Source organism: Mastigoproctus giganteus, chromosome 5, assembly GCF_048544385.1.
Source record: "Mastigoproctus giganteus isolate SK-2022 chromosome 5, ASM4854438v1, whole genome shotgun sequence".
Taxonomy (NCBI): Eukaryota; Metazoa; Arthropoda; class Arachnida; order Uropygi; family Thelyphonidae; genus Mastigoproctus; species Mastigoproctus giganteus.
Genome location: NC_143579.1, coordinates 134,696,029 through 134,747,054, shown reverse-complemented (window position 1 = coordinate 134,747,054; position 51,026 = coordinate 134,696,029). Strand labels below are relative to the sequence as shown.

The 51,026-nt window shown below is 36.9% G+C and overlaps 1 protein-coding gene across 1 annotated transcript; it reads left to right on the top strand.

Moving 5' to 3' along the window:
• Positions 1-5,127: 5,127 nt before the first annotated feature.
• LOC150085716 (uncharacterized) lies at positions 5,128-35,383 on the top strand. Its single transcript, XM_090373461.1, has 5 exons — positions 5,128-5,280; positions 11,798-11,924; positions 17,241-17,386; positions 18,901-19,036; positions 34,853-35,383. The coding sequence occupies exons 1-5, from the start codon at positions 5,241-5,243 to the stop codon at positions 35,097-35,099; spliced, it is 696 nt and encodes a 231-aa protein (XP_090229587.1). The 5' UTR covers positions 5,128-5,240; the 3' UTR covers positions 35,100-35,383.
• Positions 35,384-51,026: the final 15,643 nt, after the last annotated feature.

The following is a 51,026-nucleotide window of genomic DNA, read 5'->3' as shown; positions in this document are numbered from 1 at the left end:
TAGATGCCAAATATGGATCAGTTTGGTGAAGCTAATACAAGAACATAGTAACTAAACTGGGAGCACACAAACATGCGACCTGACGCAAGGCAAACACGAGCAATCCTATCTGAGTGATCCTGAATTCCACCCTTGATCTCCATGATTTTCCCTATTACTGAAGTTCGAGTAACCGGCCGGTAATTTCCCACTTCACTCTTAGAACCGCCCTTATGTAGTGGAGATACATTGGCACTTTTCCAATCCAAAGGAATCACTCCTGAGTCCAGTGATGTTCTCACAATTAGCCTCAATGGTTCAATGCATCCATTTGATGTTTACCTTAAGATTATAGGGTAAATGCTATCAACCCCAGGAGCCTTACTGGCCTCTAGGCTCGAAAGTTTTTGCATTAAATAAACGTGTGAAATTTCAACACCATTAATTACATTTTTTCAACTTCACTCCCAGACTTTCTCATTGACGTGAGGAGTTTTTCTTCTGTAAATATCGATGCAAAGTAACTGTTGAGTTCATCTGCAACTTCAGTTGGAGTATCTAATACTATACCACGTCCATTACATAAGGGTCCAATATGGTTTGTCCTTCTCTGCTTTGCATTTATATAAGTGAAGAATTCCTTATCCCCTCTTTGCTCTCTTTGCCAGCAATTTCTCATAATCTGCCTTTGCTAGCCTAACCTTTTCAGTAATATTATTTAGATAAATTTGTAGCTGTTATAGGCTTCAGTACTTTTTATTGCTCTGTAACTTTCCCATGCCGTCTTTTTCTACTCAAGTAATTTGGCAACTTCATTATTCATCCAACTTGGAACCCTCCTCGTGGAGTATTTTTTTAATGGTATATAAGCATTCAGAACTCTGTGATTAATGTTTTAAAGGAATAGCATAATTCAATTGTATTCGCTCTCTGTGAGATATCTGTCCAGTTAATAGAGACCATGTAGCACCTTAAGGCATCGTAATTTCCTTTCCTGAAATTATAAACCATTCCTTTGCCTTTGACTACTGCTACCTCTCTCTCTTCATCGTCCACCGTAGAACTCCGTGATCACTTCCTGCTACTAGTTCCTGTACTGTCAGCCCTATTATATCATCTCGTTCATGGGTGATGATGAGGTTTAGAGCACTTACCGATTATACCGCTGTTTTATGTTTATTTTAAATTAAAAACCCCTCGTTATGGTTCCTAAAGTTCATAAATCTCATATAGAGAAGAAAGAAGAACAATATTAAAGCTTAGTGACAAACTTGACATAATCCTAACTTTTATTACATTACGGTCACTCAGAGTATTAATTCATATACCCATGCCCATGCGCATGTGTCCGTAAATTGTGTGTGTGTTCTCTGCTTGATTTGACTGTTTTGCTGGACGAAAACCCTTTGTGATAGCAAGGTTTTTCTCCCCGAAACTGGGGGAAAAACCTTGCTATCACAAAGGGTTTCCCCCCCAGTTTCTGGGGGGAAAACCTTGCTATCTACGCCTGAGACCCACTAACTCAGCCAGGGAGTGAAAAAAGCCTAAAAGCGTTCCTCGCGTCATCGACGGGATTCTAACATTGGCCTTTTCCACCCGGTGTGTGGAGGATGGTGATGATAGCACTGTGCTACCACGCGCAGATTAAACTTGATATAATAAAGAACATAGAACGGGGCGTAAGCAGAAGTGCGTTGATGGCAGAATATAACATTGGATCGTCAACATGTTTATGTGTTTTGTTTTTTTTTTATGCGCGGTTAATAAAATAGCATTCTCTGTTTCTTATTTGGCCTCATTATTTCTGCATTAAATACATTAAAAATAAAACTTTCTAGATAACGGAAAAACCTTCGGGGATTCAAGGTGCCGTTATTGCATAAGTAAAAAAGAAATTAATTAATAAATAAATACTCTATTTTGGTCTTCAATTTAGTGAAATCGTTAATGTTTTTCCTTTTCACCAACTTACAAAGTCTAAAAATCAAAAACAAATAAAATTTTTAAAAAAAATTCATAAAAAGGAGAAAAGTTGTCATAAATGATCAGTTAGAGTGAGGTGTTCCAAGAAAAGTCGGTTACCTACCACTATTTTGTCATTCCCTAAAAGAGCTTATTGGTTATTATTTCTGATTAAAGTTAATTCGTAATGGTCAGAAAATACATTTTTTATGTCCTTTATATCATTAAATGGAATAATTGAGAGAAATACTGACTGAAAGATATAAACACTGCTGTTACCAAATTTTCTGCAGAACTTTCCGTTATTTAATTTTTGCAATTCTTTCTTTCTTTTTTTTTTTTCTCCTGGAGGCCTTCACCTGAAGTGACACCAAAACACTTAATTGCTCAACTTAGAGAGAGGAAGTCGCATTTAGCGATTTTCATCACCAGTGTAATCGTCTGTTATTTTGCTTTCTTCGAGACATTTTTACAGCACTAAGGTGAAGTATTACAACAGATCACAAGTCGGAATTATAGTGAGAAACGCTACGTTATAATTAATTTTTCAAGGTAACGTTTGGCAATATCTTTCAACATACGGAATGAGAGTTCAGGGACCACATTACGACGTAGGGTATGTTAATTTTTTTTAATTTTTTTTTATCAATTGACAAATTTTGGAAAGTCAGAATCTTTACTGCTGGCAATCGTGCTTATATAGTACAGAACACTTCAAAAAAACAAGCAACCTATATTGTACTTTCAGTTTCTTTTCAGTTATTATTGAAAATATGATTAACAGTATTTATATTTAATAAAAAATATAATTAACAATAAGTTATATTTCTGTTATTTTCAACATAATTATAATAGAGATTGCAATAAACGTTGAAGGTGTCTTTCGTCCTTGATATAAGCACATTTTTTTTTTTTTTTTTACCCCATGTTTGAACGGTTATCATTAAAATTTCTCATTCTATATTGACTGTTAATTCTTCCAATATGTGAACGTTGTTGGTGCATCAGCATCATTCCTGTTAGGTGATCTGAAAGATAAAAATAAATAAACGGAGATGATGGATGTTCACTTATGATTATGTAGTATGCCAGCGAAAATGACTTGTTGTCTTCGTAGTAAACGAAGTACTACTAGTTAGTACAGTAATTGAAAGCCAACATATAATAACAACTATTGTTAAGCCAGTGGGGATGATCAGTGTTTTTACTGTAGCAGTTAGAATTGGAAATCAAAATAGAACGTTTGCGTGAACATTCAATCACATTTGCATGAATGTTCAATCACCCTGAACTTTGGCAGATAATTAAGCCGAGTGGTTACGAGTGGGAGTGCAGTAGCACACGCTCTTTGAATCGACCAACAAGTCGCACTCAGGGGTTGTTCAAGCCCCTAACTGCTGAATACGGTCCATATGCCAATCCGCATTGGACCAGCGTGGCAGATTATGGTGCCTTTCCATTAACATGAATCGTTGAGGAGGCTTCCATCCTGCAGTGGATCGATAATGGCTAATGCTTACTTACTTGCTTACTTAATTAAATGATTTTACGATTTCAAGATCCACTGAAGCAATAAGTGCAATTTAAAACTTCTGCTAACTCTTCTTCGTTACCTTGCCAATCCTTTAAACATTGTTGTTATAAACACTCGATAATGAAACAGAATTTATTGGCAGTGTACATTTAGTTTTCTTAAGTAGATATTGTCGATAAATGAAGATTTGCATCGATTTTGTTTTAATTTCTCTTGACATGCAATTTCTGAATGCAAAATTTCAGCATCTGGTAACCCTTAATCGGTCCTCTGTGTGTAGTTAGATGGTTCTCAATTTATGTATGTTCGTCTCCCTTTTGCTACATTTTGAGGACTAAGTAACTTATAATGCCTCATATTTCATGCTACCATGAATGCGCGATGTTTCTCCAATTAAAGATTACTTAGGACACATTTAACGTTTTTATAAAATTACAGTTTACATTACGCTGGTTTCTATATACTAGTATCTACAGTTAATACTGTTGCGCAGTTTGTGTCTTTTTTCTTTCTTTCATGACCAACAAGTCGCACTCTAAGCAGAGCTTCCAGCAAACAGTTGCTCAATTATTACACATATCAGCAATTTATAAACGCTACGTGAAACACGCGACACAAATAACACTACATAAAGCACACTCACTATTACTACGTCACTCTTTAAACGTTTCCATCCAGTTCTTCAGCAACCCCAAATTGAACTACAAGTCATTCACGCCATGATTTTCTCAACCGTCCAGTTTCACTATTACACATAGGGAGAAAGAGTTCATTGATGCGCGAGATATGCGTCAGCATGAAAAGAAAAATAAATAATAATAAACCAAGCTACATTGCCCTTGGAACCAAAAAACAATTCTTTACCGAATATTTCATTGATACAGAGTGGTCAGGTGAAAAAGCCATACGTCACCTATTAAAATAATAAGTTTTTGTTTATACACTGGGACAACGACAAAACAGAGGAGTTCACGTGATAGAGATAATACAAGAACGTTAGAGTATTTAGTAGTTACATTGGCTAGAACAATGGTTTCCCAAGGGCACGTACGTTTGTGCCCCAGCGCTTGACCACTCGGCTACGGAAACCTTCAATGGAATAAATAATATGTGTTTTATTACATTTATCGTCTCCCTCCCAGAAAAACAGTCCGTATTCAACACAATATTTGTATATTACAACTTCCACTAGGTGGAAGTTGTAATACACAAAGATTGTGTTGCTACTATCCTATTAAATAATTGTGACGAATAAATAACTTTTTCACAGCCAGTGAAAGAAAATGTCAAGAAAATTCCGATTAACTGGCTTTATTTCCGCAGGAAACATCGTAAAAGAATGAGGTGATTTATGATCTCATTGCAGTTAATAATTATTGGGGTTGTTTATTGTCTTGCTTTTGACACGCTGACATACCATCTCTTTTCAAGGCTGAAGTCGGTTTAACACACAAACGCTCCAGATAACCACGTTCAACGAACTACACGTGCCGAATCGACACCCGTAGCGAGCTACTCCCCTACTTACCCTCATTCCTACTGTACTGGTTATTGCATTTTCTTTATTTTGTTTTCGTTATTGCGTCTTCCGGCAGGGCCTCTTCCTTTAGGTCAAGTCGGCAGGACTGATGTAATCACATGCAGATATAAAGGTGGTTCTCGTTGCCCCAAGAAGCACTCACTTGGGAGAATAAGAAGTGGAACGTTTCCAGCCATATAAACTTAAGGAATTTTTTTTAAGGATTATAAGCCCCCAATAACCGTCATGAGGACTATCTGTCTTGTCGCCGTACTTCTGGCCGTAGGTGAGTTTTTAATTGATGCTTATTGCGAGGCAAGAAGGACGAAGCTTTACTGCAATACATTGAGAAAGATGCACGCTAACCACAATTGACTTGCATTTGTTTCTTTATTTTCCAGTTGCTTTGGGCTTATTCACGAGTGATGTCGAATTATGTTGACATATGTGTTATCAATTTGGGAAACCCTTTCCCGAATTGATAAAACATGCCGTTAGAATCATTTTAACAGTTTAATGCTATAAATATGCTTGTGAAAAAACAGAATTTGTTGCTTCTCTGTTCAATCACACAATAAATTTTATTTTATTTTAGGATAAGCAAGGCTTATTTTCTATTGCTAACAGTTAATTCAAAACCTAATAATATTAATTATTTTAATGCAAAGTTATGATAGGCATAAAGACCTTAAGTTTTATCTTAGATATTTCTATAATATTAAGAGATAGAATATAATGCAGAAAGCAGGCAGTTTTCTTTGCCGAGTTGATCACACATTAATTTATTTTCAGCAAACGCTTTAGGAAATCCCAGCCCCCCCCCCCCCCACACTATTTAATTTGACAATGAAAACCGAAATCCTACTAAAACTTGCAAACTGTTTGAGGTTCAAAGTTCTTTCTTTTTTTTTTTCTGTTAACTACCCTCCTCTCAAGGGGAAAACTTGGGCTTTTTATTAATACCTGCTAAATATCAAAGCTAAAGAACCAACGCGTCAACCAACCCTTTTTTTCCAGTATCCCTTCATTGCTACCCTACCAATAAAAATTAATTGGCTTTGTCACATGATTTCAAAATTATACAGAAGTAGTAAAGAATAAACAAAATGAAGACACGAAATGTTGTCAGGCCTTGAGAACGCACTTTTGAGTATTGATATTTTCTGAAAAATGCAGTTTAATATTCCTTCTTAACCGGTATTAATTAAAGTGGGTACTAAAGTAGCTTCTGCAGCTTTCCACCAAATGTGATTTGGTAATCAGGTAACTGTGAACTATTTGACTCTGGTAGCATTGGTTCTCATTAGCAGACTACTTACTGACATTCGTTCTACATTTGAACTTTTCCTTTTACTTTCTTCCGTCACACTACGGGATGGTGAAAGTTCTTACACATCATCGACCTATATTGAAAACCGTTGTGATAGGGATCGTAAACGCCATGTCATTTGACCTACATGATTCAAGCGTTCGCATAGTCACACAACCTGTTCTACTGCAGTGAACGGTTAGGCAATGTTTATGACTGAAATCCAAAACGAAGACACTTATTAAAGCCTGCAATAATAAAAAAAAAAAAAAAAAAAGATCAAGAGAGTACTGTATTTTGAAAGTGAAAATTTATTTTTCGCTGTTATTCTGGTAATAAAGTGTATTGACATCATTAGGATTCCTTCCTGTTCTTTGTGACCCGAAACAATTACTAATGAAACGTGAAGGTAAAATTTCGTCTTGAATATTGAAATAAAAGAGGGGGAGAATGTAAAACTGATTTAGTTATGTTCGAATAATTAACGCATATAACATGACTACTGTTGGCAGCTGAAATATAAATAGTTAACGTGAGAATACGTTTCCATCACGAAGACCTTCCACTCACTTTTGAACATCAACGAACATTAAAACACCGGCATTGTGTTTGATAATTTAAAACGGTAATTCTAATATAAAATCTAAAAATAAAATAAGTCAGCAAATTTTTAAAATTATATTTTTATTTTCATTGTTTTGAGATAAATATAGATCAGCACCACGATGTGCGTTATGTCGGAAAGTACAACAATCTTTCCATGCACTGTTATTTAAAATTATTTATGCATATTTAGCATTAGCATTAGCATTAGTAGAGGCATTTGATGCAAGAAAGCAAGCTTATGCAGCATCAGCCAAAAAAAAAAAAAAAAAAAAAACCCACTTCCACTTCACCCCTCTGTTCGTTCAAAATACCTGTCCAGCTGAGACTTAAACTTATTTAGGCTATCAACTTCCACTACAAGTGATGGAAGTCAGTTCCACCAAGCAACCACCCGCTGGCTAAAGACAAATTTCCGCACGTCTATCCTACACCTGTCTTTCCTCAATTTGAATTTATGCCCTCTCAGGTGATTATTCTGAGCTAGAGGAAGAATCCCATCAGCATTGAGCATGCTCAAACCATTCAAGGCTTTATACACCTCTATCAGATCACCTCGCTGATGCCTAGTCTCCAGACACTGTAATTTGCAAAACTTAAGCCTTTCTTCGTAAGAGCACCCCTTTGTTCCATTCACTAATCTTGTTGCCCTTCTCTGTACTCGTTACAACAGCTCTACATCCTTCTTGAAATGAGGCCTCCAGACCTGTATACAGTACTCTAGGTGTGGCCTGACCATTGCCTTATACAAGGGAATAATCACCTCCTTATCCCTGCTGGAAAAATTCCTGTATATCATTGACAATACTCCATGAGCTACTCTTGCAGCCCGTCTGCACTGCTCAGAGAACTTCATATCTGCCTGCACAACCACCCCCAAGTCCCTTTCATTCTCTACCACTGTCAGTGTAGTACTACAGAGTTGATACGTTGCTCTGGGGTTGCTGTTTCCCATGTGTAGTACTTTACATTTGTCAATGTTAAACTTCATTTGCCACCTCTCAGCCCATCTGCTCAACCTTTCCAGATCCTGTTGCAGCAGCATAGTGTCAGTAGTGTCCTTGACAACCCTGCCAACCTTTGTATCGTCTGCAAACTTGGACATTAAGCTTGATATACCATCATCAATATCATTTATAAATACAGAAAACAATAATGGACCCAACACTGAGCCCTGAGGGAATCATAAAGCATTTAGCTAAATGTTTTATGATTCTAGAATTATAAAAGATCTAATGATCCACTAGAATCATTAAAAAGGGTTTTGAGTACAAAGGCTACTAATTTCAAAATTCAACAATACAGTAATACTATAATCATTCGTTTGCGTTCTATACATCTCTACAAATTAGCGACAGCGGTTCTCGAAGCTTCTCTGCGAAGCGTTGTCGATTGTACGATCTTTCTACACAGCTCAATATCATACAGAACTGAAAATACTGCGTTATTTCACAAACCGAGTTATTTATACTGGCCAGCATCAAAGGAATTGTGAATCGGCACTTCCATCCGTTTATACGGATGTAATACTAATGGAGAAGTGTTTTAGAACCCGTTATGCACTTCAGGCAATTTTAGTTTTTTTATTTTATTTTTTATTCTTCGTCTACAATGCGAAGTATCAGACAAACTAACACATTAAAAATAGCATTGCCCTTCCTTCTCTTCCATCGAAAAATGATTGATACAGTACTTGCTATCCGCTGTTTATCAGCTGTGTTAACTGGTTTTGAATATTCATACAGCAAATGTTTCCATTGAGCTACAGTATATAGTTTAAGTTTTCGGTTTTGTTGGCGCACTAGCGACAGAGACTATTATGAGCAAAGGCAAGGTTATAAAATGTTAAAAAAATAAGTTCTGATAATCTTTGAAAGAGGTTTCCTCGTAAAAAGGTTATATAAATATAAGGGGAAAAAAAGGTGGTATGTGGATTAAAAAGTATATGCAGTAATTTATATATACGTATATAAATTAATAAATTGTAAAATTAAAACAAAAAAATAGTTCGAAAAATAGTTGACACAGTGTCATTGTTGGATAAAATGTGATTGAGAATGGGAATGTAATTGAAAAAAAGGAATGTGGCTGACTGCGTCCTACGCGGAGCCGAGCAATAACAATTTTCTCTTTACGATTCCCGCGCAGACTAAATTGCCTTGTTCAAATTTATTTGTAGGCTGTATAATCCATGAATCGTACTATCTGGATTTATCCTGTTGTTCCGATATATCTTTTAAAATATATCTATTGGGATATATCTTTCTGTGTATTATTTGCCTATATTCTGTGTAGGGGACTGACATACCGTGGTTATTAATGGGAATTGCTGATTTCGCTGCAGTATCAGTCAAATCATTTTCCCTAATCCTAATGTGGCTAGGAACCCAGCAGAAGGGATATCAAATTTATGTTGATATAAAGAATATATCTTCTGCTGAACCCGAGACAGGATTGGATGAGAATTGTATCCCAACGTTAATAAAGTCTGTAATACTCTTAAGAATTCTAATGTATAACAAACCGTTGGTATTGGTAAGTTCTGATGTGATTCAAACCAAACTCTATAGCGTCCAGCTCTGCTGTGTATATGCTGCATTCAGGGAGTATATTCTTGCATATATTTGTGTCTCGAAAGACAGCAGCAGATGATTCTTATTTCGAGCAGCTGGCAAGAAGGTCAGAATGTTCAGCTCATTGTACTGAATAGAGCGCAAATAGGGAGACGATGGAGTATCATACCAGGGAAAATCGGATGCCGGAACATGAGTATGCAAAAGTTGAATGGTTTGCATTGGTGTTTGGGAAACTTTGTCTACCATGATATTCAAATCTTTCAGTAGCGCTTGGACACGAATACCCAAAGAACGATTGGCAGTCTGACGGCCGTTGGAGAAAATTTCCCAACGTGGTTCAAAAACGGACGACAGAGAATGCTGACTGACTTCAGTGCATGTCAAATTCTTAGTTATCTTGCACATTTCTTAATCACGTGGTTACAGCGGTAATTTATTAGACGTTTGTACCCAAATACAAATATCAAAGGATCGAAATGGACGGATGTGCTTTGGAAAGCCGTTCCCGTTCGTTGAACGCATCGGTAATGTCATGTACTTAATATCTTAACAAAGCAGTTTATTAATGAGCGTTCTGATATTTATGATTCTTTTTTGTGCCGCATGGCGAACGCAACACTGTTTTCACATTTTAAAAATGTGAAAACAGTATAAAATAATCAATTTATGCACAAATTGAAGCTTTCTTGGGTGAAAACGTCACCCAAGAAAGCTTCAATTTGTGCATAAATTGATTATTTTATTTTGAATGCATTAAACTAGAATTCATACCCGCATTTTACTTTTAAGCTTTGTTTGGTATTCATCTTTGTAGTTCTAGTATCTCCTCTAAGGATTAGGTCTGGAAGTACTCAGTGAAAAACTGTTTCTCGAACAGAGAAGCATTTGTTGTTGATCTGGGTAAAGTTTGTTGTTGGACTGTTAAAGTACAATGTACCCTTATCCCCCGACGGATGTATCAGAAAGTTTAGTAAGGCAGCTGTGTAGTGAATTTTGCGCGCCATTTAATTTATTATTAATTTTTTTAAATAAGAAACTTAAAAAAAAGAAGTACTTAGTAATGGCACTCTTTATTTTAGCATTATAACATATACAACTAGGAGTAATAATATATGGTTTTCAAATGTAGCACATATTTTTAAATGTTTTAAGTGTCCTCTCGCGCACTCCATGAGCCGCGCTTCCTCTTGCATTGTAATTATTTTGTGTTTCGTGTTTTCTTCTCCACGAATATCTAAAACTAATACATATAAAAGATTGTAATTTTAGGAATTAATTGCTTTAATTGATTTTAATTATTTTAAAACTTATTTTAAGATAATACAAATTATTGCTTATACACATTAATGGAGTCTGTCATGTTTTGATACTGAAAAGATTGACCTGTCGTAATATTGGAACAGGTTTTTTCCAAACTACCCCTACTTTTCATCAGCACAGTGGTCCTAAATTTTTCTGTAGTTTCCATGTGCCTTGCATGCCTGCAAGTTCTCTAACAAATATGTAATTTTCGCAGTATTTAATGCATGAAATTCTTGTGCAGCAGTTGAGCAACGATTTATCTACATAATGGTTGCGGTACCGCGCCGTAATAATTATTTGTGTTAAATTATGCTGATTCATCAAGCTGCAAATAATAAAGGTTTCAATGGTAATACTGTATTCCCAAAAGGCACGTTAAATTGTAAAGTTATAGCAATGACACACTAGCGAAAATTTATTCGTAGTCTTGCTCTGTTCTTCCTAAATTCGTTATTGATTGTACTTTTATATATTTGGTTTTCATTATGTGCATTAAAAAAAACATTTTTTTAATAAAAAAAACTTTAAATTGCGTACTTTGCAATGGCGTTGTTCATTTTATGTGTAGTGGTCTTTGAGCAGTTTTCCTTCATTCATTCTTTCTTTCAATCCCCGTTTTTTACCTTCTGCTCTTTGTTATTAAAATAATTTGCATGTAATTAATGAAGCTTAAAGCGAAATAACGTTCTATACCTGGAACAAGGTGCGCTGTTTCAAAATATCGTTAAATGGTTGTTTTATTCAATTTTTGAATGTTATTTATAAGAATAAAATTGTTCACTTAAATTTCATAGAGTTGGTATTTAAAATTACCCATGCACTGCAATTAAGAAATAAAAATAATTGAAATTATTAAGTGGCATTTCCGTTAATTCATATGCGAAATGATTAATGAAATTTGTAACGCTTTCTTTAATTAGTTTTGGCTATAGTGGTTTAACTATAGCCAAAATAAGCATTTTGGCTATTGTTAAAAACTCTTCTATAAGCATTTTTCTTTTTATTTTTTTCAGCCGCTTACCAAGTGGAGGCGCAAAGTTGTCATCTCCGAGAGTTGGATCTTTGCACAGCCACTCTACTACTATACAACCAGGGCAGTGGACTTCCAACAAACGAAGAGGACATTGGAAAACAGTGCGGGCAAGTATCTCACTCATTCTAAATGTTAATCGCTGTCGAAATACTGCTTTGAATACAATACATGGAAAGAAGAAATCTCGTGCTCTAATGCTTTCTTTAAAACTATAAGTGGTTTAGATAGAGACAGAGACAGTTTGGTGTACGCTGCTCAATACTTTCGTTTTAACGTGTACATAAACCAGAATTCAGTACAATGTGCATTCGAACTCGGACTGCGATTTAAAGTATACCAACTAACGGTTATACTTTTAAATATGCCAAAATTTGCACAATATTTCCAGGTACTCTTATCGAATATGATATGACATGTTTGGCATCCCACTTCTGGAGGTATATTATGAAACTTTCTCGGAAACCTCCTCAATATACCTTGTATAATAAGTGTATTATTCATTACAGCCATAACGGATTAACACGCTAATTATAATACCTTACAAAATAATACAAAATTTCACATTATAATTGCGTGATACAGTTCGCGTGCAACCTAATAAAATATTAATGACAATAATATTTAATAAAATTAAATATTACAAAATGAATCTATTTATGTATGAAATGAAACTATCGGATAAATCTATCGAACCCATCTAGATAAAATGCATAGAATTGATGAAGCCTAAAAGGATGGCAGAGGGAATGAAAAAAAAAAAATAAAACTGGCTATGATCTGGTGGACGAATTCTGTATACTTTTATTTAATTCGATATTTTGCCATTGAATTTTTCAAAAAATGCACTACTAGAAAACACTTTCCCCAAAAGGGAAACAAAAATATCACAGTAAGTTTTTCATATTTGCTTATGCCATTCAAAATATTTTTTTCCTTATTAAGTATAGCGGCATAATATGAGTATGCTAAAAAAAGTGGATTCTTAAAAAAGATTTATCAATGATATAGGTAGTATATTTCTGACAAATAAATAAATAAATAAGCAACGAAATATTTCCAAGTAGGAAAAATGGCTGGATTTTCACTTTCAATTTAGTAAAAATACAACAAAAAAATAACCGATTCCTCTGTCAAGACAGGATTCAAACCTAGTCCTTTTCCAGCGGTGCCGAAGGAAGCAATAATAATAATTGCTGTGTTGGCTGGAGGCCACTGGAAGTCGCCAGTACCACCTATTTATTACTGGTATAAGTAAACGATGAGAGGAATAAAATCCATTATGGACTTTGCAGGCTTACTCAAACATGTCTGAGCATGTGCAATTAAATTACATATTTAATAATCTTAATATTCATTACCAGAGCGATTTTGTCTCATGATTTTGATCTACAGCCATTAAAAATGAAGATTTCATCTTCTCTAATAGAATTATATGAGAATATGCGAGATAAACAATGAATACATATGGTGGGGAGAAAAAATAGGTATATAGCTGCTTATTAATTTTTATAGGTGTACAGTTTTATACGAGAACTGTATGAGAGAGAGAGAAAACACATAGAAATGTTAATTCCTTGGGTGTTCAAAATGATTGCCCTCATTCTTCATATATTGTCGGAAGTCACACTCAACACACTACTTTGGTGTTGCAGTGGTTGGTTTCACTATTCTTCTATCGCGACTCAAGACTTTTCGGATGACACGGTCTCCACCTCAAGATTCCTAGTTTAAAACTTTGCAGTCTACATCTTTTAATGCCCCTTCTCCATAGTAACATCAATTAATGCAGCTCACTAATCTGGCCGTCTTTCTCTGAACTCTCTCTAAAAGCTGTCTTTTTGCAGGCGTGGTATCCAAACTTGAATACAACATTCCAAATGCGGTCTCACCAATTTCTTCTGCAGAGGGACAACGATATCCTTCTCCCTACTTGCAAAGATCAGTAATCACAGAGAGGACAACCCGTAAACACAGAGAGGATCATGTAATTTCGTAACTATCTTTTTATGTTGCAGAGTAAATTTCATATCTGATTGTATCATGCAAACCAAACCAAATCACTTTTAACTCCTTTTCGCCATTGCTTATATAGAGTTAGGCTTTTCGCCCTTGCTACATTTGGTTATATGTTTCTCAGGTGAAATACTTTACATTTAGAAGTATTTATATTTAATGGACAGAAATCTGTTCATGAAATGATTCAATTCCTCGTAAGTAACCGAATCGACAAGAAACAGATTGAATTATTAAAAAATATATTTTTCTTAAAAAATAATTTACTAAAATGAATTACCGAAAAAAAATGCTCCTCTTTCAGTCACGACAGCTACAATAACGGGTTTGTCATTTTCTTATCGGAGAATGTGACTGCACTTACACAATTATCTTTCCATCACATTCTTGGCTCTTTCTACTTAGCACATTACGTAGCAATAGTAATGGCATATGATGCAAGAAAGCAAGCTTATACAGCACCAGCCAAAAAAAAAAAAAAAAAAAAAAAAAAACAACCCTTTCCATTTCACCTATCTATCCCTCGAAACGTTTCTCTAGTTCTTTCTTCAATTTATTTAAGCTATCAATGGCAAATATAAGCACATCTATTCTGCAACCGTCTCAATTTCAATTTATGCCCCTCAAGTGCGTAATCTAATCAAGAGGAAGAATCTCATCAGCAGTGAGCTTGCTCAAACCATTCAATGCCTAACACACCACAATCAGATCACCTCGCAGGTACCTAGTCTCCAGACGCTTCAATTTGTAGAAATGAATCCTTTCTTGGTAAGAGTACCCTTTCTTCCCCTCACCAATCTCGTTGCCATTCTCTGTACTTGTTCCAACAGGTCTATATGTTTCCTGAAATGAGGCCTCCCGATCTGTATGCTGTACTCAAGGGGTGACTCGACCATTACCTGATAATAACCTCCTTATCACCTTATAACAAGGGATAATCACCTCCTTATCCCTGCTGGCAAAATTCCTGTATATCATTGACAAAACCCATGAGCGGTAGCCTATTTGCACTGCACAATAATGAAAAAAACCCCAAGGTTTTTTTCATTATTCACTACCCTCAGTCTAGTACCATACAATTGGTACGTTAATCTGGTGTTACTGCTACCCATATGCAGTACAGTACTTCGCATCATTTGTCAATGTTAAACTTCAGTTGCCACTATCTGCCCAACTGCCCAAAATTTGTAGATCCTGTTGTAGTAGCACACTATCATTAACTACCCCGCCAACTTATGTATCATCTGCAAACTTGGACATTAAGCTTAATAGCAATGATAAATATAGAAATCTAATATGTAATAAAATCTAATCTAATATAATAAAAACCTAATATAGAAATCTTCAATATCGTTGATAAATATAGAAAACAACAATGGACCAAACACTGCACCCGGGGGACTCCACTAATAACAATTGTCCACGAAGAGTGTCTACCACTCTTGAAGAGTAGTTGATTACCACTCTGTTTTCTCCCACTCAACCATCCTTTATCCATAGCAGCAAATTGACCTTAATCCCACACTGCTCTAATTTGTACAGCAGTCTTTTCTGTGCGATATTATGTATCAAAAGCTTTCCTGAAATTAAAGTATATGATATGAAAATTATTTTTTGCATCCAGTTCCTATATGACCACATCATATTATCCAATCAAATTGGCCAAACAAGATTTCCTCTTAACAAACCCATGCTGGGTCTTGTCTAGACGATCCTGCAGTGTTTCTTTAACCCGTGACTTCATTATTTTTTCCGCGGAACAGAAGTTAAAGTAACAGGTCTGTAATTATTCGTGTCACCTTTCGATCCCCCTTTGTGAATCGGGAATACAATTTTCACATATCCAGTCCGTGGGGAACTCCCTTGAATCCAAGGATCCTTGCATAATTATGGCTAAGGGTTTGCTTACTTCCTTTGTTTCCTCCCTTAATATAATTGGGTAGATCCCATCCACCCCATGTGCCTTTCTTATGTTTACCTTCAACAATTTCTTCTCCACTTTCCTCTCAGTTATTACAAAATCGCTTCGAGCCTCCACTTCCCTAGAGAATTATTGTGAATGTACTTCACTTCCCTAGAGAATCCTTGCATAATTATGGCTAAGGGTTTGCTTACTTCCTTTGTTTCCTCCCTTAATATAATTGGGTAGATCCCATCCACCCCATGTGCCTTTCTTATGTTTACCTTCAAAAATTTCTTCTCCACTTTCCTCTCAGTTATTACAAAATCACTTCGAGCCTCCACTTCCCTAGAGAATTATTGTGAATATAGATGCAATGTAGATGTGTGAATGTAGATGCAAAATGTGCCTCATGTGTGAATGTAGATGCAAAATGCTAATTCAATTTGTCAGCTATCTGAGCAGGATCATCAACATGGAAACATTGATATCAAGTGGACCAATCTGATTCATACCCTTCCTTCTAGAGTTTACTTTAAGTAAAAAAGCCTTTGCTGTTTTTCTTTGCAGCCTTTTCCAAACATTTCTCGTGATCTGCCTTCGCTTGCCTAACCTACTTTCTGACTTGATTACAGACTAGCTTATATCTACCATTTACCAAGAAAGGTACCATCTTGTAAGTTAAATCATCATTGAATTCTCAGATGTATTGTCGAAGTTTACTAGTTTCCTCGCAATGAAGTGCAAATAATCTCCGAAACTGCCGTTTGTGGGGGTAATGGCAGCACTAGGTAACTAATAAGTGATGTTATACTTCTTGACTCTAATGTTGCCACATAGAACAATCCGTGATCGCCTTAAACTTGAAAGGTCAATGTTCAACTTAGCATTTTTCGCCCTTTGCTCTGAAAAACGTACAAAAGTCCTGCTATAGCAGAGCTATAATCCACAATTATAGAAGGTGGATCCAGTGCAGTACTATTCAAAAGTTGCCGACCACTGCTTTAGAACTTGCAGGGAATGAAGAATGAACTTCTGATCCTAATCACAATAAATGTTGAGCAAAATCTTGTCCGAATTTCTGGAAACAAATTAAAAGTGGAGATGCACCTACAACACACGTCCTATCTTACATCCCTTTGAAAAAAGGTGCTTACAGCAGCTTTTTTTAAACGGATTTACATCAGTACTCGACGGACTCAGCACATTATGTCCATAATTTATCATCAATATATATATGACAATAAGAAAATTAGAGAATTTGAAAATAACAAAATTTACAGCATAAAAATAAATTTTTGTAAAATATATATGTGTTAAAAAATAAAGTAAGTGTCGCTAACAGAGAATTGTTTGCCATAGCAACAGTTGCGAAATATTTATGTCTCTGAAACAGTATTACGCAAATATTAAGACATGAAAGCAAAAATATCATCTTTAACTCTCTCTCTCTGTCTGTGTTACGTTTTGCTTTTGTAAAGTAACCGTTCTGTTTAAACTTTTTCTTTAGAGCTATTGATGAAACTAATCAGTGTCTCAAGAACTTCACGCAAAAGTGTCTAACCCCTCTCCAGAGGGAGCTAGTGCAGATTTTTACGGAAGGATCTGTTAAACTGTATGACGAATACTGCACACCGGGCAAAGAACTTAGAACTGGTAAATACTCAATTTATTAATATTTATTATTATTTTGAATTATAATTTGAATTTAATAGCTTACGTTAAATATAAGTACACTACACCGTTGCTGCTTTCATGTCTGTTCAAATTCTGATTGCGAGTAGCACAAAAATATATCAGGCAACAAAACGATAAAAGAAACAAAAAAAAAAAAAAAAAGATTTTCTGAAATGTGTGTACTGCGTATCTAGATATTATACCGTCGATGTTCTTGCTATGTACCTGCAGATTAAACTGTTAAACTGTGCCATTCTGAGGATTTGCCATTTTTGAAGATTTTGACGATTTGTCCGAACGTCAGAAACGTTATCGTTAAAATAAAAAATAAAATAAAATAAAAATAAAATAAAACAAATATAATATAAAATAATAATATGAAAATAAATAAACTAAAATGAATGACTTTCGTCCTCATTTTAATCTGTTTGCATTAATTTAATATATAATAGTATAGTGACAAATGATGCAAGAAAGCAAGCTTATACAACATAAGCAAACAAAAAAAGAAAAAAAGAAAAAAGAAAAAAAAAAGAACACTTCCCGTATCACCTGTCCATCTCTTCTAACAATTTTTCTAGTTCTTTACCTACTTTTACAGCATCCGGTGGAAGTTTGTTCCAACAATCAACTATCCACTGGCTAAAGGCAAATTTCCGCACATCATCTATCTTGCAATCGCCCTTCCTCGATTCGAATTATGCTTCCCCCTCATGTGTGTGGTGTGACCAAGGGGGATGGATGCCAGTAGCATTGAGCTTACTCAATCTATTCAAAGCCGTAAAAACCTCAATCAGATCTACTCACAGTTATCTTGTTTCCAGACGGTGCAATCTAATGAAGCCTTTTTTGGTAAGCGAATCCTTTTCCCCACTAATCTGGATGCTTTTCTCTGCACCCGTTCCAACAGATCCACATCCTTCCTAAAATGAGGCTTCCACACCTGTATGCAGTACTCAAAATGTAGTCTTACCATTGCCTTATACAACGGGATAATCATCTCCTTATCCCTGATATAAGTTAAGGGTAAATATCTTAAAATGGAGGGCATTAACAAAGGGCGAAATCAGACGTTAAGAATACCCATTGTTAGAATTAGCCTAGTTGAGTCACGTTCCCAGATACTGCTTTAATTTTCTTTGAATTTATAAACTCGCAATTTTCATATTTAGAAAAATTTTAAAAGCAGATAAAATACTCCTTTTGTATCAATGGCAATTTTATATTTGGCTCACCAATATCACCCCATCAGTCATTAAGTCTGTTTTAGCTGATATTTTCTCTTGGTAGCTGCAGAGTCATTCGCCATCAGGTACTGTATTTGGTTCTCCCCTCCTCTTCAAACTGACGTTAGATACTTGTATTAAATCGAGCATATTATATAGTCTCGTTCCAGCTTACTCAAACGCAAATTGTTCAGAGTTATTATAGTCATATTATTATAGATAGCGAAGAATACTTGTAGCAACTAATATTCATTATTTAATTTCTAGAATACTTGAAACATTCCACGTGTCTGAACGATGTGATGAACAGCGACAACATTAGAAAGTGCACTCTAGACATGCAAGCCACCATTGAGGTGATCAGTGATAAAAAGTTCGATGACAGACTGTCAACCGCTTGCTGGTGAGTAATTTCCAAGTTTAAAATTCAATTTTTTAACTTTATATAATACATGAATAATTTTGCTTTAAACCGTTGTAACCACATAAGATAGAAGTGGGCTTGCTTTTATTATTCTGATAATTTTGAAACTATAGCAGTTATGCTTTTCAAAACGCTGCATAATCACTGGCTGATTATGTTTTAATAGAGAAACGTATGTGATGATGCTTTAGAAAAGCCCGTTTAATTTGTCCGTCATAATCAGGGTTTACTTTCTTGCTACTCTTGCTTCTTCATTTAAAGTTTAGTTTTTATCAGTTACTTTTTAAATTTTTTAAATAAAAAACAATTCTAGTTTTCTACACAATTTTATAATCTTAATATTTAAGAATTCCTGAGAAGAATTTTACTCACCTCTTGGTGAATAACATATTCTCCCACAAAAAACCGCCTTATTATTATTATTATTAATAATTTATTAATCCTATAGGATTCACCCTTGGACAGCCAGTTGGAGGGTGATAATTACATATTTAGGTGTGAGTTGTCACATGCAGAAGAGTAAATATTGTAGTAAATGTGAGTCCCACCTGCTGAAATATTTACATGAGTCTTATTTACAACTTCTTATTCACATGCGCCCTATTTACAACATCTTATTTACATGCGTCCTATTTACTTCTTATTCACATGCGTCCTATTTACTTCTTATTCACATGCGTCCTATTTATAAAATCCTATCAAAACCATAGCTTACATTCTTAGTATCTTTAAATTTACTATTTGAGTGACTTTTTACTATGAAACTGTAACTAAGATACTGACAATCAACATTATACATGGGTCTCTATTGATATAGACACAATTAGACTTGAGCGAGACCTGCTCTCTGTTATTTCTAGAGTTAGGCTTGAGAATAGCTTGAAGTATCCTGCAGACAGACAAAGCCTGTTGTGCTTGCATGCTTATAGACACTGAACAGTGATCATCAATTTGGAGGTAAATTAATTACCAAGCTTCATGAGATATCACTTAACAGCAACACGTTTTAGACGTCTCCCGGTTGATAGAAAAATATGAAATAATTATCATGTCTATTAGAAGCTAAGATAACATAAACTGCACTATCGCAGTTTATGCTATCTAGAGGAATGATGTTATTGTTGTAGCGGGATTTTAGGAGCATCAGCGATTAAGGCAACCAGGTTGCTCCATGTATACTGTCTGTAAATTGCGTGTGGTCTGTGTTCGATTTTATGTTTGCTGAAAGGAAAACTCGAGTTTCCGGGAGAAAAAACCATGCTATCCTCGCCTGAGACCGTCTAACTGAGCCACGTTGGGAAAAGGCCCATAAAAATTCCTCACGTCATTGACGGGACTCGAACTCATGTCTTTTCAATCCGGTGTAGGGAGGATGACGATTCAATCAACTGCGCTAAGCACAAGGGAAAGGTAAATTAAATTCCTATTTTTGTGCCTTAAATGTAATCGTATCTATATTCTTGGTATCTTCTCGACTTCTTTATGTCTTAATTTTAAGTATATAGATACGATTAAATATAATCGTATCTATATTCTTGGTATCTTCTCTCTTCGTATCTTAATTTTAAGTTCCTATTCCCCCCCCCCCCATTTTTCTCTGCAAACGCATGTATAAAATTTTTGATCTGTGAACCAAAAATTTTATACATGCTTTCCTTGAATAATTTATGAAACTGGGAGGGTAGAAAAGAGAACGTAAAAAAAAAAGAAGATAAAATTCTTTAGAAGATAAAATTCTTCTAACGGTCGGTTAATATAATTTAAAATAAAAATTTGGTCTCGTGCGAAGATCATAGTAAATATTAATGATAAAATATGTTAATATTAAATGAATCAGTAATCCTAATCTCGATTTAAAAATTCATTCATATAGGGAAGAATTTCTCTCTCTCTGACCATTTTATTAGACACACACTATCAACATAACTGGCGGAAGTGACCGATCCCCAGAGACACTGTTACGTGTTTGTACCAGGTTCTATAAAGCAACCACTATAGTTATATATATATATATATATACGAATGATGTGCGTATGCAATTCAACGAAGTGTGGGCCAACAATGCGACTTCACTAACTCTGAGCGCGGTAATCGATACCAGACGTGCCAGTTCAAGTGCTATCAGGAATTCCGAGAATATTCCAACTGCAGTTCGAGGCAGTTTGTTGATGTGAGATGCCACCGTAGGGCGAAAATAATCGTGCAGATTAACAAACGGGCCACAGTCTGTAGGATATAAGAAGTATGTCGAGACGAACAATGCGTCAGACCCGACATGAACACGGCGTAGTAGCGGGCAGCCACACTGCTGTCAGCTAAAAAAAAGCAGGTACAGTGCTAAACTGGATATTTGAGGAGAGTAAAAAGGTCTGGTCCAACAAAGCCCGGTTACAGTTTCATGCTAAAACTGTAAGGATTACCAGGATATGACGACGACAGCAGGACTCACCATGTCAGTGAAGGCTGGTAGTGAAACTGCGATGGTGCAAGAAGTTTTTTTTTTTTTGATTTGGTAGTTGTTGGCGCATCGGCTTCTGTGGCCATATTGCACCTCCCAAGGTTTTTGCAGTACTTTGATCCAAGCCCGAGGCGAGAATCGAACCCGCGACCTCTGGGTTGCCGGCAGGTACTTTACCCACTCGGCTAGCCCGGTCGGCCGGTGCAAGAAGTGTTTTCGCGTAACCCTTTAAGTCTGCAAAGAGTAGCTCATGGTGTATTGTCAATGATATACAGGAATTTTTCTAGCAGGGATAAGGAGGAGATTATCCCCTTGTATAAGGCAATGGTTAGGCCACACCTTCAGTACTGCATACATGTCTGGAGGCCTCATTTTAAAAAAGGATGGTGAGCTGCTGGAACGAGTACAGAGAAGGGCAACAAGATTAGTGAATGGAACAAAGGGTTGCTCTTACGAAGAAAGGCTTAAGTTTTGCAAATTACAGTGTCTTGAGATTAGTCACCTGCGAGGTGATCTGATTCAGGTATATAAAGCCTTGAATGCTGATGTGATTCTTCCTCTTGCTCAGAATAATTGCCTGAGAGGGCGGGCATAAATTCAAATTGGGGAAAGACAATTGTAGGACTGCTGTGAGGAAGTTTGCCTTTACCCAGCGGGTGGTTGATTGCTGGAACAAACTTCCATCTGTCGTTGTAGAAGTTGACAGCTTAAATAGATTCAAGGCAGAACTAGACAAACATTTGGAGCGAGTGAATGGGTGAAATGAGGAGTTTTTTTTTTCTTGGCTGATGCTATATAAGCTTGCTTTCTTTCATTATGTGCCTTTACTAATGCTAATGCTCCTTGATACCGGTGTATAATCATCTGAATGCTACAGCCTATTTGAGCATTGATGCCCGATCAGGTGCAGATTTTCGAAATTCCATCTTTTGATACGTATTATTAGTATATCCATCTGGTAATACGGTCACTTCCTGGTTCCGTAATGATTCCAGAAATATGAGATTGGCATTGCCGAGTGGTCAGGAGCGTTGTGAAATAGCACGCGCTGTTTGAGTCGACCGGGATTCAATCCCGTGACTGCTAAATACGATTAACATTTGTATTGATGATTTATTGCAAACTCCACTGACCTGGTAGTCTTGCCGGACTATAAACAAGAACATTACATACTTCGTTGGTTTGCTCAGGCACTGGATATCAACTAGGTTGAGAACCTGTGGGATAAGATGGAAGGAGCTAGCCGCGGCAGGGATCTTCTGCCGTACAATCTGGAGAAACTGTGAGATGCAGGATTCTGACCCACGCGATTAATTCTGCACTTCCAGAATCCTCTCAGTAGAATGTTTTCGGCAACTCTTGAATTACATGCTCTCGATTTGAAGCTGTTCTTAGGGCTAAAAGAGTAGTACTTGCTAATAGGGTGATATACCGGTATAAACATAGCGCGCGGACACACACACACACACTTCGAGGGCCGTGACAAATCAATACGGATTCGGTTTGTCACTAAATTTCGTACCTCCTTTTTTCATCCTCATATCTGTTGTCTAATTCTTATTTTTTTCTATTCTTCAAAGACAAAGAAGAACGTTATTGAAAAAGTGCTTCGTCCAGGACGAGGAAGCACTTTTTTCAATACTTCATTTAAGTTCGCCTATTATTAGCTCTAACAGATTTCATAGTTCCTTTCCCTCTCTCTCTCTCTCTTTCTATATATATATATATATATATATATATATACAGTAATACCCCGACTTACGCTACCCCGACTTACGCGAACTCGGAGTTACGCGGTTCTTGATTTTTTCGTTTGACAACGCTGCCGCCCACTATCTTCAAGGTCGTTTTTCATATGTTATCGATATACGGTGCGACGGCGGAGAATGAGAGCGAAAGATGAACAAAATTCAACTCTGCTGCTTTTATGTTTTTTATATCAGTGAAGGGGAAACACATTTCACCATAATAACGTAAAAACCAACACAATTCCAGCTATCGGTATAATCGCAAATGCAATTAGATCGAGTTTACTACCAGTTTATAACAGATTTCACTAGCAGAAACGCAACTGGATTTTTATTGTTTTATGGTAGTAACCCCTAGAAATGTGGGGTGTTAATAGTGTATCTCTGCCTTTATGGTGTTGTTTATTCAGTTGCTACATGCGCGCAGCTTTGTTTATGCGTATCAAGCGTGCCTCCTCGTTTTGTAATTGCGCTTTATTCCCTAAAAATGAGTAAAATACTTAATTAAAAGGTGTGAAAAGGAAGCGTCCTGGTGAAGACACTGCAGATTCAGAGAGAAAAAGAAAAGCAATTATCGATAAACAGAGGCGGACTGGGTCAAAAATTCTTACCCGGGAAAATTTATAGTGGCCTCATACTATGGTTTATGGCCAAAATCACACTGGCCCACCGGGGTTACACTGGCCCCGGTAAGGCTTATGGCCAGTCCGCCTCTGTCGATAGAGAAAAAATATGAAATTGTGAAACGCTTTGAGCGAAATGAAAGACCATGTGATATTGCACGTGCTACAGGCCTAAATGAAGCAACGGCGAAAAGCACATGACAATTGCAAACTTGACAGGTTGAAAATTGAAAAGGGCTCAATTGTAAAGGGCTTAAAAATTTTAGAAAACATAGACTCCGACGAAGAACGCGTTATAGCTACAAAGCAAGGAATAAAAAAATTATTAGCTTGCTACGAAGAAATTCTGCGTGAAAAAAAGAAGGCGCTGTGTCGTCAGACGAATTTGTTAGATTTTATGAAGCCATCGACATCGAAATAACTTTTTAACGTAAGTCATTTGTTTTTTTAATACATATTTTGTATTAATATGTATAAAGAACTGCAATTTTATTAATATTTTTCTTCTAAACTAGTGTTTTTGTTAGTCCTTGGTCCCAATTAAGCAAAATTTATATGTATTTATATGCAAAGCTGTACCCCGACTTACGCGAATTCGACTTACGCGATTTTCGTCGGACACACCTATCGCGTAACTTCGGGGTATTACTGTATATCCCAATTCAAGATTATATTTTTCACTGCGCACTGGTGTGATGTTGATACGGTAATAAAATGTAACCATACTTTGATACACTCAACGATAAAATAATTTTTCCTGTTATTAAAATAACATCTTAAACTCAACTGACAATTTATGAAAATATCCACTGGATAAAAGAAATAGGCCGGCGTATTATGGTCACAGCAGCCAATGTGCCAGTAAACTGACAACAACAAAATGGGCACAGTTCTCCCTAAAGTACGCTGAAACATTTCTGATCACACCCAACTTGAAGGCTTGAACAAATACGAATTTGAGTAAATACTTTTCTACTCAGCCCAAGTTTCCAGTCCCTTGCGAGTTTAAGTTGTGAGCAAACAAGGATTCGCTTTAGTTGAAGAGACAAGCACACACTGGCACAAAGTTAATCAAACAATCAACGCGCGCGCACACACAGGTTGGACAAACTACTATTTAATTCTTTTTTCCCCATGACAGAAACGCTTGATAACAAGAAAAATCCTAGTGCTTGTCCCTAACAAATATTAGTTTTGAGCGAAACTTAGGTCGATAACGACAATTGTGTACCAGGTACGTAATCTGGCAGGCGATGAAAACGTCTTTAGATCGTGACACCACGATTATTGTAATAAATAAAAATACACATTTTTTTTTTTTTTTTTTTTGACACAATCGTTTATTCATTAGACTGTATTGCAACTACAAAAATGATTGGTCTATGATAACTACAATAAGATGCATAATAGTTTGAGTTCACGACTGAATACACCATCAATAAATTTTCTGTTTATATTCCGGGACGACCAAACGGTCAGAGGAGTTCACAAGGTAAGGTGTGTTGGGGGTCTAACGGCTCCTGGGGTTTCCCCCATCTCCGCGTATTTTCTATGTTTCGGGCAAGCCTGAGATTTTTAAAAATATATATATATGGCTCATGAGCTATGTCGCGTGTTGTGCCCTTTGTTCATCTGGCCTATTAGCCGCCACGCCCCAAGTGGGACCTGACGTTTCCACACCCTGCCACGGAGAGGCTGGCCGGGTGTACCCAATGAGGCTATTTTACTCTGGCGGGTCCTGCCACTTACTTTCCTGAGATTTCAGGGCTAGGACCTAAAAAAAAAATATATATATATTATAAAATACATTGGAGAAGTCGCGAGCGTAGTTTAGTTAGTTAAGGTTCTTTTAAACATCGTTTGGGGTTTACACTGAAAGTCTGTAAGGCCTAAAAGGTCCGGCATAAATTTTGGTGTGTCTTAAATTTTGATGTTGGGCTGATCGCTATGTAAGATGACAGTTTTGGGTGGGGAGGCAGAAGACTGGGGTTGGAAATAGGAAGCAAAGAGGTCGATAGAGAAGATGACCCGCCCATTTTTCAGTGGCGCATTCCCATGCCCCACCAGAGGGAAAGAAGGGTGGCAAGGGGAGAAGAGGGTTCTCCCCCTGCGAGGAAATGGGGTTAAAGAGGATCCTGCAGGTGCAGGATCTGAGAGCCTGATGGCGCTCTGTTCTAGCTCTCGGACGCTTCAGTGTTGGTCTCTTTCAGGAATTTCGTCAGTGTGGCGAGAATTTGTCTTGTCTGGGGTAATTTTCCTCAAGATAGTTGTTTTCTCGTTTTCCTGTGAGCAACTTTGATTAGTCTTTTAGGCACTAATGGTGCATTTTTCTGTACTGTTGAATTTTCTTCTTTAATTCTGGTTTGTTTGAGTTTCTCCGTTGTTCTGGTTCATCCATTCCTTCTAAGTTTACAGGAGCGGATTAAGGTCGGTTGAGGCCCCGGGCGCAGAAGAAAATATTGGGCCCCTTAAAAAAAAGAGAGAGACGGAAAATAAAAATCCATGTTAACCATTTTTTTAAATAAATAAAAAATATGATGTACTATTAATGTTTTATTTCCAATAAAATTTGAATATAAATTAATAATAGCATAATAATAATCACAAAGTTTTGAACTAATATGTTCAACTAATTTTTTGGGGTTTTGCGTAGGCCCTTCAGAAGTCGGGGCCCAGGGCGCGCGCCCGGTGCGCCCGCCGTTAAATCCGCCTCTGTAAGTTTAGGCTTTTCTATTGAGTGTTGTTGTCTTCCTGCTGGACAGGTTGTATTGCAATAATTGTTTTCCTTCTTGTAAATAGTTGAGTTTCAAAGTTGATAAAAGCTACAAACTCTTCATGAGCCGGGATTCTTTCACAAGGTAGACAGAATACAAGAAACAGCACCGTATTCAACAGTCACGGTGCTTGAACCCCGGTCACTCAAGGCACGTGTACCTACGCACCCGCGCGCCTAACCACTAGGCTATGGCGGCCTTTACGTATAGTGGTTCTATTGCGTGTAGTATTCATTGATGTATTCGACGAATAATACAAATTGAAGATTTTTTCATAAACTTACAAAATTCTTTTCCAATTTAGTTGTGTGTTGAAATCATCACAGTATAGTATTTAAACAATCCAGATTCGATTAATTACGCACTTAGAATGAATAAGGCATTCAATTTTTATATATGTATTTACGGATGTCGGTTACCGCTGTTCTAAGAATAATGTACATTGCAATCCTGAAGGTGGATTCATTATTGAAATTACACACTGATCCACAAATGTCGCCGATTTTATCTGTCACGTGTTTCGCAAAGGTATGTGATCCACTGATAATATTCGAATCTTCGTGTTGGTCTATAGCAACATCGGATCACATCCGATATTGAGTCACATAATGAAATGACAATAACGGTACACGATCGTTGTTAACTAACCAAGTTTCACTCAAAACTAATATTTTGCTCTGTTGTTGTTTCGGACTAAACAACAGAGCAAACTTGTAATTCAACTTGCAATTCACTTTGTAGAAACGTTGTTATCATTTATTTTTTCTAATGTTCTATTTCCCTAGAGAATTCGAAATTACTCGTTCCCTTTCCGCGTTAGAATGCGAAATCATTACAAGGACTGGTTATATATAAATCCTCCAATGAAGGTCACACGAAATAACGCTACATATACAAGTTGCTGTTGTTGATCTTTCTTTTAATCGTATACCATTCATCAAAGGTTTCCCCTTGACAGTTATACAGTAGACTGTCGAAATAACAGAACATTCGCGCTAACGGCACATTGAGATCGGATGTTTACATACAGCGCACATGTCCTTCAGTGCCGAAAAGAAGAAAACGGCAAGTCGCGTGTCTGCTGTATTTGTTTACATTCGCCATTTTGAAAGTGAATTCTGTACTGATATCACGGATTATACCGCTGTTTTACATTTTACATTTATTTTAATTTAAAAACCCCTCATTACATCTCCTAAAGTTAATAAACCTCATATAGAGAAGAAAAGGAGAACAACATTAACGCTTAGTGACAAACTTGATATAATCCAAACATTACGGTCACCCAGACCCTAATGTTTGGATTAATACCTATGTGTATTGTGTCTGTAAATTGAGTGTGTTCTCTGGTCGATTTGCCTATTTTGCTAGAAGAAAAACCCTAGTTTCTGGGGAGAGAAAATCCTTGCTATCTACGCCTGAAACCTACTAACTGAGCCACGGAGTGAAAAAAGCCCATAAAAGTTCCTCGCATCATCAATGGGATTCGAACCCGACCCTTTTCTACCCGCTATGATTAGGACGGTGACGTTACTACTGTGCTACCGCGCAGACTAAACTTGATATTATAAAGCAAATAGGACAGGGCGTAAGTAGGACTGTATCTGTCACATGTTTCGCAAAGGTATGTGATGCAGAAAATAACATTGGACAGTCATCATGTTTATGTTTTTTTTTTATTTGCAGTTAATAAAATTGCATTCTTAATCTCTCTATTTCTTATTTAACCTCATTATTTCTGCATTAAAGATATTAAAAATAAAACTTTCCAGATAACGAAAAAATCGAAATAACGGCACCTTGAATCCCCTAAGGTGCCGTTATTCTGAAAGTCTACTTTATATGGTTATATAACCATATAAAATGAGTGCGTCTGAACTTCAATCGTCTATTATCCTTAAACAGAATCGGTGTTGACCGTTTAACAATAGGCACATATCAATTGGGTGTGGATTTATCTTTCATATATATCTATTATTTATGTCGCGATTGAAGATTGCCCCCCCCCTTGGGAAATTTCATCCATACTCGTTTATCTGTTCCTTCTTCATCTTCGTCTTCGATATACTCTAATGTACCTATCTCACCACTTACCATTCCATCTACAATACATTTGTGGTAATCATATACAATTTTCCCTTTAACCCGACATGTGGAACTTCCGCTGTTTCTGTCATTGCCATTTTATGAATTTTATTTTCATATTCTTCAATTTCATAAATTCTTCAGAATTATATCATTGGTACATATCCTGGGCTTCAACTTCGTGCATTCCTTCCTGAGATAAAACATAATTTTTATAGACATTAACATCGTTATTCTTTAGAAACAAACGAATGCCATGGGAACATAAACGACACGCATCTTCTTTAGGAAGAAATCTTGATTCGATAATTTTAAGCTCTCCGGAAGTTAATATATCTCCACTGACTTCCGAAAAACTTAAAATTAACACCCAATTTTCGTGTTAAATCAATTATATCCACATCCTCCTGAAGTTCTATGAGTCTCCGTTGTAAATTACCGATTCCTCTATTACTTTTATTAACGTAGTCGGCTACATATGCAGCACACAAGGATTGTTCGATAATGAATCGTAAATCAGTATTAGACATGAGAAGTCTAAGATACAGGGATAGTAACTACTGATAAATTTTTCTTCCACTGTGCGCCGAAGAAATGCATATGTTTGTGTGATACCGGCTGTCAAAATGTTTAAATCTTCCTCTTACGATTGACATCGATTATCATAAAAGTGGCGTGATCATCTAATTACAATGATTCGTGCATCATTTTATATTTCTTTCTAACCCCAGAGTAACATACCAACTATGTGGTACTTGCCGGTATGTGGTACTAGGCGGATCTTCGAGTGACTGTTGAAACCGTGTGGAATAAAATTCCAGTTTGTGACAGGCCAAAATGGTGCTTTAAATCGACATTCTTGCCGTTTCGTTTATTATTTTTATAACAAGTGAACGTATTTTATATTGCTGTAATTTTTTTCTCTGCAGAACATAACGAATCTATGATTCTGATTCCCGCTTCCATTCCCACCATTTTCTTCGTCCAGTAGCGATTTAGATGAATAGTTTAACTATAATAATACAAGTACATGTAGACTTAGTCTGTGTAGAAATTCGGTTCGTTCGTTTGAAATAATCTACTACATAATATTCTCCAAAGGGACTGTATAAATTTCCGATTTCAAAATTGAGATTATACTTTCGATAATCTTCTTGAAATATGTAGCGAAAATTAAAGTCTTTTCATTTATTAGAATTGTTTGTTCCTTATATGGTAAAGTCACTACTTGTTCGCTCATAATTTCGCTAGAATATATATGGAAATTTATATGATATGCATGTAATGTAGACCATGTTGGTTCATATGCGATTAAAGTCAAGAACATTGATTTGAAATGACGACTCGTGCCAAACACGTCCCGTTTTCGTTGACTCTAGTAATAGCATTAGCATATGATGGAAGAAAGCAAGCTTATATAGCACCAATCAAAAAACCCTATGATTCTGAAAAAAACTTTCCATTTCACCTATCCATTCGCTCGAAACGTTTGCCCAGTCCTTCCGTGAATTTATTTAAGCTATCAAATGCCAGATGGAAGTCTGTTACAGTAATCAAGTAATCACTCTCTAAAGGGAAATTTACATACATCTATTCTGCAAATGTCTTTCCTCAATTTGAATTTATGTCACCTCAAATGTGTAATCTGAGCAAGAGGAAGAATCCCATGAGCATTGAGCTTGCTGAAACCATTCAAAGCCTTATACACGTTAATCAGATAAATGTAGCAGGTGCCTAGTCTCCAGATGCTGCAAAAAAAAAAAAAAAAAAAAAACCGTTAGGAGTGGAATGGAAGCAATGTTTGTCCCATTTGGGCGTCAGCGGCATGGATGGAACGCTTGTCCCTTCTCCATGCTCATATGCCCCGCCGAATTTTTACAAGCCGGCTGGCCAGGCCTGACGCTCTTTGTTTTATTTTGGTGTTTCCTTCACACAAAGTCAATGCAAACGTTTTATCGTATTTAGTAGTCACGGGCTTGAACTCAGGTCTACTCAAAGAGCGCGTGCCACTGTACTCTCGCCCCTGACCACTCTGCTACGTCGTAGCCTCGTCTCTAGATGCTACAATTTGCAGAAATTAAGCCTTTCTTGTTAAGAGCATCCCTTTTTTTCCTCTCACCAATCTAATTACCCTTCTCTGTATTCGTTCCTACAGCTCTACTCGCTCCTAAAATCAGACCTCCAGACCTGTATGCAGTACTCAAGGTGTCGTCTAACCTTCGATTTATATAAAGGGATAATCATCACCTCTCTATCCCTGATAGCAAAGTTCTTGTGTATCATTGACAAGACCCCATGATCTGCTCTCGCAGCCTGTCTGTACTGCTGTGAAAACTTCATATCTGACCGCACAATTACCCCAGGACTTTTTATTTCTCCACTACTCTCGGCGTAGTACCACATAGTTGGTACGTTATCTGAGGTTACTGCTACCCATATGCAGTACTTTGCATTTGTCAATATTAACTTCAGTTGCCACCTCTCAACCCAGCGTTTCCCAAAGATTTGGGAAACGCTGGGCTGAGAGGTAGTTTTTAATTATTAATTACGATTTTTCCATGAAAAGTCCTAATTAATAAAATAAATTTTGCATATTTGTAGCGTACACTGCTTTTGTACCGTTATAATTATTTATTTTTTTTTTAGGTTATTAATATACTGGTATAGACTAATAATCAAATAGACCGCGGAACACTATAGTTTGGAGGGCTTTTGCATAGAGAAGTTGCGTAGAGGTAATGACATCTACGAAAAGTAGCAATGTAATGATTTAATATGCCATTTGTATGCGATTTAGCCTGGAGTTCACAGGTTAAAGGAGAGGGGAAGCGAACCGATATCATAACAAAACTCACTTCTTGTATATATATATATATTTTTTTTTTTGATAATTATCAGTATTTCAAAATATTATTGTTAAAATAAATGACCATGGATTTGTGGTTGAAAAAAGGAACTTTAAAACAAGAAGCAAGTACGTAGAGTAGTGCAACTTTGTCAATGAAAACGAACACAATATTGTCACACTTCAAAGTGAGAATGAACAATCGCAGCCTTTTGCTCCCCAAAAATCAGAAGTGAAAAAACAGGAACCAACTAATAAAAGACCAAAACGAAAGTATGATGACAGTTATTTGAATTTCAGCTTTCCATGTGTTGGAAATAAAGATATTTGTGATTCGCAGTGCGTTGTACTGTATGTAAAAAAATATTAGTAAACAGTTCTTTGGCTCCCGCTAAACTTGTGTTCCGTAAGAATATAAGTTCCGCAAATATATTGTGAGATGAAAAGTGTTCCATGACTAAAAAAGTTTGGGAAACGCTGTCTCAGCCCATCTGCCAACTTTTATAGATCCTGTTGTAGCAGCCTACTGTCATTACTTTCATTAATAACCCTACCAACCTTTATATAATCTGAAAATTTGGACATTAAGCCACCTTCATCAATATCACTGATAAAAATATAAAAAACAACAATGGTCCCAACAGAGAACCCTGGGGGACTTCACTAATAACATTAGTCCACGAAGAGCAGTGTCCATTGATTACCATTATCTGTCTTCTCCAACTCAACTATCCCTTTATCCATAGCAGAAAATTACCCTTAATGCCATACTGCTCGATTTGTACAGCAGCCTTTTATGTGAAACAGTATCAAAAGATTTCCTGAAATTCAAATATATAATATAAAAAAATTGTTTTTTGTATCCAGTTCCTTTGTGACCACATCGTGGTATCCAATTAAATTGATCAGGCAAGATTTCAAGAATCCTCTCATTATTATGGCCAATGTTTGCTTACTTCCTTTGCTACCTCCCTTAATATAACTGGATAGATCCCACCCACCCTAAGTGCCTTTCTTATATTTAACTTCAACAATTTCTCTTCCACTTTCCTCTCAATTATTACAATATCATCTAGCTCCCTGTTATATATACTTCTCTTATTATTTAGCCCTCTGTTATATATACTTCTCTTATTATTTAGCTCTCTGTTATATATACTTCTCTTATTATTTAACTCCCTGTTATTTATACTTCTGGGCTCCACTTCCCTTCAGATTTCTTCATGCGTGAATGTAGATGCAAAATACTTGAGAAACTTATGTTTTCTGAAGTGTCACTTCAGAAAACATAATAAATAAAATAATAATAAAATAAATAAATCACCAATTTCTGGCCCTTCTCATCAAAGGAGGAAATGGGCAGGAGACTGAATGAACCAAAATTTAAACATTTAACATATGTTTCTCAGCTTCAACATCACGATAAGGTAGCTACAGTATCATAGTTATACTGTAGTTACCTTATCGGGGTATAGTTGCAATATGTCACACTACTTCATATACAAAAAAAGTTTTGCCTCCGCAGAAGATGATTAAATTGATATAAGAAATCTGATTTCCTCGGGGGAAAAAATGAAGGCATTTGTAGCAATGTCATGGCTTATAGTTGCAAACATGAATATAATTAATTAAAGCTCTATGTACTTAAAAAAATAAAATAATAATCGGCCTTGTACCGTTGTATTACACAGAGTGCAGAATGTTTTTCTGACGAAGCACAAAATGTAAAATTATGTGCATTGAAAGTTCTCTTTCTGAATTTTCCCCTTGGCTCCCTCAAATTTTACAAATCGGGGTATAGTTGCATTTTTCATTTAATACAAAGAAATAATTGAGTTTAATTGGCACACTGTTCCAAGTAACTTTGCTTATGGGATCATGAAAAAAGGAAACAGGAGACACACAATGTTCTGACACTTCAAGGTTTACTGGAAATGTCTTAATTAAAGATTTCTATTAACCTCTTTCCGTGCTACTTGCTTAAGATGCATAAAGAGTTTCCACACGTACTTGGCAGTCTGTTCATGACTCAATGATGAATATCTTCCTTATTCTGTGAGATAATATCAGACAATATCAGAGCCAGCTTCAAAGAAACCACCTAATTAAAGCAGATATAACCCCCCTCCCTGCATTCCTATAAGATGACATGCTAGTATCAAAAGTATTACATCAGGGAGTAGTATCAAAAGATTAAAACCAAAATAAAGGAGCATGTCAACTACAATAGAGTGGACATACATGGTTTCGAATATGTCACACTACTTCATATACGAAAAAAGTTTTGCTGATCTGAAAAATCCAAAAATCCTATGTGTGGAAAATTACACAAGAAGAAAATAGGTTAAACTCTCCACATCTGATCATCATCCAATATCATAAACCGGGAATAGAAGGAACATAACCCCCGCCCTCCGACTATATCTGTTTTCTAATTCTAGCAAAAAAAAAAAAAGGGGTTCCCACCACCTCCACATTCACTACTTTCCAATCACTGTAGCCCTGATTCAAGTATTGCGCATAACAGCTATGCCCGCCAATAAATAGTCATTAAAAAATCAGTAGTTTCATTGCCCAGAAGATCGCAAAGAGAATAGCATCTTGCAAACACAAAAGATGTCTTAAACTAAATAAATAAAATTCTAAAGCGTTGGATCACTTATCAATAAACATGGATATCACGAAGGATGGTTGATAACACTTTATGTTCGCTCGCACATTAAGCAGGCTTTAAATAGAGAGATTCATCAAGACACATTTGGTAGTGTTAAAAAAATAATCTTTAAGGTAGAAATTAAGAATGGCTGGAGGTTCCATTGCCAAATTCTCTGGAATCATCGTGTATGGTCATAATCCAGCCTTTGGATCTTTAACTGCATTGCACTCTGAGATTTCTTGAAAGCAAATGTAATAATTGCACACAGCGTATACTGTTTACGTGCAACATATTTTACGAACAAGAGACAAAATAAAGGGAAATAGTGTAATATAGAATTATCTGCTAAACAAAAATACAGCTCAGCAAAATATATTTGCCAAATGTATCGGGCGAGAATAACTGTTATCATATTAAACAAAAATAATAAAAGTAATTGGTGCAGACAAGAACGATATTGAACAACAGATGATTTCCTACCTTCTTATAATCGAAATATTTTAGATAAGCATAATTGATGGCATTGTTATTATAATAATATACGTTCCTTGATTCTTAAATATATTAGTAGCGATTATTATTATCATTTTTTATTTTTGATTACAGCGGTTACAAGCGACTTATGGAATGCGTCCATTCCTACATGGCGGAAAAGTGTACTCAAGAATCTGTAGATTTGGGGTCCAAGATGCTGAAAATGGCCGTATCAGAACTTCCAAGTCTTGTTTGCGGCTCTTTCGATCCCTCTAGCTCAAGATGTAAATCTCTTCTGCCCGCTGATGGAACCGTACCAAAAGGGTCGAACTCAAACTCCGCTATGTCCCGACTTCTTTCTGCATATTTGGGCAATTAATTTCATCTAGAACTTTAGGTTAATTCTTTAGATTGATGCCTAACTTCAGACGTAACAATATGCCTATACTTCAGGAGTTCTATCCGGATTGATCCATTGGTGTAATTAGACTTAGAAGATTTAGGCCCACCAATCCGACTGATGTCATCTGTATCTATGGTATATTATCGGAGTCCGTTGATGTTCCCTATCATTGAACATAGGTTTATGTATTAATTAAGTGTTCATTCATGTGATTTGTTAGCACGTATTTAAATATCGATTTAATAAAATATAAAAGTTGTCATATTTGTGTGTTTTTAATTAAAAAAAAAAAACAAGAAAGAAAAAGGGTTCAAAAGAAGGAAAAATTCTGCACAGCATTTCTTTTGTAAAGTGGAAAAAACTCCTTAATAATTTATTGCCATTATTATTTTATTTAATATATATACAGTATATATATATATATATATATATATATATATATATATATATATATATATATATATATATATATATATATATATATATAAATAATGGCTTAAAAGTTTAACATAAAATAAATAAATAAATATTAAGTTATCATTAGAGGCAGCAAAATGCACATCCTCCACATGAAGCCCAGGTATATCCGATAATTCAAAATAAAACAAAATAAAACATAAGTTTTATTTGTTTTATGTTTGTTTTGTTTTATTTTGAATTATCGGATATATATATATATATATATATATATATATATATATATATTTTTTTTTTTTTTAATATACTCTAATCACAATGCATGAGGAGGAAGTCAGGGGTAGATTAAAGTTTATCAGGCCCATAAATGTTAATGCACCCCTGCAAGAAGTGTAAGGATATTACACCCCTTCAAGAGGCACTATTACAAATCTAGCAAACACCAATCAGAAGTGTTCGTAGGCCGCACGAATACACCTCAAGTGGCTAGCGGGCCACACTGGCAGTTCTCCGGGGGTGGCGGTTTACCAGCGGCACTAATGTGCATTCACCTGAGAGAAATAGTAAACATTTTCGCATACTGAAAATGTTTACTATTTCTCTCAGGTGAATTTATTTCGTTGTTAACCTTTGCAAGTTATCACCGGAACCAACTATTGCCTCTCAAGAAAATTCATCTTCAAAAGGTGCTAGCGATTCTCTTTCACAATCTACTCTTGACAAAGAAACTCAGAAGGATCTCCGTTCGAGTAATAAACTTGGAACTGCAGACGAGAAAAATAATTTAACAAATGCTCATGCAAGCGATCCGGTACAGAATGTTCTTACTTTATACGTCAGAATTGCAAAAATGAGACGGGAACTCTCTAGTTTCCTTTCTTACGAAGGCAACAAGATTACTAAGCAACTATAATGGATAAATGGCTCAATTTGGAGACAGTTGTGACTTATCTAATTGTAGAGAACGAAGAGGTAAAGGCCCTAAACATAGAAATAAATACACGTACCAATCTTTTGGAAAGAATTATAAATACATTTTCCTGTATAACAACAATACTTGACAAACAAGACATATTCTAACAAATATGTCTGGCCAAAATATGTTTGGCCAAACAATCTGTTCGTGACAGTTCCTCTACAGACAAACCTACAATTAAGACATGACGCCCCGATTATCACGGATGATTCAACTTTTCAGGAAGACATTGCTACTGATACCTCCTGTCAGGACCTTTGCTGACGCTGCCCGTTCCGATGCAAATGTTCCTAAAATGAAACCTGACGATGTCTTAATTCTTAGAGCTTCTGAAAACAGTGATTGTAAGTCACGTGCTGACGTTAAGACATTGGTGGCCAAAACTCTTAAATTGGATTTAAAAAAATGTTAAGATCAAATCTCTTAGGTTAGTGAGGAACAAAGGAGTCCTGCTGGAAGCGCCTCTAAAACATATCTGGAGTGTTTCTCCTCCTCGGGGTCTTTTACATCTGCAGGTATCAGCTCAGGTGTTCCTCGCAAGGGAAACCCCATTGTGCTGATTTTTGATGTCTCAAAGGAATCAACACGTGACGAGATACTTGAAAATTTATATAATAAAAATCTTGGCGATTCTAATTTTACATTCGAGGAGGTTAAGAACGGAACTTTCTTTCGGTTCTCAACTAAATCATAGTCAAATTTATCTTTTACCTATTTCTATTCCGTTTGCATACTTGCAAAACAGAGGTCTGAAAGGACAATCACTATTGAAACAAGATCAACAGGCAGTTCCACATATTCGAAGGAAAGAGAAAGGTCACTCTGCCTACGCATCAGTATAACCTGTGCAGCAGAAGTCAAGAGCCTCAAGTCTCTGTACCACTTCCTAGAAACGAAGACATGACAATAATTCCAGAATCGCCAAAGAAGGCATTCATTCCAGAGGTAGTTCAAATTCCTGATGGAGAAGCAGAACAAAATGCTTCTTCTGATAGAACAGATACTGAATCGCAGTCTCAGCCAGTCCGGATCTGTTTAGAAGAAAGGACAAAAGCACCACTGAGCTCTGAAAATTCTGGAATTTTCAGAGCTCAAATTCTGGAGTGTTTTGTAGAATGGGTCATTGGGCCTGACCCCGAAGACAATGAAGATTGGTCAAATCAGAACGCAGGTACGAGTGCATATGATTATGTGCTGAAATTTATGGATGCCTTAGAATAAGATGAAAAGGATAATATAATAAATAACCAGCAATTTCTTTCGTGTAGCACATTTTTTTGCATATAGTCTTATATTATACTGAGCTGGTCTTAAAGTGATGATTTGTATTCCCAAGCGGTTGAAACTTCTCCCAGAAAGAAGTGTATTTCTAGGGAAGTAAAGAATACAATTTGTAAAGAGAATGCCTAGTAATGGCAAGTCTTGAGAAAAAAATTGTAACAAAGGATTACTTGAAGGATCATACCTATTTATAGCTTGACCCAAGGTGTGAAGAATGGATAGTTTTATTGGATTCTATCAGTATGGTTTTATCGGCAGTTATATTATTCGATAGCTCAACGAGTATAGGTTATCAAATGTTACAGATAGAAACATAGGAATGTGAATTGACTCTATCTCAACTTTGTAAATTTCATTCAAAAGCACAAGTACTTTAATGAATCTGACCTTAGTGATTCTGAATGAAAGGAGGCAATGCCAGAACTTTAAATCAAATATGACTATTGAGCAGATACTATTACTTTTGTCCCATGAAATATATCTTAATTATGTAAGGTCGAATGAAGAGAGGAAAGACGCAATTGGTTTAGGTACAGGTACTTCCCTAGTTAATTTTTGTTTTCTCTCTCTCTCATTACACATCTAAAGTCAAGAGAGGGGATCCAAAGTGAAAGGAAAAAAAAACTCACATGCAGGGTTTCTTTTAGAGATTGCAGAGAGGCAGTTAATCTGGGGTATGGCTAGTTCCTCCCAGTCACTTTTTGTTTTTCTCACTTTTCCAAAGAGAGGATTTAAGTGAAAAGAGGTCATATCCATATTTCAAGGTCAAGATAAGGGATCTTCTCCTTGTGCTATTTAAAAAAAAGTTTAATCCCAAACAAGAATTAGAAACAGTATCAGATTCCTTGTTCCACAAATGACTTTCGATTGGAAGTTTATCCGCTAATCGTAACTTTATCATATATGAAACCGTGGGAGCTATTGATATTGCATTAGTGTAGAATGGTCAATGCAGAACAAACATACAGTTGCTATTAACTACAAAAAAAAACGAGAAAAAAGAATTAATCCTGTGCCTCCTAAATTCATAGTGGCTTTTAAAACATTATACTAATTAAGGCAGTCTATGCCTAATTTTCTAAAAGCAAGAGAGTAAAAGGGGATAGAGAGAAAAGTTTTTTTTTTATTTGCCAATGCCGAGACAGAGGAAGAACAAGGTCTTCAAAGCTGTTGATAATATAGAAATAAAACCTGAACTTTTTCATCCATAAACATGTGAAAGAAATCAGTACTAGAATCGAAAGTTTTAATCAGTGCAAATTAAGAATCGCAAGATGTATCTACTTCAGGAAGATGTCCACTTAGGAAGAATCAGGAGTTGGCTTTGACCCCTAGCAAATGCCATCAACTTTGGTCAACTCGATTAGTGCCATTCATGTGACATGCAGTGCTACAACTCAAATAAACAGAAGCGTTTTTCTTATTATCAAACAGAAAATTAGTGCAGTGCCTCAACTCTTATGATCTGAAGATTGTGTAGTGCACCAAAAGTTTCTACTTCCATTAAACTTCAATGGTGAAGGTATCTTAGAAACTATCCTCCAGAACAATTCTTCTCTATAGAAGGAAGAAGGCTATCAGCGGAACAGGACTGGAGGTGACGTATAATAAATACTTTCAACATCCATGTGGGAAAACGTATGTATACTGTCTTTGTAGAGTTCATGTTTTATGCGAATTGATATTTTATGTAATCATAATAGAATTTTGTTAATACAGATGATTCTGTGGAAATATGAAAATTACCAAAATTACTAATACCAAATGACAGGAAACCTCAGGCTACCTAAAAGTCTATTGAAATATCTTACCGATGATTTTGAGCTCTATTTTTGAAACTTATGTTTGATTTCATTTTTTTTTTTTTTTTATGTGAACCCCAAACACGAGAGGTATTAGAACCTCTAGTACTTAGTATTGTGCTTGGATTGGAGGTTGAGAAGAAAAAAGAAGATATTTGTTGACATTGGACTTGAACTTCTGTAGATTGTAATTTTCAGGAAATACGTATGAAGGAAGGTTCCAGAATACGGCAGTTGAATGAATAAATGAGGACGATGAAAAGTTGGTTCTGTGGATTTGAAGTTGGACAGTAAATGGATGTTGGCTGGGGGCGGCACGTGTTCGGACTGTTTTGAAGATTCAGAAGATCCGATTCAGAAGAACAGTGCCCATGGAAGTATCTGTAGAGAGGCATGCAGCAGAAACAGTACGTCTATGAGACAGCGAGTGGAGAGACTCTGTTAGAGATGAATCATTAATTAACCTAACTGCCCTCTTCTGAATGGAATCAAGAAGCCTGAGAGAGGTTTTGGGGGCACCGACGCAGATGTGGGAACAGTATTCCATGGCAGGGCGGATTTGCGATTTATACAGAGTGAGCAGCTCTTTTAAAGAAAAGTAACGCCGAGAGCGAAAGAGAAAACCAAGTTTTTTTGATGCAGAGGAAGCAATATTTGTAATGTGCTTGTGCCAAGAGAGATTAGAAGTCAGGGTAATGCCCAAAAGAGATATATCATTTTGCCTAGAAATTGGAGTGTCACTAAAGATAAACATAGGAGCAGAAGAATCCTTTTTCCGAGATATAAGACAAGACTGAGTTTTAGAAGGGTTGAAATCAACTAAGTTGCCTTTGCCCCACTGGAGAATTACCTGAAGATCGGCATTTAATGAACTGGTAGCAGATTTTCGAGAAGTTGAAGCTGATTGAGCAGGACAAGGTTTCTCAAAATGGAAAGTGGAATGCAATGTGCTATCATCGGCAGAACTATGGAAAGGATTTCCAGTCAATGGAAGAAGGTTATTAATATACAAGAGGAAAAGAGTGGGGGAAAGAACTGAACCTTGGGGGGCACCAGCATTAGTGGAGAAGTTAGAAGACAGAGATCCATTTACCATCACCCTCAGTGAGCGATCAGAGAGAAAACTGGATAACCAATTACTAAAAACAGTTGGCAAACCATAAGATGGAAGCTTGTTTAGAAGACCTTTATGCCAAACACGATCAAAAGCCTTTGAGATGTCAAGAGCAACTACTTGTGTTTCACCGAATCTTTCCATTGAATTAGTCCATAAATGGGTAACATAAGCCAGAATATCACCAGTGGATCGACACTGACGGAATCCATACTGGCGATCGTTGATCAGACGGAAGGTTTCTAGGTAGTTTAAGAGTTGGCGGTTAATTGATTTCTCCATTACTTTAGAAAGAGTAGAAATAATTGCAATGGGACGATAATTGGATGGGAGGGATTTGTCATCCTTTTTAGGAACTGGCTGGATATGAGCAAATTTCCAAGCAGAAGCAAAAACACCTTTGGAATAAGAAAGTGAAAAAAGGCGGCAAAGAATAGGAGTAAGTTCAGGAGCACAGGTTTTGAGAACAAGTGGAGAAATACCATCAGGACGTGGAGCTTTCTTAGCATCATGATTCATCAAAATCCTTCTGATATCCTTTTGACGGAAGACCACAGGAGGCATTGAATGGAGCGTGTTGGGAATGGTGGGAGGTGTTTTACCAAGATCATTAATAGATGAGCTGGAAGAAAAATGGGATGCTAGCAGGTCAGCTTTATTCTTAGCTGAAGTGACAACAGAACCATGTGGTTTGGACAGAGATGGGAGCAGAGATGGGCAAAATTTGCGGCCAATAGCTTTGGGAAGAGACCAGAATGTTCGGCTACCATTAGAGCAAGAAGCAAGTTTTCTACTTGCTTCTTGTTCAAAATCTATTTTGGACTGATTAATAACTGCTTTACAATTGTTGCGAGCTTTGGTGTAGGCAGAAAATGAAACTGAAGAATTAGAAACAAGCCAATTACGATATGCAACATTCTTCTCTTGAACAGCCTTAGCACATTTATTGGAAAACCAAGGTTTAGATAAAGAACGAGATTTTAAAGTGGAGTGTGGGATAAAGAATTCCATTCCTGCAAGAATAATTTCACTGACACGATCTGAGCAAACGTTGACATCAGAAGTTTTGAAACAGTAATCCGACCAAGGAAAAGAAGAAAAGAAGCCTCGCAGGTCATCCCATTTTGCATTCTTGTAATGCCAAATAACATGAGGTTGGGAATAGCCGTGAGATAAAGGTTCCATTGTAGAAGAGACAATCACCAAGTTGTGATCTGAAGTGTCTAAAGGACCTCTCACTTCGACCGTGTACTTTGAAGGGTTGTTTGTGAGAAAAAGATCAAGCGTATTGGCTGTATCATTAGGATTGTCCGGTATTCTTGTAGGTAAATGAACAATCTGTGCTAGGTCATTAGTAATTGCAAAAGCCTCAGCATCTCGATCTGCTGGGTCGGTGTGACTAGAAAACGGAAGCCAGCTGGGGTTGTGAACATTAAAATCACCAAGGTAAATTACCTCACTGTTAGGAAAGTTGGACTGGAGAAAGTCAAGTTGCAAAGAGAGGAAGTCAGAGAGGTCCAAGTGATTAGTGGAGTTGGGAGAACGGTAGAGACACCAGATGAATTTGATAAAATGAGGTAGAGAGATTTTGAACCAGAGAAGATCAAAGAGAGCAGATTCCAAATTGCCAAGTCTCTGACTGGGAATATCAGAACGGACATATGCACAAGTACCACATTTGAGGTGAAAGGAATCGTACAGCAAATAATTTGGGTATCTGAGATGAGCAGTAGTTGAATCAACAGATAACTGAGATTCTGTCAGAAAAAGTACATGGGGTTTGGCAGACTGCAAGTGGAAATGGACATCGTTGAGATTAGAATTGAGACCACGTATATTTGTGAAATGAATTAGGAAGTGCTTGGGAGGTTTAAGTCTTTTCGCAGATAAGCTTGTTCTATTAGTTTGACAATTCATGGTGTATTCAATAGTAAGAAAAAAGTGCGTAGGACATGCTGTATGAAGTAATGAAATTTTTGGATATGGCGTTCACGTGGTAAGAATATACCCAGATCCTTGACATAACGTGGCCTCGACAATGCTCCCCGCATACACACTACTCGGACTCCCTCCAGTCACTATTTGGCAGAGTAGAGGTAGCAAGATTATACACTAGCTGATCCGGAAGCCTCCTATAGAGTTACCAATAAGTTTGATCCGGTGTACTAACTAGCGGCCGTCCTGCGAACACCGTTTTAGAGCTGTACCCTCGAAATGTAAGCAATATTGTATCTCGCCACGACGTTCATCATAACCTCAAAAGTCATCAATCATACTGCATGATGGAAGAGATAGGGAAGGGTTGACCGGAACTTAGCTCTAGAGACTAAACATGGGTTCCACCACTTCAAGCCTCCAATAAGCAAAGTGGTGGTATTTCACCGGTTGATGAGAGTCATCTACCACCTAGTAGTGCCTGGTAACATAGAGGGGCGGCGTTCCTCCATGTGGTGTGGGCGCCACACCTTGACCCCTGCTTACGTTGGTTCATACCTGGGTGGTAACTCACCACGTACTTGTGCATGGAGGTTATATCCAGGATTACTAACAGTCCCCCCATCGTGAAGGCGCAAGCAGAGGAGTTGGCTGTCATAGACCGTCCGGACTTTGCCGAAATTGGGTCCACTTGACTTGAGTATCACCCGAATATCAGTTCCATCAGCGTTTTAGACTCCCAGGTAGCAAGTACAGCTTGTCTGGCATATCTGGGAGAATGTCTGTGACAACCTCAAGGACCATTTCTGTATGTTTCAATTATATATGCATATACATATAAAATAACTGAAAGAACATATACTAATACTTTTTGTTGTTACATGAACTCTGCTTGAATCAATTGGAAGACAATATAGCAGAATTGTACGACTAATTATTTCTGGAGAGAAATGAAAAGCAAGGCAAGTGGCAGGAATGTTATCTGAACGTAAATTAAAAAAGCAAATGGGTGAGATGTAACCGAACTATGGTGTATCTACACCGATATTATATAATTAATTACCAAAACCCATAAGATTTATGCCTTGTGAATTTCGTTTTCAAACACATTACCAAAACCCTTTGGCATCTCTCATATTGGGGATGTAACTTCGCAACTGTGATGGCATGTTGTATTACTTTATACTTGCCCGCGCACTGATAATAAAGCCCACTAGCTTCGAAACGATCGCTAGAGGCTAGTTTGTGAATTGTTTCGTTCAGATGTGTTCTACTCGTTCTGAAGGTTGAGGAAAGTGTCCGATCGTATCAAGAGGTTAGCGGCGGTCCTTTCAGCTGTGGTTACCCCGTTGTGGGGAACCTCCTTTAGGAGGCTAGTAAGTGATTGATTTTCTTTTGTTTTACATTTCTTTGAAATTTATTTCTGCCAAGTTAGGTATTTTCTTTTTTCGTTTTGCTGGTGTCAGGCAGGACACGGGATTTTTAACTATTCATTTTCCTTAAGGAACCGAGATTAATTATGGCACAGTTCTTTTTTAGAGAAAGAACAGTGGAGTTTCAGACTACAGAGGTTTGTCCAATTAGAGAGGTAATGCAGGCAGTGACTCAGGTTGTTTCGGTTCACAAGATAAAAGGATTAACTCCATTACTGAGGCAGAAATATCAGTTGGTCTAAAAACAATAGAGGCAAGAGAAAAGGTTTTGAAAGGGTTTTCTATTAGAAACATACTGATCAAACTGGTGCAAATTGGTAACATACGCAAAGTGGTTACTATTGACAGGTTTCCGGTAGAAATGTCTAATAGTCCTGTCGAGAGCTTTTTTAACAAGTTTGGTAAGGTTGTTAAGATTCAAAGGAAAGAATATGAGGAATGGCCAGGCATAGAAACAGGTACGGTGCAAATCCATATTGATATGAAAACGCCCGTGCCAAACTGTGGGGGTGGGGATTTTTTTTTATTATATTTTTAAATTTATATTTGTATATCCTTTTTCTTATATATTTTTATCTATCCCTTTGTGATTAGATCCCTTTTAAAATAACTCCCCACTTGCGCTTCTGACTATTAACTTCACAGAAAATTTTAAGTTCAAGAGGAAAGCTCTTGGATGTATTTAATTCCCTTCGGATAGGCTGGTACTCAGAACAACAAAAAACACACAAAGGTTATATATAAAATTCAGTTTATTGTACATATTTACATGAATACATCAAAACCAAAATGATTAAACCCAAACATATGACAACATGATCTAGTCTCATCTTATATATATATATATCTTAATCATGCATCAGTTAAAACCATTAATAATAAATACCAATCCCGTTCAATTCCCTTCTGCATATACTCAATCCGGCATCATTTAAAACCATTAATAACAAAATATCAATCCCTTTCTATACCTTTACAAAATTCAATACTTATTCATTTACTTAATACAATGATTATTAACAGGTATCACTCACTTCTAATTCCCATCCAAAACATATTTAATTGTAGCCTATCAAGCAATTATAAACAAGGCATCAATAACTTCAAATATTTTATATATATATGTATTCCCTTCCAAAATTATTTATATATCTATTAACTTGCCCTAAAATAACCTACCCTTACAACTGAGTAATTCTTATACACAGTATCTTTTAAAAGTCCAGCTAATCAAATTTCGAGGTTCCTACAGTTCTTGGTGTGTATGAGAATACTTATGTAACTAGCCACTTACTTAGTTATCTTGAGGGCTCTGAGGCATGTCCTTCATCTTTCTCGCAGTGAACAGCAGGTCAATTCCATCTGGAACGCATCTCACAAACCTTGGAGAGTTCGACAGAAGTTTTCGAGTTTGCTTCTTGGGTTTCAAGTATCTTTGCTCCTTTAAAACGATTCATTTCATCTGGTCAGCACGTTTGTTCTCCCTTCGGTCCGGCTCCGGATTCTATCAGCTTCAGCTCCATTATCTCCGGGGCATCAGACATCTTGTTTATCCTACAATGAGCTAACTTCGCCGTATTCTGCTTTCTCAACTATTTTAGTTGCCTTCTGCTCGTTACTAAAACATTGTAAAAACTCTGAAAACTATTTACAAAAAAAAACTCTGTCTGCTACTGGCTGACGGATTGACTTACTGCTGCATCTTGGCACATGGTATCACCCCGCAAACATCACTGAAAGGGATTGATATGGCGGTCGAGGTGTTCTTGTCTGGGGAGGCGTTACTTGGATGGACGTACACAACTACAGTTACCGGAAGGCGGTACTGTAACCGATGCACGCTACTGTACTGAGGTAATACTTCCCCATGTGCATCTGTTTCGAGGTGCCATTATCTCCGAGTTCGTGTTTATGGATGATAACGCCGCACCCCATAGCATTGCAGCTGTTGATATACTTTCAGAAAGTAAGGACATTGTTCGCATGGATTGGCCTGCCCGTTCCCCTCGATCTAAATCCTATTAAACACATATGGAACGCTCTGAGGAGACACCTAGCGGCATGTCCAGACTCACCAGAAAATGTTGAACAGCTGAAGACAGAGTGATGACAGAGTAATGGACGATGCTACCGCAAGAACTTATCAACATTGTTCTAAGTATGGACAGGCGGTGCAAAGCCTGCATCGACATTAGGGGTGGCCATATCTCCTACTGAGAACCACCTCTTCCCTTTGTTCCATCTTTGGCAGTGATGCAACTGTATCATGGCAGTCAGTGCTATGTTGCCATTTTTGAATAAAGTCCCTCTCTACCATTTTGTTTCCGTTGTTGTGTCGATGTTGTTTCCTTCATCATTTAGGTACCTCACGAGGTTCCCTTGGTATGTTTTTCCGATATCCAGGCCATTCCTATGAGAAGCTACAGGTGAAAATCTGAATGGTTCTTAAATTTTGCACACCAGTGTACTATGCACGATGACCATGAAGAGATGTAGATAGTAGTAGTAGTAGTAGTAATTGAGGCATGTCATGCAAGAAAGCGAGCATATGAGTTTATATAGCATCAGCCAAAAAAAAAACAATTTCATACATACATTCACTCTAAAATTTTGTTCAGTTCCTCCTTGAATTTATTTAACCTATCAACGTTCACAACGACAGATGGAAGTTTGTTCCAGAAATTAACCACCCGCTGGCTAAAGGCAAATTTCCGCAAATTTATTCTACAACTGTCGTTCCTAATTTGAATTTATGCCCCTTCAGGTTCTTAATCTGAGCAAGCAGAAGAATCCCATCAGAATTTGGCGTGCTAAACCCATTGAAGGCCTTATAAATTTCAATCAAATCACCTAGCAGGTGCCTAGTCTCCAGCCGTTGCAATTTACAGAACTTAAGCCTCTTTTGGTAAGAGTATCCCTTCATTTCCCCTCACCAATCTTGTTGCCCTTCTCTGTACACGCTCAAGCAAATCTACATCCTTCCTAAAATGAGGCCTCCAGACCTGTACGCAGTACCCAAGGCGTGGCCTGACCATTGCCTTATACGGAGGGACAATCACCTCCTTTTCCCTGCTAGCTAAATTCCTATATATCATTGACAAAAACCCATGACCTACCCTGGCAGCATGGCTGCATTGCTCAGAAAACTTCACATCTGAGTGCACAATTACTCCCAGATCTTTTTCATTTTCTACCGCCCTAAATGTAGTACCACACAGTTGGTACGTTTCTCTGGGGTTGCTTCTACCGATATGCAGTACTTTGCATTTGCCAATGTTAAACTTCAGTTGCCACTTCTCAGCCCATCTGCACAAATTTTCTAGATCCTGTTGCAGTAGCACACTTCCATTACTGTCATTAACAACCCTGCCAACCTTTGTATCATCTGCAAACTTCGGCATTAAGCCTGATATATAGCTTCATCAATATCATTGATAAATAAACAAAACAAGAGTGGACACAACACGGAACCCTGGGGATTCCACTAATAATATTAGTCCACGAAGAGCACCGTCCATTGATTACCGTTATCTGTCTTCTCCCACTCAACCACCCTTTTGTCCATTGTAGAAACATACCTTTAATACATTACTGCTCCAATTTGTACAGTCGTCTTCCATGTTCAAGTGTCAAAAGCTTTCCTGAAATTCAAGAATATGATTTCAAAATTATATTTTGAATTCAGTTCCTTTGTATTCACATCATAGTATTCAATCAAATTTGTCAGACAAGACTTTCCCTTTAACAAACCAATGTTGTGTCTGAATTATTACTGCAGTCTTGTCTAGATGATCCCGCAATGCTTCTTTAACCAGTGACTCCATTATTTTCCCTGGAACAGGAGTCAAGCTAACACGTCTGCAATTATTCGTGTCACCCTTTTTCCCTCCTTTGTGAATTGGAGATATATTTGCACATCTCCAGTCCGTGGGGACTTCCCCTGCGTCCAAGGATGCTCTCATAATTATGGCTAAGGGTTCGCTTACTTCCTTTGCCGCCTCCTTTGATATGCCTGGATCGATCTCACCCACTCCAGGTGCCTTTCTTCTGTTTAACTGGTTCAGATGGTCTGCAATGATGGTCACGTAACCCGTAGCGTTCAGAAATGCATCTAGACGTACCAGAGGTTCTAACGTGTGTCAATTGAACACGCCCCAGACCATCACCTGCTTGAACAGTTCCTTGTTGACATGACGGGTGCATAGCTTCGTGCGGTTTCCGCCAGATACGCACCCTCCAGTCCGCTCGAAATAACTGGAAACTGGACTCATGGGACCAGTAGACCTCTCCAATCGTCCAATATCATTGCCGACGTAGAGTCCTGTGTCGCGGTGTTGGCAATGGGATTCTGGTGGATCGGCAGCCCCCATAAGCTATTCCGGCCAAGTGATTGCCTGATGGTCTTGGTGGAGACGTTTCTAGGACCTCCCTCGTTGAAGTCGGCGGTGATTTGTGTCACTGTCGTTCTCCGGTTGGCTGAATGCGAGACACGTTGATGGCCACGTTTATCCACCACCTTTCTCCGCCCGCCCAAAGCGCTACGATTAGATGTTATTCCAGAAATGGCGTATTCCCGATACACACTGTGGAACGGGGATAGTGCAATTTCTGTACCACCTCCGCGATAGAGTGACCTGTGCATTGGGCACCCACTCTCATCCCTCTTTCAAAGTTGGTTAACTCACGACATTTATCCATACTGACATCGAATTACCGTCTATGTGAATGCAGTGTACCTATACACGTGCCAAGCGGTGGGTTCGTCCACTAGCGGCAAAGGAAGTAAGAGGAGTGACAGCGTCGCATTGCCCAGAAATCAGGTATCCCATGAATTTTGTCCTTTCAGTGTATATATTTATGCGCCATGAAACCAACACATATTTCTATAGCGAAAACTACTGTTTAATCTAAATATTCTTAAAGAGGGGAAAGCCACAAACCAATGATGGGCGAAGTCAAGTAATGTTTCTTTTAATACAACTTTTGTGATCTGGAGAGGAGGAGGAGATGAGATGAGGGATTCTCTCCTGAAATTCGATCTTGGTGAAAATTAGAGCGAATCAATTCATGTAATATTCAAATTAGTACAGAAAACTGCCTTTTTGTTAGATATAGAGATATCAATTCTGAATCTGTTGTGGAGAATATAAGTTTTGCTTATTCACAATATCCACACCGTCAACACGCAACTAAATTTGCACGAATAAAAACACCGATGCACGCTCAATTTGATTCAAATATCCCATTAAACTGAAATACAAGCCCAGTGCCATTTTAGTTATTTATTTTTGAAAGTGTGTTCATTTGTAAAGTTTCTTTTAATAACATCTCATTCTGATTTTTATTCCCTTTCTCAATTTTGATTCTCCAACTTTCCGACTGGCTTCACACGAGCACTTCGCTTTCAAGCCCACAGAAGCAGAAACAAAGGAAATAATTATCCATTGTGGCGCAAAAATTAAGAATTATCTCCTTGAATTTATTCATTCTGGGAAGGCTGAACGAACTCCTACTCCGCTTCCTTCTCCGAAAAGGAAGTTTTTCCAGCTTATTAGCTTTAAATAAGACATAATGCCTTTGTTTTAATGGGAAGTCGAAATAAACACCTTTCTTTTATTTCCTTGATGTACATATCGTGAAGTTTATTCATCATTCTTTCTAACTTCGTATATATTAGGAGCAATCAATTGCATTCGATAAGTTTGAGAACAGAGGATTTTTACGGTCGTTTCTAGAGAACGAAAACTTCGACTGTCGATATGAAGAATTTCTTAACTATTATATGGGCTGATGTCCATCGGTGAGTTTTTTTTTTTTTTTAATCCAACGTAATTTCTAGATTCCATTACGTTTATTATCTGTTTCTCGGAGCATAAGGTTAACCCCAAAATACCTGAAAGCGTGATACAAATTTAAATGCATCCATCTGTGTGAGATTCACATATGCATCCAAGTTTGAATGAACATAGGATATAAATTACTAGGATAAGGTTTATGCTTATATACATATTTTTATATATAATTAATCTTTATTACTAGAAAATGTCTACATTATTGGTTACAATGTATTACTAGTATATTAATAAATAATAATATATTCTCATCACAGCAGCAGAAGACCAGTATATATTCAAGTTAATTGTAGCCAAGATAACACATTCATTTTTTATCTATTTTCAATTCAAAAATCTAATTCTCTAATTAAAAATAGATGAATCTCATCTAACTTTAGATAGAGAGGACGTTGAAAGCAACTGAATTCGTGAACCTTTATTTATACAACAGTAAAAAAAAAAAAAAAAAACTTACAGAAATTTGATTGTATATGAACTTCTTTTTTTAAATTTCGCAAAGTGTAGATGGTTAATCATAATTTTTTTCATGTTTTTTAGTTTCTTCCCAACTGAGAGCACAATCATGTCACTGGAGGGAGTTCAATCTTTGCATATCTACAGTGTTGATAAGTGTTCAAGGAAACAATTATTTACCCGTCAATGCAGAAGAAGTCGACAAATTTTGTGTGTAAGTAAGTAAATAATCGAATTCCTTATTCAATAACAAACTTCTAGGTACGCCAATAAATGACCTCAACTTAGACTTTATTTGCTATTTTGCTACTTTATTAGGATCACGAAGATTTAGATTTCATGTAACAATCTATCTATCTATATATAAACATGCAAATCGAAGAGTCTCGGTTTTTGCTTTTCAGCATGGATTCAAGCGTGCACATTTCGAGAAACCATATGAGGTACTGGACTCATCCTGTTTGCGTACCTGTTGTTGGAGAAAGTGCAATCATCCGGAGCATGTTTTTGTAATATAGCCTTATTGCTGTGATCATTCTGGAGGGTACTGTAAGTCAGAGGATGTCTGAACTGTGTTGAAAAGATACTTCTGACCACATTATCACGTGATTTATTGGATATTACATGATTTATAAAA

Excerpts from the sequence above, each read along its gene's own strand:
- LOC150085716 (XM_090373461.1), top strand. The coding sequence starts at position 5,241 with ATGAGGACTATCTGTCTTGTCGCCGTACTTCTGGCCGTAG. Across the intron at positions 11,925-17,240 it reads GACATTGGAAAACAGTGCGG|AGCTATTGATGAAACTAATC; the intron begins GCAAGTATCTCA and ends CTTTTTCTTTAG. Across the intron at positions 17,387-18,900 it reads GGGCAAAGAACTTAGAACTG|AATACTTGAAACATTCCACG; the intron begins GTAAATACTCAA and ends TTTAATTTCTAG.